Genomic DNA, 72,089 nt, shown 5'->3' on the forward strand with positions numbered 1-72,089 from the left:
CATTCAAGGAGTGTAAAAGACAATTGGTAGACAGCACCGTGTTAGTTCACTTTAACGTATCTAAGGAGATCAAGCTAGCATGTGACGCTTCTCCATATGGAGTTGAGGCAGTGACCTCTGATGTACTACATCATGGTTCAAGCTACGGTGTCCCTGGAGATGGAGCACGCATTGTCTGCCGGTACGCTCACGGTCTTCCATGAGAGATAGGGACCGGAGGCAACAAAATTTTAAACTGATTTGTTTAACGGCCAAAGTTTCATTTGTTTATTTGTCGGTTCTAGTGCCCCCTTTTAAGGGGGACGGTCACATGATTTATGGTTTCACTTAAAATAGTTATACGACATAGTGTGGAGGAGGGACCAATTGCTTTTGCTTCATGCATTCTCAGTGCCAGTGACCGTAATTATGCGCAAATCGAAAGGGAAGGTTTGGCATTACTTTTTGGGGTCAAGAAGTTCCACAAATACTTGTACGGTTGTAAGTTTACCATCGTTACAGACCATATGTCTCTGACAGCAATCCTCTATCCAAAGTCCCCAGTTCCAACATTAGCTCCAGCCCAAATGCTGAGTTGGGTTTTGATTTTGTCCACATATACATATGATATTGAATACAGATGATCAGCTGATCACAGTAATCTTGATGCTATATCTAGATTGCCTTCCCCATCACAAGTTACGCCCGATAGGGACAAATCATTCGATTTTTCAGACAACTATTTTAGTTGAAGACAATAATCAAGTGCCCCCTGATTAAAGCGGGGGGCATACTCCAAAATGTCCCCCCCCCCCCGCCCCAAGGGCACCAAAACACAAATAATTGCCCCCTGGCGAAAAGGGTGGCGGGGGCACTAAAACTGAGAAACATAGACAAATTTAACTTTAAGCAATAATATTCAAATTAAAATTTGGTTGCCAGGGTGATGATGCACTCGAGTCCCTCTGGCGCCCACCTCTCATGGAAGGCCGCGAGCGTACCGATGGACATTGCATGCTCCATCTCCAGGGACACCCTGGCTTGGATGTAACCGCAGAAGAGGCAGGCAGTCTGGCTGAACGATCCCCTGACTGGACCAGCTGATGGTCTCCTTGGCCATTCCCAGGAGCAGTCCGACGAGGAGGCCTTCCGACCTGCCCACTTCCCTCCGCACAGGGTGTCCAAAGTTCAGGAGTGTGGGACTGAAGTGCAACCAGAATTTGAGGAGCAGCCCTTTCAAATAATGGAACTCGATTTTTCAAACATTGATGAATGCCAGTCACAGTTGGAGAGATTGTTAGAGCAACCAAACATGACCCAGTTATGTCAAAGATGTATGATTACATCGCAAATGGCTGGCCAAACCAGGTAACTGACAATGTTATTCATCTATTCTTCATAGGAATGAATTATCAGTCAATAAAGATTGTTTCGATAAAGATTAACTAAATTCAGGTCCAAATTATTAGATCTTCATGACCAGCACGTGGTAATGCGCTTGACAATGTTTTGCACGTAGTTACTTATGGTGGTCAGCTCTAGATAAAGATATTGAGTGCATCGTCAATCAGTGTACAACTTGTCAATCAACAAGCAAGAAACCACCATCAGTACCATTATAGCCATGGCAATGACCTGCCAGGGTATGGCAAAGGTTTCATATCAAAGTTGCTGAGCTAGAAAGATACCAATCGTGCATTGCGATTGTTAGCCATTCAAAGTGGGTCAAGGTGTTGCCAATGCAGAAAATAGACATTTTGCAAAGATTATTTTCTTCATTTGGCCTCCCAGAAGAAATTGTGTCTGCTAAGAATTTGCACAATTCACAAGCAAAAATGGTGAGAACCATATTAAAGTTGCACCATACCACACTGCATCAAATGGTACAGCAGAGCGCAGTGCAAATTGCAAAATATGCCCTCATCAAACCAATGTCGGGTCCAAATCCAAAGAAATTACAGTTGTCATTGGACCACAAATTCATTAATTTTCTAATTACATAAAATACTCCTCATACAACACTAGCAGAGTTGTTTCTCAAACGACAGCCACAAACCAGATTCACATTGTTCAAACAAAACTTCACACAACTCTGATTTACTGAGAAATGGTCCGAGTATAAACATGTTACAGCAACTGGGATTTTGCTGTATTGAGTAGTCATTTATGTAAGGGCAGAGCGAATGCACTAGTGGGAACAGGTTTTTTTTTTTTTTAATTCCACTGTCTAGGTCCCAAGCTCTACTGTTCCCTCTCTAAATCCTATCTGACCATGCTTTGTCCCTCAGTCAATATCTTATGTGGCTGTTCATACCATTAACATTTTAGACCTTGCAACAGATGTCTAAATATGCGACTTACATGACCTTTACACCAGATGAAAAACAAATTGCATGGGGTTGAATCCCATCACACTATTGCACAACTCAAGTGTAATTCTTGTCTGATGCAAAACAAGTTAATTGCTCATTTTTCATCCACTCAAAAACATACAAGGAGACAAAACCCAGTCCAATGTTGAACAGTTTATTTACATTTCACATCAAGCACCCAGGTCTCACAGCTCTTTGTACAAAGTCAGAAGCTATCATTCCCTAAATGATATTTTTAATTATACAAATACTGTACACAATTGCTTGATCTCAGGTCAATTCAGTCACTCTCCCCCAGGGTGTGCTTGTCAAACAGGTACTCTCCCAGGCCATTCTCAGGGGCTCCCAGTCTCTTCAGGTTGGTGATGTGATCTCCGAGCTTCTTGATCATCTTCACTTGTTCATCCAAGTAGTGGGTCTCCAGGAAGTCACACAACTGAAAGAGGGAAACTAGTTATGTCCAGCAGCAGATATCAAGGAATGTCAGCTTCCCCTTCAGGAGCTTGGATTTTAATCCTCTTGAACTGGAGGATAGTCAAGTGGTGCAATTGAGATTGATGGAATTACTGCATCATTAGGTTAAACTTATTGCACAATGTGCTCAGATCCTGGGACACATTTAACAGTCAGCCAACTTCCTCATCCATTCCCACACAAAAGCCAATGAGACACTTGCACAAAGCTATTGGGCATGGAGATGTTTTAAGTAGGCCCAAGCAGAGCTAGGTTCCGCAACCTCCAACTTACCCAAAAGACAACATTAAATCATTAAGAACTCACATGAGGATCTGTCCTCCCAGTGGAGAGTGTGTGCAGATCCAGCAGACTCTGGTTCACATTCTTCTCCATCTGCAGAGCTCTCTGCATCATCTCCAGACCATTGCTCCACTCAGCCTGCTCTGGTTTCTGGAAAGAAAGAAAATTCTACATTGAACATAGAATGGATTAAACAAACATTGTAATGTATTGAAGGAAATTCAGAGTGCAATCAAAAGTCTACTTTATCATGAACCTGTATGTTATCAAATTGCCATTAAGTTTTGCTATCACAAACACTGCAGTTATATTGATGAGGCAAATAGCTCAGATATATTGAAGGGGAAGCAAGGCAAGTGCATGGGGAGAAAGGAATCAAATGATATGCTGATAAAGCAAGGTGGGAGGAGGTTTGTTGGAATATAATCACTACAAAGACCAGTTTGGCCCGTGATGTAAATTGGAACCAATTGCTTTAGCATGTATTGGGAACAATCAGTCTAAGGGGAGCCAGAGACAAGGCCACTCCATTATCAAATCCAACCTTGATGTCCGCCAAGATGATCCGTCCTCCACGGCGATTCTGGAATTTCATCAGTTTCTCAGCATGCTCACATTCCTCATGTGACTGCCTCTTGAAGAACTCGGCAAAGTGATCCAGGGCAACAACATCCCAGTCAAAGTAGAAGGACTGCAGAGGCATCAGAAGAGTATTTGGGTGTCGTGTACAGTACATAACTTCAACCTCAATGTTTTGCTTTATATTTCAAGGGTCCAAAATCTCAAGGAACTGGTATATACTGTCATGGAAACAATCTTTTCATACCCATACCCAACAAAAACTACAGCCTAGCATCAAAGTCTTCTTTAAAATTTGAGGGAGATGGGAAAGAAAGTGTTCCAGATTTCCACCACACTTGCAGGAAATACTAATTTGATTTCCACCTAAACGGGCTAGCTCTAATTTTATGATTACATCCCCCATTGAAAAGGCAAGGTACGGAAATTCAATGGAGTGATTTAGAATGAGGACACAAATTCTAAATTCCATGCATTGAGTGCAGAATGTATTCCAAATAAACTTCAACAACAAGTTCAAAAGCACCCAGGAAAGTGAGTCATTAAGAGTCAAGATACTCAGAGTAGGTGGGCTGGATACAACACAGAATTTAGTAAATTCACATTACATAGTCTCCATTGTGAAGTGGTCTAAAATGCAAAACTCACCATAGAGAGTTAAACATAGGAGGAATAGAGCTCCCTGTTGATCTGCTTGTTGACAGCATCTGCACAGTCTTGGTGGTAGTTCTACCACACTGGAGAAACCACCTTGATGAATTTTTTTAAAAAGAAATCGTAACTTTGATGAAACACAAAACTAAGCTTCAGCTAAACTCAAACTCCTGTATTTATACTGAAGGATAATCCAAGCAAGGCAGCCTCGATAATGAGTGACATTCCTCATTACCCAATCAGAAGTTGCAGCCTGTCAGAGAACCAATCAAATAAAGGGAGGAGGGGGATGGACTCCCAGAGCCAATCAAATCTTTGAAGAATGAGCATCATTGGCTGACAACTCAATGAGGATCCCAATTATGCTAACTTTACTCAAACACCAAATATCCAGAATCAAAGATTTAATTGAATCCTCTACTCTTTAGGCTAATCAATTCATAGAATCATAGAATGGTTACAGCAGAGAAGAGGCCCATGCCGACTCGCAGCTGGGCCTACTGCCCTAATTGGGATGATTAAATCAGCTATCGGAAACATTTAAACCATAAGTGCCCCCTTTATAAAGGGGGAATAAACAATAAGTTCCAAATTTATGACAAAACTAACATAAAAACCTTAAAAATTTTAATTTTGTTCCCTTTATCCACACTGCACTCCAGTCCCTCTGGTGACCACCGGTCACAGAAAGCCTCCAGCATACCAGTAGACACAGCATGCTCCCTCTCCAGGGACACCCGGGCACGGACATAGCCGCAGAAGAGAGGCAGGCAGACAGAGAAAACACCTCATCGACCGTGCTCTGCCTGGACCAGTTAATGGCCACCTTGACATCCTCTATTGTTTGCAAGTCAGCGTCTTTTCAATAATTCTGGATGGTTCTGAGCGTTGGTCATTTGCAGGTATCTGCGGGTTTGATGCAACATCCAAACAGATCAGTGAGTGTGCTAAGCAACCGACAGTGGGTCCTTTGAATGGAAAGTGCTTGTGATGAATGTGTCAAACACAAGTGCTCAGATACTCCATCACTTCCAAGTTTAGTGAGCACCTGTGCACACAGGAGCTCGAATGTGGAGGGGACCGTGGGATGTTCAGATCTTGTTTTGTTACCATGAAATTGCAGTAACAATGAGACAGACTGTAGTCCAAAAAGAAAGCCTTGCATTTATATAGCGCCATTCATGATCTCAGGATGTCCCAAAGTGCTTTGCAGCCAATGAAGTACTTTTTGAAGTACAGTCACTGTTGGAGGAAATGCAGAGCCAATTTGCACACAGCAAGGTCCCACAAATAGCAATGTGATCATGAACACATAATCTGTTTTCAGTGATGGTGTTTGAGGAATAAATATTGGGCAGAATAACTCCCCTGCTCTTCTTCGATATAGTGTCGTGAGACCATGGGATCTTTTCTGTCCACCTGAGAGGGCAGACGAAGCCTCGGTTCAACATTTCATCCAAAAGATGGCATCTCCATCGGTGCAACATGCCCTCATTTCTGCACTGTAGTATCAGCCGAGATTTTGTGCTCAATTCTCTGAAGTGGGGACTCAAACCCATAATTTTCTGTCTGTGAGATGAGAGTGCTACTCACTGAGTCCATCTGACTGATCCCTGATACTAAAAGTTCTCAGTCACCCAGACGCCGATATCTATCTCAATCATGTGTAAAATCTCCACGCTATCCGCTTCCGGGATCCCCAGACGCATCTACTGTGTTGCTGGCTTGTGGCCTAGAACTATTAAGTTTATATTCCCACTGTTGATTTCTCCACCCTAGTCTCATTCTCTTGTATTTCCCACATTAAATGCCATTTTCCACCAGCAGCACACCTATCCAGGTCCCTTTATATTAGGTTTGTCTCACCCCTATTATTAGATTCATGCAAACTTGAAATGATGGTTAACTGAGTGTGTTTTCGTTAATGTCTTAAATATCTGAGGAGGCACCTATTTGTACCAGTACATTCCATGTATTTTACATGTGCTGTGGTAATCTGGTCTATCCGCAGAGGGTAAAGGGCAGGACGTTTGTGTCAAGCTGAAGGGATTGGAAGGATTGCGCGAAGAGAGAGAGAAACAATGTGTGCAGTGTTGGTTGTCTAGACATTGTCCCACTGGTGTGAAGAGAATATCAGTTTTTTCCTGTGTTTGCGAATGATTAATCTCTCTTGATGTTTGACTGTCCACGGGAAAAGCACAAATGGAAAGAGGCAACGAGAGTGGTGAATGTTTTCTGTTAGAACACGATGTCCAGTAAATATTTCTGAGCTGAGAGTTACTAATGTTTCCACAAATCTGGTCAGGGAAGGATGGTGCTGGGGCTCCATGGATATCTTCCGTTCCTCATCGGATCAGAACACTGTGGGATCAACAGGAAACAACAGGCTCAGAAAGCACATCAAAGGTGGAACACTATTGAAGGAAGAAGTAAGGAAAAGATGGACTGACACGCCCGTGTTCATGTGTTGTAGGCAAGTTGAGAATAACCTCTGAATTTCAGTATGGACAAAACTCAGGTGAAGCTCAAAACACTGTGAGCAAGTCTCCAATTGTTTATCCGATAGATACTTGTCTCTATTATCCAACTCTTCATTAGACCAATAAGTGACAGCTTTGGAAGTTGAGATCTAGTGCAATATTGTTCTAGGCCAATGAAGAGAGTATTCAGGAGGTCATGGGGCTCAGAGCAACAACATTCTAGTGAGAGACGAGAAATCAGCAAGTGAGACCGATGGGATTTCCAAGATTGCAACTGAAATTGGAAGCATTTTGAAGCCTGAAGGCTGGAACACGTGTTAGAGCTGAGCGCAGAGAGAGGCTGGGAAATATAAAACAAGATTGATACAAACAGCAGCAACTTGGGCCAAGTGCTGCACAGCAAGGGGAAGACAGGCTGAAGAGATGGAGAAAGCAGCCAGGTAACGATAGGAGGAACTACTGCTGATCAAATCTCACCCTGACAATTTGGATTCAGTTTAAAATTTAAAACCAACTGATCAGCGAGGTCAATGCTTCGATGCAGGGGATGTTGGCCTGAGTGAGAACACTGACGTTGATGCGCCTATCCTGCCAATGGATTTGCAGGATCTTGTGGAGTCAATGTTGGTGGTACTTCTCCAGTGTTTTGAGGTGCCTGCTATACATAGTCCATGTCTCTGAGCCATATAGGAGCCGGGTATCACCACTGCTCTGTAGACCATGAGCTTGGTGTCAGGTTTGAGGTCCTGGTCTTCAAACACCCTCTTCCTCAGGTGACCGAAGGCTGCACTGAAGGCGGTTTTGGACCTTGTTGTCGATGTCTGCCCTTGTTGACAGTAGGCTCCCAATGTATGGAAAATGGTCCACATTGTCCAAGGCCTCGTCATGGATTTTAATAACCGGGGGGCAGTGCTGTGTGGCGGGGCCAGGTTGGTAGAGGACCTTTGTCTTACGGATGTTTAGTTTAAGGCCCATGCTCTCGTATGCCTCGATGAAGGTGTTGATGATGGCTTGGAGTTTAGCCTCCGAGTGTGCACAGATGTAAGCATCGTCTGTGTACTGTAATTCAGTGACGGAGGATGGGACGACCTTGGATCTGGTCTGGAGGCGGCGGAGGTTGAACAGATTCCTGTTTGTCCTGTAATGTAGCTCCACTCCAGCGGTTTGTGGCAGGGAAGTTTTTTTTTTAAGTGCCTGATTTGTGTTGGTAACACTTTAGTTAAGTCAATTGAACAACATTTTTAGGGCAGTTCTAATCCTGAGCTGACCGCACTCTAGAAATGTTACAGAATAGCGCAAGACATTTGTTATATATGTAAACTTGTATATACTCTGCACAGCCACCAGACAGCACATCCTCTGGAGTCCCAAGGGATCCCATAATCCCTTGGGTGCACAGGTTTTTAAGGAGGCCTCACAGATTGGAGAGGCACTCTGGAGACCTGCAATAAAAGACTCAGGTCACACTTTACTTTGAACTCACAGTGTTCAGTCTGATTCTTTCTCCATACAAAACAACTGGCGACAAGCTACAGATAGCAAATCCAAGGAGGCAGTGAACAGGGGACATCCTGGAGATATTTTCGGAGGGAGCTGATTGGGAAATCTTTGTGGAGTGACTCGACCAATACTTCGTAGCCAAAGAGCTGGATAGAGAAGAGAACGCTGCCAAACGAAAGCCGATTCTCCTCACCGTCTGTGGGGCACCAACGTATGGCCTTATGAAAAACCTGCTTACTCTAGCGAAACCCACGGAGAAATCATACGATGATTTGTGCACACTGGTCCGGGAGCATTTGGATCCAAAGGAAAGCGTTCTGATGGCGAGGTACCGGTTTGACACCTCCAAAAGATCTGAAGACCAGAAAGTGGCGTGTTATATCGCCGAGCTAAGACGCCTTGCACGACATTGTGAATTTGAAGGACATTTGGAGCACATGCTCAGAGACTTTGGCCACGAAACCATACTTCACAAACCTTTGACTATAGAGACCTCAACCTTGAGTAAGGCCAGAGCGATAGCCCAGGCGTTCATTGCCACCATTGACAATACTAATCAAATTTCTCAGCACACAAGTGCTGCTACAAGTACTGTGAACAAAGTGATGTTGTTTTCAAATCACAACGTACAGGGCAGATCACACATGCCTGCAGCTGCACGTCCGCAGATGTCTCAGAGTCCACCACCAAGGGTGATGAATGCAAGGCCATTGATAACTTAATGGCGTTGCGGGGGTGATCATCGTTTCCATTCATGCCGCTTCAAACGGTACGTTTGCAAGAGCAGTGTAACAATGGGACACCTCCAACATATGTGCAGGTGAGCTGCAAATCCTGTTAATCCTGCAAACCACCATGTTGCAGAGGAGGACAGATCCATGGCGGATCACGACGAACCAGAGCTTCAGACCGAGGAGGCAGAGGTACATGGGGTGCACACATTCACCACTACATGTCCCCTGATAATGCGGAATGTTGAACTAAATGGACTCCCGGTGTCAGTGGAGCTGGACACGGGCATGAGCCAGTCCATCATGGGCAAAAAGACTTTCAAAAAATTGTGGTGCAGCAAAGCCTCAAGGTCAGTCCTAAGTCCCATTCACACGAAACTAAAAGTTACAAAAAGGAACTGATTCCTGTAATTGGCAGTGCTGCCATAAAGGTCTCCTATGATGGAACGGTGCACAAGCTACCACTCTGAGTGGTACCAGGTGATGGTCACATGCTGCTCGGCAGGAGCTGGCTGGGAAAGATACGCTGGAACTGGGACGCCATCCGAGCGCTATCGTCCGCTGATGACACTTCGTGTGCTCAGGTCTTAAACACGTTCCCTTCGCTCTTCGAACCAGACATCGGCAAATTCCAAGAAGCAAAAGTGCAGATCCACCTAATTCCGGGGCACGACCCATCCATTACAAGGCGAGAGCAGTACCATATATGATGAGAGAAAGAGTAGAGATCGAGCTAGACCGGTTGCAAAGAGAGGGCATCATTTCACCGATCGACTTCAACGAGTGGGCCGGTCCTATTGTCCCAGTTATCAAGGGAGACAGCTCCGTTAGAATCTGTGGCAATTACAAAGCAACTATCAATCGTGTATCCCTGCAGGACCGATAACCACTACCAAAGGTCAATGACCTCTTTGCAACGCTGGCGGGAGGAAAGACGTTCACGAAGCTGGATTTGAGTTCCGCCTACATAACGCAGGAACTGGAGGAATCATCGAAGGGCCTCACCTGCATCAACACGCACAAAGGTCTTTTCATGTATAACAGATGCCCGTGTGGAATTCAATGAGCGGCGGCGATATTCCAGAGAAACATGGAAAGCTTACGCAAGTCGGACCCACGCACTGTGGTCTTCCAGGACAATATTTTGGTTACAGGTCGGGACACAGGCGAGCATCTGCAGAACCTGGAGGAGGTTCTTAGTCGACTCAACAGCGTGGGACTCAGGTTAAAATGCTCGAAGTGCGCTTTCCTGGCCCCTGAAGTGGAGTTCCTGGGGAGGAGGATCACGGTAGGCATCAGGCCCACCGATTCGAAGATGGAGGCAATCGAGAATGCACCGTGGCCACGGAACGTGATAGAGCTGCGGTCGTTTCTAGGACTCCTGAACTATTTTGGTAACTTCTTACCAGGTCTCAGCACACTGTTAGAACCACTGCATGTCTTACTGCATAAAGGGGACGAATGGGCATGGGGCAAAAATCAAGAAAATTCCTTTGTAAAAGCGAGAAAATTGTTATGCTCAAACAAATTGCTTGTGTTGTATGATCCATGTAAGCATTTGGTACTAGCATGTGATACGTCGTCATATGGTGTTGGGTGTGTATTGCAACAAGCTAATGATTTTGGGAAATTGCAAACGGTTGCTTATGCATCTAGGAGTCTGTCTAAGGCTGAGAGAGCCTATAGCATGATGTTAGCGTGTGTCTATGGGTTAAAGAAATGCATCAATATCTGTTTGGGCTTAAACTCGAATTGGAAACTGACCATAAGCCACTTATATCCCTGTTTTCCGAGAGTAAGGGGATAAATACTAATGCATCGGCCCGCATCTAGGGGTGTTGGCGCTCACTTTATCCGCATACAATTTTGCCATCCACCACAGGCCAGACACAGAAAACTGCACTGATGCTCTCAGTAGGCTGCCATTGTCCACCATGGGGTGGAAATGGCGCAGCCTGCAGATTTAGTCATGGTTATGGAAGCATTTGAGAGTGAGCAATCATCCGCCACTGCCCGGCAGATCAAAACCTGGACGAGCCAGGACCACTTATTGGCCCCAAGTTTCCACACGCTACAAAACAGGCGCCCCTCCGAGCTGGGCGCCCGGTTTTTGCGCCGAAAATCGCGCCTGAAAAAAAACGCGCGAATCTGAAGCGCCCTGCAGCTCCATGGCAGCTTGGCACGGCGCCCAGGGGGCGGAGCCTACCTCTCGTGCCGATTTTTTAAGTGGGAGGGGGCGGGTACCATTTTAATTAGTTTTTTTCGTGACGGCAACGCTGCGCGTGCGCGTTGGAGCGTTCGTGCACGCACAGTGTGAAGGAAACATTGGCACTCGGCCATTTTTGTCGTTCTTTGTAGCTGTTTAATTTTTGAACATTTTTTAATAAAACCAATTGCCCTTCCACGATCAGCACTGAGGCTTCTTACAGCAGTGAGAAGGTGCAGGAAGCCTCAGAAGTTGAGGCAGCCATTTCCCGACGGCTTCCCCCCACTGCCGTCGGGAATGGCTGCCTCAACTTCTGAGGCTTCCTGCACCTTCTCACTGCCTCCTCCCCGCCCCCCCTGCCGTCGGGAACGGCTGCCTCCTCCTCCCTGCCTCCCCCCCCCCGCTGCCGTCGGTCGGTTGGTCGAGCCCTCCCTCCCTCCCGTTCGCGGGAACGACGCCACACCGCTGAGCTGACTTTAAGGCTTCCACCTCAAGTGGAAGGCTGCACAAATGCCTGCGTACTGCCTGCCTGCCCCTCCCTCCCTCCCGTTCGTGGGAACGACGCCACACCGCTGAGCTGACTGAACCTGCCTGAAGCACTTTCACACAGGAAGGAAGATGGTTTATTTAATCTTTTCTTTGCTGATAAATGTTTATTCAGGTTGGATTTATTTGTATAATATTTGTATAAGTATATATAAGGATTTATTGTAGAATTTAATGACTTCCCTTCCCCCCACTCCCAGCTCATTCCAGACGCCTAATTTGTAACCTGCGCCTGATTTTTTAATGTGTAGACAAGGTTTTTTCAGTTCTACAAAAATCTTCAATTGCTCCCTTCTAAGTTAGTTTGGAGTACGTTTTCACTGTGGAAACTTGGAAATCAGGAGTCAGTGGCCGGACATGCCCCCTTTTGAAGAAAAAATTCTGTTCCAAAGTGAAACTGTTCTAACTGACTAGAACTGCAGAAAACAAAATGTGGAGAATTGCAATTTCTAAGATAGTCCGTTCTCCACCAGTTGCTCCTAAAAATCAGGAGCAAATCATATGGAAACTTGGGGCCATTGTCCCTAGTCAAAAACTGTGTGCTTCATGGGAGCTGGTCCAGTGTCCAAGTGGAAATGCAGGAAGAGATAAAGCCGTTCCACCGGCGCAAAGATGAAATGTCTATACAGGCAGACTGCCATCTGTAGGGCAAGCGAGTAGTGTTTCCCGAGAAGGGCAGAGACACCTTCATCAGTGACCTCCACAGCACCCATCCAGGCATCGTAATGATGAAAGCGATAGCCAGATCCCACGTATCAATGCTGTCTTAGAGTCCTGCATGCACAGATGTAATACATGCTCGCAGTTAAGCAATGCGCCCAGGGAGGCGCCGCTAAGTTTATGGTCTTGGCCCTCCAGCCGTAGTCTAGTGTACATGTCGACTATGCGGGCCCCTTCTTGGGTAAAATGTTCCTTGTGGTTGTAGATGTGTACTCCAAATGAATTGAATGTGATAAAATGTCGGCTAGCATGCCCGCTGCCACTACTGAAAGCCTGCGGGCCATATTTGCCCCACACAGCCGACCCGATGTCCTGGTGAGCGACAATGGGCCATGTTTTGCCAGTGCTGAGTTCAAAGAATTCATGACCTGCAACGGGATCAAATATGTCACATCTGCCCCATTTAAACTAACGTCCAATGATCAGGCAGAGAGAGCAGTGCAAACCATTTAGCAGGGCTTGAAGAGGGTCACGGAAGACTCACTGCAAACTTGCCTATCCCGAGTCCTGCTTAGCTCCCGCACGAGACCCCATTCACTCACTGGGATCCCAACTGCTGAACTGCTCATGAAAAGAGCACTTAAGACAAGGCTCTCGTTAGTTCACCCTGATCTACATGAACAGGTAGAGAGCAGCCGGCTTCAATAAAGTACATACCATGATAGCGCAAATGTGTCACTTGAGATTAAAGGCAATGATCCTGTGTTTGTATTGAATTATGAACAAGGTCCCAAGTGGCGTCTCGGCACTGTTGTGGCCAAAGAGGGGAGCAGGGTGTTTCGGATCAAACTTTCAAATGGACTCATTCACCGGAAACATTTGGACCAAATCAAACTCAGATTCATGGGCTATCCTGAGCAACCCACTTTGTACCCCACCTTTTTTGACCCCCCAGCATACACACCAGTGGCAACCGACACCACGGTTGGCCACAAAGCAGAACCCATCATACACAGCAGCCCAGTAGGTCCCACCAGACCAGGAAGCCCAGCAAGGCCAGCTGCACAGCCGCCCAGCGAGGGCCCAACAGTTGATTCAACAATACCAGCTTTCACTCCGAGACGATTAATCATGGCAAGAAGGGCCCCAGATTGACTCATCTTGTAAATTGTTACACTGTTCACTTTGGGGGGGGAGTGTTGTTATATATGTAAACTTGTATATACACTGTACAGCCACCAGAGGGCTCATCCCCTGGAGTACCAGGGATCCCTTTATCCCTTGACAACACAGGTATTTAAGGAGGCCTCACAGGTTGGAGAGGCACTCTGGAGACCTGCAATGAAAGACCAAGGTCACACTTTACTTTGAGCTCACAGTATTCAGTCTGACTCTTTCTCCATACATAACAACAGTGACCTATTGTGACACCATATTCTAGAATGCTAACACTCATTGAACCATGGGACATTGGGAGGTTAGACATCCCGAGTGTAAGAGACATGAAGCGGACATACCTGACTTTTTTGGATCTTTTCTCTTTCCTTGTTTTGGCCTCATTGTCCTATGTGGAAGAATATGAGGCAGAAGCACCTGAGATGACTATGTAGGGGTTAAGATAGAAACATAGAAAATAGGTGCAGGAGTAGGCCATTCGGCCCGTCGAGCCTGCACCACCATTCAATAAAATCATGGCTGAACATTCACCTCAGTACCCCTTTCTTGCTTTCTCTCTATACACCCTTGATCCCTTTAGCCATAAGGACCATATCTCTTGAATATATCTAATGAACTGGCATCAACAACTCTCTGAGGTAGAAAATACCACAGATTCACAACTCTCTGAGTGAAGAAGTTTCTCCTCATCTTGGTCCTAAATGGCTAACCCCTTATCCTTAGACTGGACCCCTGGTTCTGGACTTCCCCTACGTTGGGAACATTCTTCCTACATCTAACCTGTCCAGTCCCGGCAGAATTATATATGTTTCTATGAGATCCCCTCTCATTCTTCTAAACTCCAGTGAATACAGGCCCAGTCGATCCAGTCTCTCCTCATATGTCAGTGCTGCCATCCCGGGAATCAGTCTGGTGAACCTTCGCTGCACTCCCTCAATAGCAAGGATGTCCTTACTCAGATTAGGAGAACAAAACTGAACATAATATTCCAGGTGAGGCTCACCAAGACCCTGTACAACTGCAGTAAGCCCTCCCTGCTCCAAAACTTAAATCCCCTAGCTATTAAGGCCAACGTGCCATTTGCTTTCTTCACCGCCTGCTGTACCTGCATACTCAAAGCAGTCTATGAGCTCACACTGAGTGTCAAGAGAAAATGGTGGGTGCAAGTGATGTCAGAGGAGGCGATAAAGACTGGAGAAAGATGGTTTGGATTTGTTCTGATCCATGATGAGCTTCAAATAATAATATTTGACCGTGGAGAGGGAGAGGTGGACCACCTTGAGGTGATTGTGCCAAATCTGGCCATGGACAGCAGGCTAAAATCCAGGCTGCATCTTTGAACAGGACATGAATAATTTTGATTTTTAGAAACTTTGAAAATCTACAAACCAGAACCACCTCAAATTTAGGTTTCACACTAATTTCCATGAGGTATATTTAAACTGGTGGTGATATCCACAACCTGACTCTCCACTGACTGACTGTGGGCACATTCCTCAGTTGCTGCGGCCCTTCATTGCTTGTCCCTCCCTGTATTGTGAATGAATACATTTGGAAAGGGAATCACAATCTGAGCCTCCATACATATATGACTTTGCATTTGTTGTGAGTGGTGCTGACTGTGTCTTTTAGTTGGAGCAGTGTTACAAATCCACCTGTGTACATTCATCCAGATCCAGACCTCCCCATTGTAAACAGACCGAATGGGGACCTTGCTGTGTATAAATTGGCTGCTACAAAACAGTGATTGAACTTCAAAAGAACTTCATCAGCTATGAAATGCTTTGGGCTGTCCTGAACAAAAGGCAACATATAAATGTAAGATTTGATCAACCTTGCCTCAGTTGCTAACACCCTTGTCCCTGAGTCAGTAGGTATCAGCACAGGGAATCAAAGGATATGGAGATAGGGCGGGAAAGTGCAGTTGACGATCAACCATGACATTATTGAATGTTGGAGCAGGCTCAAGGTGCCATTGGACATGCTCCTGCTCCTAATTATGTTCTTATGTTATTGCATGGAGTGGGGTGAACATTGACCTGATATATTTTGTGATGCGTACGTAAACAGTTAACCATTACCGCAGTTCTGAGCTCAGAGCGAGGAATGTCTGCAGCTGAACCACATCCGTGTGCAGCATGTTAAATTTGTACAGAACCTTGGCTAGACAACACTTGGAGTCCTGTGCACAGTGCTGGTCTTCAGAGAATCACAGAATAATAAAGCACAGAAGGAGGCCATTCGACCCATCGAGTCTGTGCCGGCTCGTTCAACGAGCAATCCAGTTAGTCCAGTTCTTTCCCCATAAACCCTGCAATTTTTTCTCCTTCATGTATTTATCTAGTTCCCTTTTGAAGGCTACTATTGAATCTGTTTCTACCACCCTATCAGGCAGTGATTCCAAATCCTAATCACTCGTTGAGTTAACAAGTTTTTCTTCATGTCGCCTCTGGTTCCTTTGCGAATCACATTAAATCTGTGCCCTCTGATTATTGACCCTTCAGCCAATGGAAACATTTTTGTTGATTGACAGAGTTAAGCGATCCCACAATCAATGGGTCAGATCAAAGCTCTGCAGTCCTGCCACATCCAGTCGTGAATTGTGGGAGATCATTAAAGCACTAATGGGAAGAGGAGGCTCCATGAATATCCCCGTCCTCAATGATGGCAGAACCCAGCATGCGAGTGCAAAAGACAAAGCTGAGGCATTTGCAACCATCTTCTGCGAGAAGTGCCTCATGTATGATCCATCTCAGCTTTCTCCTGAGGTCCCCACCATCACAGAAGCCAGTCTTCAGCCAATTCAATTCACTTGACATGATATCAAGCTGAGCACACTGGATACAGCAAAGTGTATGGACCCCAACAACATCCCGGCTGTCGTGCTGAAGACTTGTGCTCCAGAACTAACTGCACTTCTAGCCAAGCTGTTCCAGTACAGCTCCAATATTGGCAACTAACGACAACATGGAAAACTGCTCAGGTATGTCCTGTCCACAAAAAAAAGAGGACAAATCAAATCCAGCCAATTACTGCCCCATCATCTACTCACAAACATCAGCAAAGTGATGGAAGGTGTCGTCGACAGTGTTATCAAATGCCACTTACTCACCGATAATCTGTTCACAGATGTTCAGTTTGGGTTTGGCCAGGACCACTCGGCTACAGACCTCATTACAGCCTTGGTCCAAACATGGACAAAAGAGCTGAATTCCAGAGATGAGGTGAGAGTGACTACCTTTGACATCAAGGCAGCATTTGACCGAGTTTGCATCATGGAGCCCAGATAAAATTGACGTCAATGGGAATCAAGGAGGAACCTCTCCACGGCTGGAGTCATACCGAGCACAAAGGAAGATGGTTGTGGTTGTTGGAGGTCAATCATCTCAGCCACAGGACATCGTTGCAGGAGATCCTCAGAACAGTGTCCTCGGCCCAACCATCTTCAGCTGCTTCATTAATGAACTTCCCTCCATCATAAGGTCAGAAGTGGGAATGTTCACTGATGATTGCACAGTGTTCAGTTCCATTTGCACCTCCTCAGAATATGAAGTAGTCCATGCCCACATTCAGCAAGACCTGGACAACATTCAGGCTTGGGCTGATACGTGGCAAGTAACATTTGCACCACACAAGTGCCAGGCAATGACTATCTTCAACAAGCAAGAGTCTAAGCACCTGCCCTTGCTTTCAGCAGCATTACCATTGCCGAATCTCCTACTATTAATACCTGGGGGTCACCATTGAACAGAAACATAAATGGACCACTCTCATAAATACTGTGATAACAAGAGCGGGTCAGAGGCCAGGTATTCTGCAGCGAGTGTCACACCTCCTGACTCCCCAAAGCCTTTCCACCATCTACAAGGCACAAGTCAGGAGTGTGATGGAATAATCTGCACTTGCTTGGACGAGTGCAGCTCCAACAACCCTCGAGAAGCTCGACACATCCAGAACAAAGCAGCTCATTTGATTGGCATCCCACCCACCACCTTCAATATTCATTGCCTTCACCATGGCTGCAGTGTGTACCATCTGCAGGATTCCCCGCTGCAACTCAGCAAGGCTTCTTTGGCAGCATTTGCCAACCCGTGACCTCCACCAACTAGAAGGACAAGGGCAGCAGGCACATGGGAACACTATCACTTGCAATTTCCCCTCACTTGGAAATATATCGCTATTCCTTCATTGGCACTGGGTCAAAATCATTGATCTCCCTCTATAACGGCATAGTGGGAGTACCTTCATCACAAGCACTGCAGCAGCTCAAGAAGGCAGCTCACTATCATCTTGTCAAGTAAAATTAGGGATGGGCAATAAATGCCATCCTTGCCAGCGGCACCCACAGCCTGGAAAGAATTAAAAAGACATTAACATGGAAAGACTAAATGAGACAATTTAATTGCACCCAGTGCAGTTCTCAGCAAAGTTCTGAAATCAACTTGTAAACACTGGATTATTGGAGCTTCGGCATCAACAACATTTGAATCCATTCATGGACAAGAAGGGGACAAAGAGATATCCAGTAGGATTGGAAAGGATGATTGCTATTTGGTATGAAATGCACAATTGGACAAAATACAACTGGGTACATTTATGAAGGAGCTGCTGGTATTGGATTTATAAATTGATGGAACAGACATGGCGGGGCGGAGAATGAGGGGTGTGAAAGTTTCAGGAGAAGTATCTATTTGACTTGACAATTTAACTCATTTCGTGAATGATGCATTATTCACTCAATGCATAAATAACCTTTATGCATTTAGTGAAATACATTTCCTCATTTCAGGAGGATTATACTTTGTTGGAGTACAGTCCCACACGTATTCCTTGCCCAATTCCTTATTCATGTGGGAGCCGAGTCAGTGAGTGTTCACAGGTTAGTCAGCCATGACGTGGGGTAGGAGGGGTCCCAGAACCACGCCCAATCGTGTATCCTACGTGGGGTATGATAGAATAGTGGTTATGTTACTGGATAAGTAATGCAGAGGCCTGGACTACTGATACAGAGGCAAAATCCCACCACGGGTTCTGCAGAATTTAAATTCAGTTAATTAAAGAAATAAATCTGGAATAAAAAGCTACTACAGGTGATCATGGAACGAGAAGATTATCATAAAACCCCATGTGATTCTCTAATCTCCTTTAGGGAAAGAAACCTGCCGTCCTTACCCAGTCTGGCCTATATGTGACTCCAAGCCCACAGCAAAGTGGCTGACTATCAACTGCCCTCTGAAATGGCCCAGCAAGGCATTCAGGGCTACAAGGCGTTTCACCTTTAAGGGCAATTAGAGATGGGCAATAAATGAAGCCTTGAGCTCAGACATTACTGGTCTGTATGGCAGTTACTTGCTTCTTTGCCCACACAGCTCAACAGGAAGTCTATAGCAGCAGTGGTACATTTCGTTACTGAGCTACCCACAGTAATAACTCTGAATGCAAAGAGCACAGATGCATTTAAGGGGAGGCTAGATAAACACATGAGGGATAAAGGAATAGAAGGATATGCTGATAGGTCTAGATGAAGTGGGGAGTGAGGAGGCTCACATGGAGCATAAACCACAGCATGGCCCAGTTGGGCCTGAATGGTCTTTTTCTGTGCTGTGAATTCGATGTCATTCTTAAAACACGGGCACCTGTGAAGTTTTTCAAATCGAGTGAGCTTGAGACTTTGTCAGAAACAGAAAGTTGCCAAACCCATCAGCCGCAAACCCAGGCCGACTCGTGGAATTGTCGCTCATCAATATATGAAATATTGCAACATCGATACCCAAAAAGTGCCTTTGAGAGTTGCAAAGACATTAACGTGGAATGGCTGATGGCAGTTTAATTGCAACAAATACAGTTTTCAGCTAAATTCCTAAAACAAATTTGTAAACACTGGATTATTACAGCTGTAGCATTTACATTTGAATCCATTCATCGGGGTGAAGGAGAGAAATGGAGAGCCCTGTGGATTTGGACAGATTAATTGCTATTTGGTATGAAATGCACAATGAGTCTAAATACAAATGGATACATTGGGTTGATGAATTGAGGTATTAGGCATTGGAGCTGGGGGTGAGGTAAATGTTTATCCAGAGGTGTGTGTTTAACTGCTTGGGCCTTTTGCTTTGTGCCTTTAATGAAATAAATATACTCCTTTCAGAAGATATGTTGGAGTACAGTTGCACAGGTATTCATTCAATAACTTACCTAATTACTTATTCATGTGAGCCACAGTCATGTTGGCAAGTTATTCAGCCATGAGATTGAGCAGACGAAAATCTGTCCCAGAACCACCACACGCAGGTATCCACTGAAGCTGTGACAGCAAGCTGATGTCACCTGTTGCTTTCCCTCCTCACCCAATTGTAGTCCCTGGGGTTCAATGCACTCAGACATTGCTGGTCTGTACAGCAGTTGCAGCTCTGCCTACAAAGCTTAACAGAACGTCTACAGCACCAGTGGTGAGTTCAGTTACTGAACAACCTGCAATAATAACCAAACAGGATCTGCAGCAACTATTGAATACAACCTGCTAACTCCAGGGCCAGTGCAATTATTAAATAGGAAGTTAACCCAGGACTTTCTTCACTGTCTGAAGAGGTGAAACTCAACATACTGGGAAACACTCCTTGTGTAACACACATTACAGCAACTTGTATTTTGTTGTATGGAGTTGTCATTTATCAAAGGGCTGAGAGAATGTTCAAAAGTGGGAACAGGTATTTTTAATTCAGCTGTCTAGTTCACACATTCCCTTTCCTAAACCGATTTAAGAGTCTCCTTAAACTGTACCTCTGCCTATGCTTTGACCCTCAGTCAATAGCTCATGGGGCTGTTAATGGTCTAAATGTAAATTTTAAACCTTGCAACATGTGTCTTACCATTCAATTCAATACATTGACATTACACTAGAGGAAAAACAAATTTCATAGGATTAAATCCTATATTTGTTGCACAGCTCCAGCTAATTCTGGTGTGATGTAAACCACATTATTTTAACTGAATAATAAGCAACCACTCAAATATACAAGGAGATAAAACCCAGTCCAATATTGTACAGTTTATTTACAGTTATGTTACATTTCACAAGAGGAAATGTCTCAAATCTTTGTACAAAGTCAGAAGCCATCATTCCCTACAGGACAGGGGTACCCATTATATAAATACATGTACTAAACACAAAGTGCTTGATCCAGTCAGTTTAGTCACTCCCCCCCAGGGTGTGCTTGTCAAACAGGTACTCTCCCAGGCCATTGTCAGGGGCTCCCAGTCTCTTCAGGTTGGTGATGTGATCCCCAATCTTCTTGATCATCTTCACTTGTTCATCCAAGTAGTGGGTCTCCAGGAAGTCACACAACTGAAAGAGGGAAACTAGTTATGTCCAGCAGCAGATATCAAGGAATGTCAGCTTCCCTTCAGAATTTGGATTTTAATTTTCTTGAACTGGAGGATAGTCAAGTGATGCAGTAATTCCATCAATCTCAATTGCATCATTAGGTGCTCAGATCATGGGATCACAAGAACACTTTTACAAGTCACTGTCCAAAGTAGGCCAACTTTCCCCAGCCCTTCCCAAACAAAAAGTACATAGGGAGACACCAACTCAAATCTATTAGGCATGGAGATCTTTTAATTAGCCCCAACAACAGCAAAGTGCCACAGCCTCCAACTTACCCAAAAGCCCACATTAAATTATTAACAACCTACATGAGGATCTGTCCTCTCAGTGGAGAGTTTGTGCAGATCCAGCAGACTCTGGTTCACATTCTTCTCCATCTGCAGAGCTATCTGCATCGCATCCAGACCATTGCTCCACTCATCCTGCTCTGGTTTCTGGAAATAAAGAAAATTCCAACAGTGCACTTACAATGGATTAAACAAACATTAAAAAGTATTGATGGAAATTAGGGGTTCAATCAAAAGTCTACTTTACCATGAACCCATGTGTGAGAATATAAAATTGCCATTATGCTATCACAAACACTGGAGTCACATTGATGAGGCAAATAGCAGATGTATTTAAGGGTAAGCTAGGCAAGTGCATGGGGAGAAAGGAATAGAATGATATGCTGAGAGGGCAAGATGAAGCAAGGTGGGAGGAGGCTCGCTGGAGTATAAACACCGACAAAGACCAGTTTGGCCAAATGGCCTGTGTTGTAAATTGGAACCAATTGCTTCAGAATGTACTGGGAACAATCAGTCAAAGGGGAGCTAGACAGAAGGCCACTCCTTTATTGAATCCAACCTTGATATCCGTCAAGATGATCCGTCCTCCACGACAATTCTGGAATTTCATCAGTTTCTCAGCATGCTCACGTTCCTCATGTGACTGCTCCTTGAAGAACTCCGCAAAGTGACGCAGGGCAACATCATCCCGGTCAAAGTAGAAGGACTATGAAGACATTTTAAAAAAGGTAGTTTGGTATTGCATAGCAGACCCATAACTATGTGTACATTACATAAATTCAAATTTGACTTTCTTTCAAGGGTTCAAAGTCTCACTGAACTTGTATGTGCAAGGAAAGAATGTTTTGATATCCTTACCCAATGAAAAACCAGAGCCCAACATCAAAGACTTGATTTTTCAGTGGTGGGAGCAGGGGAAAAAAGTGTTCCAGATTGGCACCACCCTTGCAGGAAAGAATACTTCCTTACATCCTTCTTAAAGGGTCTAGCTTAAATATTATAGACCCTCAAAGTCAAAGGAGTGCATTAGAAAGAGGATACAAATTATGAGTTCCATGTATTGAGCACAGAATGTATTCCAAATAAACTTCAACAAAAACTCAAAGGAGCACAAGAAAGTGAATTAAGATTCAAGATACTCCAAATAGGTGGGCTGGATATAACAGAATTTAATAAATTCACATTACATCATCTCCATTGTGAAGTGGTCTAAAATGCAAAACTCACCATGGAGAGATAAACATAGGAGGAATAGAGCTCCATGTTGATCTGCTTGTTGACAGCATCCTCACAGTCCTGGTGGTAGTTCTGATGCACTTGAGAAGCCATCTTGATTCTTTTTCACAAATCTAACCTTTGTTGTAGCAACAAACTGAGATTTAACCAACCTCAAACTCCTGTATTTATACTGAGGGATAATCCAGGGTGTGGCAGCCTCGATAATGAGTGACGGTCCTCAATACCCAATCAGAAGTTACAGCCTCTCAGAGCACCAATCAACTTAAGGGAGGAGGGGGATGTACTCCCAGAGCCAGTCAGATTTTTGAAGAATGAGCATCATTGGCTGACAACTCAATGAGAATCCCAATTGTCCTAACTTTCCTCAAACTCAGTTCAAATATCCATAATACAGGTTTAAATGAATCCTCTACTCTTCAGGCTAATCAATTGGGAAAAACATAAACCATAAATGCCCGCTTTATAAGGGGGAATAAACAAAAGTTCCAAGGGCCCAAGATTCCACATTGCCTTTTTTTGGCGCTATTTAAGATTAACGACCAATTTTTTAAGCCAAAGTAGCTCCAAAAAAAATCCGAAGTGTCGCCATTTTATGTTTGAATTTGGCGCCGCGCAGAAAGGCCTTAGCTTCTGTGGGTGGAGCTTATTGATAGCGCCTCAAAACTGAGGCCCCGTTCTGCGCATGCCCGAGCATTTGGGTTTCCAGGGTAACGTGTTGTTCTACAGTTTACTCTGCAGCTAACCCGTGCTGGTTTTTCCCGTGCCGACCCGCTGAGATTTCCAGCATTTACCGCTTTTGTTCCAGCATCCAGTATTTTGCTTTTGTATCCATGCTGTACCTGGCCTGGTAGTGTTTTCATGCTGAATCTCCCCATCCCAGTCAACGGCTCGCAAATGGCCCCCCGCTGCTGCCTCATCCCTGACCAAATGGCCCCCCGCTGCCGCCCCTATCCCCGGCTTGGCTTCCACCTTGCCCCCGGATTTCTTCGGAAGCTAAGTACGGTAACATAGTGGTTATGTTACTGGACGGGCCATCCAGAGGCCTGGACTGATGATCAAGAGACATGAGTAAAAGTCCCACCATGGCAGCTGCGGAATGTAAATTTCGTTAATCAAATAAAAATCTGGAATAAAAAGCTAGTATCAGTAATGTTGCCCAGGGAGCTATCAGATTGTTGTAAAAACCCATCTGTTCACTAATGTCCTTAGGGAAGGAAATCTGCCGTCCTCCCCGGTCTGGCCTATATGTGTCTCCAAATCCACAGCAATTGACACTTAACTGCCTTCTGAAATGTTCTCGCAAGCCACTCAGTTGTAACAAACTGCTACAAGAAACATCAATAAGAGTAAAACAGGACGGACCACCCGGCATTGAACTCGGCACTAGCTTTGGACAAGACAATGGCATACCCAGCCCAGTTGACCCTTCAAAGTCCATCTCACTAACATCTGGGACTTGTGTCAAAATGGGGAGACCTGTCCTACAGGCTGGTCAAGCAACAGCCCGACATTGTCATACTCACAGAATCATACCTTTCAGTCAATGTCCTAGACTCCTCCATCACCATCCCTGAGTATGTCCTGTCTCACCGGAAGGACAGACCCACCAGAGGTGGTGGCTCAGCAGAATACAAAAGGGATGAAGTGACCCTGGGATCCTGAATGTTGACGCCGGACCGCATGAAGTCTCATGAGTTCTGGTCAAAAATGGGCAAGGAAATCTCTTGCTGATTACCATCTACTGCCCTCCCTCAGCTGATCAATCAATACTCCTCCATGTTGAAAATCACTTGCAAGAAGCATTGATTGCAGCAATGGACTTCAAAGTCCATCAGCAGGAGTGGCTCGGTAGCACCACTACTGACCAAGCTGGCTGAGTCCTGAAGGCATAGCTGCCAGTTTGGGCCTGTGACAGGTGGTGAGAGAACCAACAGAAGGGAAAAACCTATTCGACCTTGTCCTCACCAATCTACATGCCTCAGACGTGTCATCGACAATGCTATCAAGTGCGACTTACTCGCCAGCCATGACATGGGGTGGGAGGGGTCCCAGAACCAAGCCCAATAGGGTATTCTGTGTGGGATACGGTAGAATAGTGGTTATGTTACTGGATAAGTAATCCAGAGGCTTGGACTAATGATCCAGAGAAAAAATACCACTACAGCAGCTGGGGAATTTAAATTCAGTTAATTAATTCAATAAATCTGGAATAAAAAGCTAGTATCAATGCTGGTGATCATGAAACTTGTCGGATTGTCATAAAAATCCAGCTGGTTCACGAATATGCTTCGGAAAAGAAATATGCCATTTGACCCGGTCTGGCCTATATATCACTCCAGGCCTACAGCCAGGTGGTTGACTCTTAAATGCCCTCTGAAATGGCCTAGCAAACCACTCAGTTGTACAAGGCGGCGCACCAGCACCTTCATGGGTAATTAGATATAGAAACATAGCAACATGGAAAATAGGTGCAGCAGCAGGCCATTCGGCCCTTCAAGTCTGCACCGCCATTCAATATGATCATTGCTGATCATGCAACTTCAACACCCCACTCCCGCCTTCTCTCCATACCCCCTGATCCCTTTAGCTGTAAGGGCCACATCTAACTCCCTCTTGAATATATCCAACGAACTGGATTCAACAACTTTCTGTGGTACAGAATTTCACAGGTTCACCACTCCCTGAGTGAAAAAGTTTCTCCACATTTCGGGCCTATATGGCTTACACCTTATCCTTAGACGGTGACCCCTGGTTCTGGACTGCCCCAACATCGGAAACATTCTTCCTGCATCTAACTTGTCCAGTCCCATCATAATTTTATATGTTTCTATGAGATCCCCTCTCATTCTTCTAAATTCCAGTGAGTATAAGCCTAGCCGATCCAATCTTTCTTCATATGTCAGTCCTGCCATCCCAGGAATTAGTCCGGTGAACCTTCGCTGCACTCCTTCAATAAGCAATAAATATGGGCAATAAATGCTAGCCTTGAGCTCAGATATTGCTGATCTGTATCGCAATTACTCACTTCTTTGCTCACACAGCTTAACAGAAAGTCTACAGCAGTCGTGGTACGTTTACTGAGCTACCCACAGTAATAACTCTGAATGCAAAGAGCATAAATGCATTTAAGGGGAAGCTAGATAAACACGAGGGAGAAAGAAGAGAGGGATATTCTAATAGGCCTAGATGAAGTGGGGTGGGAGGAGACTCACATGGAGCATAAACCATGGCATGGCCCAGTTGGGCCGAATGATCTTTTTCTGTGCTGTAAGTTCGATGTAATTCTTAAAACACGAGCACCTGTAAAGTCTTTCACCAAGTGAGCTGAAGACTTTGTCAGATACATGAAGCTGTCAATCCCATCAGCATGCAAACCCAAGCCGACTCACAAGAACAAAGGAAGACAAGAAATAGGAGCAGGAGTAGGCCATTTGACCCCTTGAGCCTGCTCCGCTATTTAATAAGATCATGGCTGATCTGATCATGGACTCAGTTCCACTTCACTGCCCGCTTCCCATAACCCTTTATTCCCTTATCATTCCAAAATCTGTCGATCTTCAGCCTCCACATCTCTCTGGGGTAGAGAATTCCATAGATTTACACTCCTCTAAGAGAAGAAAGTCCTCCTCATCTCAATTTTAAATGGGCAGCCCTCTATTTTTAGTTTCCACATGCCTGGAGATATATTGCCTGCTTCCATCTTGTCCAGCCCTCCCATTATCTTATATGTTTTGTAAAGATCACCGTTCATTTTTCTGACCTCCGATGAATATAGACCCAATTTACTCAACCTATCTTCATAAATCTACCCCCTCATCTCTGGAATCAACCTCATGAACCTTCTCTGAAGAGCCTCCAATGCAGTATATCCATTCTTAAATACGGAGACCAAAACTGTGCACAGTACTCGAGGTGTGGCCTTACCAATACCCTGAACATTTGTAGCAGGACTTCCCTTCTTTTATACTCTATCCCCCTTGTAATACAGGCCAACATTCCATGTGCCTTCCTGATTACTTGCTGTAACCTGCATACTAACTTTTTGTGTTTCATGCACAAGGGCCCCCAGGTCCCTCTGTTTGGAAAAACTTTGCAATTTTTCTCCATTTAAATTACAATCTGCTTTTCTATTTTTTCTGGCAAATTCGATAACCTCATATTTTCCTACATTATACTTCATCTGCCAAATTTTTGCCCACTCATTTAGCCTGTCTATATCCCTTTGCAGATTTTTTGTGTTCTCCTCACAATTTGTTTTCCCACCCATCTTTGTGTCATCACCAAACTTGGTTATATTACACTCGGTCCCTTTATCCAAGTCATTAATATAGATTATAAATAGTTGAGGCCCCAGCATTGATCCCTGTGGCACCCCACTAGTTGCTGATTGCCAACCGAAAAATTACCCATTTACCCCGACTGTCTGTTTTCTGTTAGTCAGCCAATCCTCAAACCATGCTAATATGACTTGAGCAATTGTGGCTTGTCAGTGTATGAAATTTTGTGTAATCAATACCCCAAAGGTGCCTTTGAGAGTTGCAAAGACATTAGGCTTAATTTTCTCCAGTTATCTGCGTCGGTTTTTTGGCGCACGCCGCTTTTTTTGCTGTAAATTAAAATATCTAAGTTTCCCCAAAGTTTCTGCGTTAACGTAACTCAGTTAGTTACGATTTTTTTAGGTTAGGATTTTTTTTGCATCATACAGGGTGGATCATGATATCTGCCCCAGTTTTTCACATTTAAGCAAGTTTGGCCAACTTACATTTTTTCTAGGACGGTGTATGTGACCACTCCCAAAACACCTTCTGGGCATTTAAGAAAAACCAGGACGCCACTGTTTTTATGCAAAGTTTTGGAGAAAGTCAAGAAGACAAAAAATTGCCTCATGAAGCTTCATTTTTTAAAACTCAAAATGGAGAAAATGGAAGTCTAATGCAATTCTTTAATTTTGGATTTTTTTCAAAGTGCCACACCACCACCGAACGTCTCCCCACCGGGCTTGAGGGTCGGAGCGTCAGCCAACGGAATCAATCCCTCGCCCGGACACAGGGGCTCGGGGCTCGGCTTCAAAAGGAGCCCGGGGAGGTGATGGAAACGGAACTGAAGGGATGAGAACCCTTGCACTATACAGCAGCATCAAAAGAAGCATGTGGTATGTTTGCTGAGCTCCTGTGTCCAGGCGAGGGAGTGATTCTGCGAACCGACCCACTAGGGCATCGACCATGGGGAGAGAGAGAAGAGAGCAGCTTTAACTCCTTGTCCTGCTACTTTGAGCTTGTTGCAAAGATACAATTTAATTATGGGGGAAATATTGACAATGCCATACCTCATGCAAGCCTCCTGGATGATGGTGCTGCGGAGGAGACGACTGATTCGACATCATCGCATGAGGGACTGCAGAGCACGTAGGATGATGGGCAGGATGCCTTCCCCATGTCAGGTATATCGACACAAGTGTTCATACCTGCACCTGAGTGATGCAGACTGTGTGAGAAGGCTGCATTTCCACAAAGAACTTTTAACCGAGATCTGAACATTAGTAAAACAGACTTGCAACCTCGAAGCATCAGGAGGACTGCTTTGTCACTTGAAGTGAAGGTTACAGCTGCACTTTTATTTTATGCATCTGGATCATTCCTGGCCACAACTGGGCATGTGTGCACCATTTCTCAACATGCAACATGTTATGCCTTGAATAAAGTGTCAGACTAGATGCTGCAAGCTCAAAGTAAGGTGTGACCGCAATACTTTATGACAGATCACTGAGTGCCATTCCAGCCTGTGAGGCATCCTTATATACAGGTGCTCCCAAGGCATTGTGGGCTCCCTTGGGACTCCAGGGGATAAGCCCTCTGGTGGTTAGACATGGTATTTAGAGGTTTACATACATAACAACATTACCCCCAAAGTCAAAAGTGTAACTATTTACAATGTGAATCGATCTGGGGCCTTCCTTTCCCTGGTTGATTGTCTCGGTGCAAATGCTGGTTTTGGTGAGTCGTTTGTTGGACCCTCACTGGGCTGCTGTGCAACTGGTCTTGCTGGGCTGCTCGGGGTGGTGAGTCCTGCTGGGCTGCTGTGGGTGATGGGTTCTGCTTCGTGGTCAACCGCTGGGTCGGTTGCCATTTGTGTGTGTGTTGGAGGGGGTCAAAAAAGGTCATCTATTGTGGGTTGTTCTGGATAGTCTATAAATCTGAGTTTGGTTTGGTCCAAGTGTATGCTGCAGGTGAGTCAATTTGACAGTTTGACCACAAACACCCTACTCCCCTTTTTGGCCAAAACAGTGCCAGGAAGCCAGTTGGGACCTTGTCTATAGTTCAGCTCAAATACAAGATCATTTATCTCAATTTCAAGTGACACATTTGTGTGATCATGATATGTATTCTGTTGAAGCCGCCTGCTCGCTTCCTGTTCATGTAGATCAGGATGGACTCGCAAGAGCATTATCTTAAGTGCCCTTTTCATGAGCAGCTCTGCGGGAAGGACCCCAGTGAGCGACTGGGGTCTTGTGCAGTAACTAAGCAGGACTCGGGACAAGCGAGTCTGCAGTGAATCTTCAGTTACCCTTTTCAAGCTCTGCTTGATTGTTTGAACTGCTCGTTCAGCCTGACCATTGGATGCTGGATTGAACGGGGCAGATGTGACATGTTTGATCCCATTGCGGATCATGAACTCCTTGAACTCGGCACTGGTAAAGCATGGCCCATTGTCACTTACAGGTACATCAAGCAGACCGTGCATGGCATACATGGCCCGCAGGCTTTCAATGGTGGCAGCGAACGTGCTTGCCAACATTATCACACATTCAATCCATTTGGAGTACGTATCTACAACCACTAAGAACATTTTTCCCAAGAATGGGCCTGCATAGTTGACATGGACCCTGGACCACGGTTTGGATGCCAGGACCATAAATTTAGTGGTGCTTAACTGTGAACATCTGTTACATTTGCGCACGCAAGACTCAATGTCTGCATCGATACCGGGCCATCAAACGTGGGATCTGGCTATCGCTTTCATCAGTACGATGCCTGGTTGGGTGATGTGGAGGTCATTGATGAAGGTGTGTCTGCCCTTCTCGGGAAACACTACTTGATTGCCCCACAGAAGGCAGTCTGCCTGTATAGACATTTCATCTCTGCGCTGCTGGTACGGCTTTATTTCTTCCTGCATCTCTAACGGGACACTAGACCAACTCCCGTGGAACACACAGTTTTTTACTAAGCTCAGCAAGGGGTTCTGGCTCGTCCAGGTTCTAATCTGGCAGGCTGTAACAGGTGATTGCTCACTCTCCAATGCTTCCATTACCATAACTAAATCTGCGGGTTGTGCCATTTCCACCCCTGTGGTGGGCAATGGCAGCCTACTGAGAGCATCTGTGTCTGGCCTGTGGCAGATGGCATAGTTGTACGTGGACAACGGAGCGCCCATCTCTGGAAGCGGCCCGATGCATTCGTATTTATCCCCTTGCTTTCAGAAAAGAAGGATATAAGCAGCTTATGGTCAGTTTCCGATTCAAATTTGAGCCCGAACAGATATTGATGCATTTTCTTTACCCCGTAAACACACACTAACACCTTTTTCAATCATGCTGTAAGCTCTCTCAGCCTTAGACAGGCTTCTGGATGCACAAGCAACCGGTTCCAATTTTGCAAATTCATTAGCTTGTTGCAATACACACCCGACCCCGTACGACGACGCAGCACATGCTAGTACCAAACACCTACATGGATCGTACAACACAAGCAATTTGTTTGAACATAACAACTTCCTTGCTTTCTCAAAGGCATTTTCTTGGCTTTTACCCATTCGCATACCCATTCATCTCCTTTACGCAGTAACGACTGCAGGGGTTCATCAATGTGCTATGACCCGGTAAGAAGTTATCAAAATAGTTCAGGAGTCCTAGAAATGACCGCAGCTCCATCACGTTCTGTGGTCTCGGTGCATTCTTGATTGCCGCCGTCTTCGAATCGGTGGGCCTGAATTCATCCTTCGCGATTCTTCTCTCCAGGAACTCCACTTCAGGCACCAGGAAAACGCACTTCAAGCATTTTAGCCTGAGCCCCATGTGATTAAGCCAACTAAAAACCTCCTCCAGGTTCTGCAGGTGCTCGACGGTGTTCCGACCTGCAAACAAGATGTTGTCCTGGAAGACCACGGTGCACGGGATCGACTTCAGCAAGCTTTCCATGTTCCTCTGGAATATCGCCGCGGCCGATCGAATCCCAAACGGGCATCTGTTGTAAATGAAGAGACCTTTGTGCGTGTTGATGCAGGTGCGGCCCTTCGATGCTTCCTCCAGCTCCTGCATCATGTAGGCCGAGGTCAAGTCCAGCTTCATGAATGTTTTCCCTCCCGCCAGCATCGCAAATAGGTCATCTACCTTTGGTAGCAGGTATTGATCCTGCAGGGAGAAACGATTGATAGTTACTATGTAATCGCTACAGATTCTGACGGTGCCATCTCCTTTGAGGACAGGAACAATTGGACTGGCCCACTCATTGAATTCGATCGGTGAAATGATGCCCTCTCTTTGCAGCCTGTCCAGCTCGATCTCCACCCTTTCATCATGTACGGTACTGCTCTCACCTTGTGATGGATGGGTCGCGCTCCCAGAATCAAATGGATCTGCACTTTTGCTCCTTGGAACTTCACGATGCCTGGTTCTAACAGTGAGGGGAATTTGTTTAGGACCAGGGCACATGAGGTGTCGTCGACGGACGAAAGCGCTGGGACGTCATCCCAGTTCCAGCGTATTTTTCCCAGCCAGCTCCTGCCGAACAGCGTGGGGCCATCGCCCGGTACCACCCAGAGTAGTAACACATGCACCGCTCCATCATAGGAGACCTTTACGGTAGCACTGCCGATTACAGGAATCAGTTCCTTTGTGTACGTTCTCAGTTTGGTACGAATGGAAGTCAGGACTGGCCTTGAGGCCTTGCTGCACCACAATTTATCGAAAATATTTTTGCTCATTATGGACTGGCTTGCGCCAGTGTCCAGCTCCATGGACACCGGGAGTCCATTTAATTCAACCTTCAGCATAATAGGGGGACACTTTGTGGTAAATGTGTCCTACGATATACCACTGCCCCTTAAGTCTGAGGCTCTGGTTCATCGTGATCCACCGTGGATCTGTCCTCCTCTGCAACATGGTGGTTTGCAGGATTAGCAGGGTTTGCAGCTCACCTGCACATGTGTTGGAGTTGTCCCATTGTTCCACAGCCCTTGCAAATGTATCCTTTGAAGCGGCATGAACGGAAATGATGATCACCCCCGCAGTGCCAACAAGGTATTAATGGCCTTGTATTCTCCACCCTTGATGGTGGGCTCTGAGTCATCTGCGGATGTGCAGCTGCAGGCGTGTAAGTCCTGCCCTGTACATTTCGATTTGAAAACAACATTACTTTGTTCACAGTACTTGTAGCAGCACTAGTGTGTTGAGAAAATTGTTTGGTATTGTCACTGATGGCGATAAACGCCCGCCTGGGCTATCGCTATGGCTTTACTCAAGGTTGGAGTCTCTACAGTCAAAAGTTTGTGAAGTATTACTTCATGGCCAATGCCAAGTACAAAGAAGTCCCAGAGCATGTGCTCCAAGTATCCTTCAAATTCGCAATGTCCTGCAAGGCGCCTTAGCGCGGCGATGTAGCGCGCCACTTCCTAGCCTTCAGACCTCATGTAGAACCGATATCTCGCCATCAGAATGCTTTCCTTCGGGTTTAGATGCTCCTGTGGGTTTCGCTGGAGCAAGCAGATTTTTCATGAGGCCATATGTTGGTGCCCCGCAAACGATGAGGAGCATCGCCCTTCGTTTGGCAGCGTTCGGTTCTCCTTCCAGCTCGTTGGCCACGAAATATTGGTCGAGTTGTTCCACGAAGGTTTCGCAATCATCTCCCTCTGAAAATGTATCCAGGATGCCCAAGGTACTCTGCATTGTTGCAGTGGGGTTCATCATTTGTATCTCGTCGTCAGTTGTTATGTCTTCAATAAAGAGTCAGACTAGATGCTGCAAGCTCAAAATAAGGTTTGACCGTAGTCCTTTATTACAGATCTCAGAGTGCCTCTCCAGTCTGTGAGGCCTCCTCATTTACAGGTGCTCGCAAGGGATTGTGCGCTTCCTTGAGACTCCAGGGGATAAGTCCTCTGGTGGTTAGACATGGTATTTACAGGTTTACATACATAACACAACACCTATGTGCACCCAGCAGGTGACTGCTGCACTATATGCCCAGAGGAATGACGACATAAAGCCCCATGATCACTCAGGTAATGCGTGATGGGGCTGTGGGCTTCTCCAGAATTGCTGGCTTCCCAAAGGTACAGAGCTGCATTGATTGTACCCACATCGCCTTGCAAGCACCTTTGAAGGATTCTGAAAAGAACAGGAACAGAAAAGGCTTCCATTCCGTGAATGTGCCTCGTGTGTGACGACATGCATCGCATCATTGCAGTTGATGCGAGATAACCTGGGAGCACCTACAATGTATTCATCCTACGCGAGAGTGCTATATCTGCCATGTTTCAACAGCAGCCAAAAGGGCAGATCTGACTGCTGGGAGTTAAAGCGTAAGGCCTCGCCACCTGGCTCATGACGCCCCTACGTGTAATACGGACGGAACCTGATGGGTAATACAACATGTAGGACATTGCCACACACAGCATAATAGAGAGGGCCATTGGCATATTGAAGCAGTGTTTCCGATGCATGGACCATCCCGGAGGCTACTTGCTATACTCCCCTGAGATTGTCAGTCAGTTCACTGTTGTGTGCTGCATGCTGTATAACTTAGCCATCATGAGGCAGCAGCAGCTGGTAGTAGAAGACCCACCTGAGGTGAGAGTGGCTGATGATGAGGAAGAAGATGCAGATGATGAGGAGGAGGAGGAGGACGAGGATGAGGAAGCCATGCAACTACTTGAAACTGGAGCATGATGACGGAGGTAGGCGGGCCATTGTACCACTTTAATGATTGCTCGAGCCTTGTACCAGCAGCTCGTCTGTGAACACTTTCCTGCCTCAAGGCTCAGTGGCAACGATTCCACATGGACCATGTTTAGTGTTTGGATCTGTTCCGTAATGTTGTGTTGTGTTCATTGAAAAATAATGCAAATGATTCTTCTTTATTTCAAAAAGTTGTGTTTGTAATGGAACAAATAATGGAAATGATTCTTCTATACTTCAAAAAGTTGTGTTAATAATGGAAATGATTCAGTTATAATTTAAAAATATATATTGTTCAAAAGTTTTGTGGAAAGTATTTTTATCTAAGCTGATACCATACGGTATTTGTGTGCCTTTTGATTAAAATGGAGTCCTGGCCCTTCCAGAACTTTCTGCATTTTAGCAGTCAGCTTGCATAAACAGCTAGGAGACAAGTCATGCTGAGACAAGTAACCCCCCATGGTGCTCTCCTATTGTCTACACTACAGGAGTTCCATGTCACCCCACCCTTATCTTCTAGCCATTATCTCTTTCCGAGACCTCATCCATTTGATGCAAACAGATAAACTGACCAGGAAATTGGAACAATCCTGACACAATACAAGACAGGTGATAGCCCATTACCTATGACTCATGGAGTAATGGCCGTTTAGCTTTCTGATAACCCTGACAAAAGGAAATATCTGGATACCATGTCAGGACCAGGATACAGTAATTAACTCTTTATCTGTATTCACTGACTGTGAGACAGAGCAATACACAGGGAGAGGCCAGAACTTTGGTTTTACTGTATAAATATCTTGTTAAACTGAACCATTTCGGAGGTGTTCACTTAGCCCTTGACTGAGTGTGACCTACCCCTTGCGAGCAATTAAATTAAAAAGGAAACTTCTACCGGAGCTGTAAGTGTCGGAGTCATTCTTTTCAGAGGTCGAGATTTCGACAGTTTCACACTTGTTTCTACTTAACTTTAATAAAAATATTCTTGTATCAAACTTTAAAGTTTTCAGTTAAGATCACTTACAAACTTTTAAACATGTAAATTTACATAACTTACAAAAAACGTTTAATTTGAGAACAGTTACAAAAGTAACAACAATAATAACAATAACAACAGCAGCAAAGAAAGGCTGCACCTCGCCTCCACCTTATGCTAAGACCACCCGCTGTGCTTCGTCTTGGTGACTCCACCCCTGCCCACAGGTGGTGGTGCAGCATTTCTCGGGTTGGTATCAAGCTTATTTTTTTCGAGCATCTCAGGTAATGTGCACTTCTTGATGGGGGGCGTGGGCAGGCAATAATGTGGAAGGCCCGGCTTGGGCCTCTTCAGAGCCTGGTCTGGGGATTGGAGTGAGAGTGCAGTGGTTAATGGCTGTGGGGTCTGGTCGTGTTCCGTTATTGCAGCAGCCAACTCCGTCATTCTCGCTCTTATGTGCCCTGATAGTGTCTCAACTATTTGCGACATTCCCTCCCTCATGTGCCGAATAGTGTTCCCATTTCTCGTGAGAGTATTGTTACTTCTCCCGACAGTCCCGATACCTCTTCACCCACCCCACTGACGGTGTCCAGGAGTGATCGCGTAAGGTCAATGCTCTCCGCACTCATTGCCATCATCTGAACCACATCTGTTAGATCCTGCACCTCAGGAGAGAGCTGTCGAGCTCTCCTTCCCCTCCTCACCCTGGGTGTGGCTCGCTGCACCCCACTGGATCCTGCAGCTTTGGACACTGGGGCCCTGGGTGTGCCTTGTTGCACACCACTGGAATCCCCAGCTTCGGACTGTGAGAAACCATGGAATGTTCCAACACTCGTACCACTCAGGAAAGGGCCTGGCACCACAATCGGCAGCACCTGCACCTCCGCCAGAGTGAGTACAAGAGCGGGGGCTTCATCCATCCCCTTCCCCTACCCCCTTCCCTTCCCCCTCACACCCATGCTCTTGGTCTGGAAGGTGGCACTGGAAGATGTTCTCCTCTTCAGGCTCGTCCGTGTCTGAATCTTCTTCTGCATCGGCTTCAGCCTCATCAGGGTTGGCCACAAGTTCTACAAAATATAACAGAATAGACAAATGATTAGCAGCAGAGGAAGGGGCAGGGTGACATGAGTAGGCTCACACAGTGCAGGCAGCAGGCTCATTTGAAGGACCACGATGAATGATAGCACATTGCATCAACCGAAGCCTGACTGACGGAGATATCCCCATGAATCGAAGCATGGCTAGCCCGCACAGCACTTAACATTTAGCAAAGCCAGACTGTGGAATTTGCAGGGATTACCCTCTCCATCAAGTGTGGGCCCAGCTTGTGCAGTGGTGGTTGCTTTTCTCCAGGCAGGACCCATCAAAGTAACGACCCTGTCTTCCAAGGATGTCAGTGGGTGCAGATTTGCCGGGTCTCCTCCTGTTCGAGTTCTTTCCCTTTTGTTGTGAGCCACCTTCCTCTGCAGTGATGAAAATATAACTTTTTAGAGAGGGAATCTTTCTGCTGGGTGGGACATATACTGATGCTCACATTTACAATTGCAATTCCAGTGAATAAATGAAAATATTACTTACACTAACTACTTGACCAAGGTCCTGCTACTTCTTATTGCACTGGCCTCCAGAACTCGGGGTGGTCACCATTGCACAGTAATCTTCTGCAAGTTGGTTCCAGTGTTTCTTCATTTCTTTTGGTGAAACTTTTATGTGACCTCTACTGGCGTCCAGCTCTTGCCATCTGGCCTCAATTACAGTAACTGGTGCCTCCACTTCATCCTGTGAGAAATTCTTGGTCTTTGAGCTGCCTTGCATATTCTATTGCAGAATTCTTTCCACTAAGAATTAAAGTTCTCACACACAACTGGCTCTTTAAAAATGGCTGAATGCAGACGGTGAGCTGCACTGGGCATACGCGTCTATAGCAGTCACGTAAAAAACATCATTTTTTCCCCGTGCATGCGCAGGGGGGAGCATCATTTCTTTTCGGTGCAGACATTAAGCTCCACCCCCCTAAAGCTAAAGGACAGGCTGCGTGGCGCCAATTTCAAGAAATAGAACAGGGAAATTTGTAAGTTATTTTTTTTGTCTATTCAGGGCCAAAAACAACTGGCGTAACTCTTGCAATACGCCAAAAAAACGGCATTGGGGAAAATTGAGCCCAATAACATGGAATGGCTGAAGTTGGCAATTTAATTGCACCCAATACAGTTCTCAGCTAAATTCCAGAAACTAACTTGTAAACACTGGATTTTTACAGCTGCAGCATTAACATTTGAATCCATTCTCTGGGTGAAGGAGAGAAATAGAGATCTAGTCGGATTTGGACAGGATGATTGTTATTTTATATCAAATACAAATTGCTACATATTTTTCTGCTAGAACTACGTCGATTTTGCGACCGGGTTTTTGTTGCTATTTCACCCATTTTGAAAAAACCCGCTCGCCGGGAAATTCGGTGACATTTTGCGGCGGCGCTTTCCACGTACCGCTGGGCAGAGGAGCGCCGCTGTGCCAGACCCGATATCGCATTTTCACCAAAAATTTGACTCCCTGTACCCGTATTCTGTGCTCAAAATACCGACAGGGAAAAACCTATCATAGCAACCCTGCCAGCATCGGTAAGTATGAAGACCTGCAAAAAGGCAAGTTAAAGTTTTTATTTTTTAATTCTTTTTCAGTGATTTGATAGATAAGTGTATTGTAAATGTTGAGTTTTTATTTCCAAATTTATTTTTGTCATTTTCCACCGTCCCAAGGCCTCTCTTGCAGGGGTATTGGCCTCTGACTAAAGTTGGCGAGGATTGCAGTTTGCGCCCCGAATCCTGGGGTAACGCCAATTTTAACCGGTGTGCAAATTAAATTTCTGGCCTGATAGCGATGTGAAAACAGTCATTTTGCCAAAAAAATTTTTTTTTTGCTAAACTTGAATTTTTAGCCCATTTGTTTATGAATTGAGGGTCTAGGGCAAATGATTTCAGAGAAATGTTTAATTTCTTCAGCTTTGTGACACATACACACACCTAATGGGAACAGTTTTTTTTTTAATTCAGTTATCCAGACCCTAACCTCCAAGTTATCACTCTAAATCTCACTACCACCACTAGGACACCCCTTAACCCCAACCCTTGACCATGCTTTGTCCCTCAGTCAATTGTCTGAGCACCCCCACCCCCCTTGAATGTTTCAGGTCTTACAAACATGTCTGAATATCCCAATCAATATATCACCATTACAATAAAGGAAAAACAAATTCCAAAGGACTGAATCCCATAACACTGCTGCATAGCTCAGTGTAATTCTTGTTTTATACAAGTGCAGAGTCAAATTATTTTAATTGTTGAAAAATAATCAAGGACTCAAAGATACAAGGAGACAAATCCCAGTAAATAACAGTTATGATACACTTGGGATCTTGATGTGAAATGTAACAGCTTCTTGTAAAGTCACAAATCATCACTCCCTATTGGATGGGGGTGCCAATTATATAAATACAAGCACTAAACAATAAACTTTATCCCATCAGTCAGTCTAGTCACTCCCCCCCAGGGTGTGCTTGTCAAACAGGTACTCTCCCAGGCCATTCTCAGGGGCTCCCAGTCTCTTCAGGTTGGTGATGTGATCTCCAAGCTTCTTGATCATCTTCACTTGTTCATCCAAGTAGTGGGTCTCCAGGAAGTCACACAACTGAAAGAGGGAAACTAGTTATGTCCAGCAGCAGATATCAAGGAATGTCAGCTTCCCCTCCAGGAGCTTGGATTTTAATCCTGTTGAACTGGAGGATAGTCAAGTGGTGCAATTGAGTGATGGAATTATGGCATCATTAGATTAAAGTTACTGCACAATTGGTGCTCAGATCCTGGGATCACAAGGACACTTACTAATCACTGTCCACAGTAGGCCAACTTTTTCCATCCCTTCCCAAATAAAAAATACATAGGGAGACACCAACTCAAAGCTACTGGGTATGGAGATCTTTTAATTAGCCCCAACAACAGCAAGGTTCCACAACCTCCAACTTACCCAAAAGCCCACATTAAATTAACAACTTACATGAGGGTCAGTGCTCCCAGTGGAGAGTTTGTGCAGATCCAGCAGACTCTGGTTCACATTCTTCTCCATCTGCAGAGCTCTCTGCATCGCCTCCAACCCATTGTTCCACTCATCCTGCTCTGGTTTCTGGAAATAAAGAAAATTCCAATAGTTTACTTACAATGGATTAAACAAACATTAAAAATTATTGAAGGAAATGAGGGGTTCAATCAAAAGTCTACTTCACCATGAACCCGTGTGTGAGAATATAAAATTGCCATTATGCGATCACAACCATGAGTCACATTGATGAGGCAAATAGCATAGCTGTGTTTAAGGGGAAGCTAGGCAATTGCATGGGGAGAAAGGAATAGAATATGCTGAGAGGGCGAGATGAAGCAAGGTGGGAGGAGGCTTGCTGGAGTATAAACACCAGTTTGGCCAAATGGCCTGTGTTGTAAATTGGAACCAATTGTTTTAGAATGTATTGGGAACATTCAGTGTAAGGAAAGCCAGACAGAAGGCTACTCCTTTATCAAATCCAACCTTGATGTCCGTCAAGATGATCCGTCCTCCACGGCGATTCTGGAATTCCATCAGTTTCTCAGCATGCTCACGTTCCTCATGTGACTGCTCCTTGAAGAACTCAGCAAAGTGATGCAGGGCAACATCATCCCGATCAAAGTAGAAGGACTGTGGAGAGATCAAAAGAGTAGTTGGGTATTGCATAGCAGACCCATTACCATGTGTACATTACATAAATTCATCAAAATGTTCCTTTCTTTTCAAGGGTTCAAAGTCTCACTGAACTTGTATGTACATGGGCAAGGAAACAATCTTGATATCCTTACCCAATGAAAAACTACAGCCTAGCATCAAAGCCTTGATTTCTCAGTGGTGGGAGCAGGGAAGAGAGTGTTGCAGATTGGCACCACCCTTGCAGGACAGAATACTTCCCAACATCCCTCTTAAATGGTCTAGCTCTAAATATATTATAGTCCCTCAGAGAAAGTTCATGGAGTGCATTAGAATGAGGATACAAATTCTGAGTCTCATGCATCGAGCACAGAATGTATTCCAAACAAACAACAACAACAACAACAACAAGCTCCAAGGAGGGAAAGTGAATTGTTAAGATGCAAGATATTCCAAATAGTTGGGCTGGATACAACACAATTTAGTAAATTCACATTACATAGTCTCCATTGTGAAAAGGTCTAAAATGCAAAACTCACCATAGAGAGATAAACATAGGAGGAATAGAGCTCCATGTTGATCTGTTTGTTGACAGCATCCTCACAGTCCTGGTGGTAGTTCTGACACACTTGAGAAGCCATCTTGATTCTTTTTCATAAATCTAAACTTTGTTGTAGCAAAAAACTAAGATTTATCTAACCTGAAACTCCTGTATTTATACTGAGGGTTAATCCAGGGTGTGGCAGTCTTGATGATGAGTGACAGTTCTCAATACCCAATCAGAAGTTGCAGCCTCTCAGAGCACCAATCTAGTAAAGGGAGGAGGGAGATGGACTCCCAGAGCCAGTCAGATTTTTGAAGAATGAGCATCATTGGCTGACAACTCAATGAGGATCTCACTTGTCTGAACTTTCCTCAAACTCAGTTCAAATATCAATAATACAGGTTTAAATGAATCCTCTACTCTTTAGGCTAGGAAAAACGTAAACCATAAAATAAGGGGGAATAAACAAAAGTTCCAAGGGCCCAAGATTCCACATTGCCTTTTTTTGGCAGTATTTAAGATTAACGACCAAGTTTTTAAGCCGACGTAGCGGCAACAAAAAAATCCGAAGTGTCGCCATTTTTCTGTTTGAATTTAGCGCCGCGCAGAAAGGCCTTAGCTTCTGTGGGTGGAGCTTATTGATAGCGCCTCAAAACTGAGGTCCTGTTCTGTGCATGCACAAGTATTTGGGTTTCCAGGGTAACATGTTATTCTACAGTTTACTGTGTAGCTAACCCATGCTGATTTTTCCCGTGCAGACCCGCTGAGATTTCCAGCGTTTTCGGTTTTTGTTCCAGCATCCAGTATTTTACTTTTGTATCCATGCTGTACCTGCCCTGGGAGTGTTTTGATGCTGAAACTCCCTGTCCCAGCCAACGGCTCGCAAATGGCCCCCCGCTGCTGCCTCATCCCTGGCCGAATGGCCCCCCGCTGACGCCTCTATCCCCGGTTTGGCTTCCACCTCGCCCCCGGGCTTCTTGGCAAGCTGAGTAGGGTAACATAGTGGTTATGTTACTGGACGGGTAATCCAGAGGCCTCCACTAATGATCCAGAGAAGTGAGTAAAAATCCCACCATGGCAGCTGGGGAATGTAAATTTAGTTAAGTAAACAAAAATCGGGAATAAAAAGCTAGTATCAGTAATGTTGCCCAGTGAGTTATCAGATTGTTGTAAAAATCCATCTGCTTCTCTAATGTCCTTAGGGAGGGAAATCTGCCGTCCTTATCCGGTCTGGCCTATATGTGTCTCCAAACCCACAACAATTGACACTTAACTGCCCTCTGAAATGGCCTCGCAAGCCACTCAGTTGTAACAAACTGCTACAAGAAACATTAATAAGAGTAAAACAGGACAGACCACCCGGCATCGAACTCGGCACCAGCTTTGGACAAGACAATGGCATACCCAGCCCAGTCGACCCTTCAAAGTCCACCTCAGTAACATCCGGGACTTGTGTCAAAATGGGGAGAGCTGTCCCACAGGCTGGTCAAGCAACAGCCCGACATTGTCATACTCACAAAATCAGACCTTTCAGTCAATGTCCTAGACTCCTCCATTACCATCCCTGAGTATGTCCTGTCCCACCGGCAAGACAGACCCACCAGAGGTGGTGGCTCAGCAGAATACAACAGGGATGAAGTGACCCTGGGATCCTGAACGTTGACCCCGGACCGCATGAAGTCTCATGGTTTCAGGTCAAACATGGGCAAGGAAATCTCCTGCTGATTACCATCTAGTGCCCTCCCTCAGCTGATGAATCAATACTCCTCCATGTTGAAAATCACTTGCAAGAAGCACTGATTGCAGCAATGGACTTCAATGTCCATCAGCAGGTGGCTCGGTAGCACCACTACTGACCGAGCTGGCTGAGTCCTGAAGGTCATAGCTGCCAGTTTGGGCCTGTGACAGGTGGTGAGAGAACCAACAGAAGAGAAAAACTTATTTGACCTTGTCCTCACCAATCTACCTGCCTCAGACGTGTCATCGACAATGCTATCAAGTGCGACTTACTCGCCAACCATGAGGTGGGGTGGGTGGGGTCCCAGAACCAAGCCCAATAGGGTATTCTGTGTGGGATACGGTAGAATAGTGGTTATGTTACTGGATGGTCTTGTATTCACTGGAGTTCAGAAGAATGAGAGGGGACCTCATAGAAACGTTTAAAATTCTGAAGGGTTTAGACAGGTTAGATGCAGGAAGAATGTTCCCAATGTTGGGAAAGTCCAGAACCAGGGGTCACAGTCTAAGGATAAGGGGTAAGCCATTTAGGACCGAGATGAGGAGAAACTTTTTCACCCAGAGAGTGGTGAACCTGTGGAATTCTCTACCACAGAAAGTAGTTGAGGCCAATTCACTAAATATATTCAAAAGGGAGTTAGATGAAGTCCTTACTACTCGGGGGACCAAGGGGTATGGCGAGAAAGCAGGAAGGGGGTACTGAAGTTGCATTTCAGCCGTGAACTCATTGAATGGCGGTGCAGGCTAGAAGGGCTGAATGGCCTACTCCTGCACCTATTTTCTATGTTTCTATGTTTCTATAAGTAATCCAGAGACTGGGACTAATGATCCAGAGAAAAAATACCACTACAGCAGCTGGGGAATTTAAATTCAGTAAATTAATTCAATAAATCTGGAACAAAAAGCTAGTATCAATGCTTGTGATCATGAAACTACCGGATTGTCATACAAATCCAGCTGGTTCACTAATGTGCTTTAGGAAAAGAAATATGCCATTTGACCCAGTCTGGCCTATACATCACTCCAGGCCTACAGCCAGGTTGTTGACTCTTAAATGCCCTCTGAAATGGCCTAGCAAGCCACTCAGTTGTACAAGGCGGCTCACCAGCACCTTCAAGGGTAATTAGATATAGAAACATAGCAACATGGAAAATAGGTGCAGCAGCAGGCCATTCGCCCCTTCATGTCTGCACCGCCATTCAATATGATCATTGCTGATCATGCAACTTCAAGACCCCACTCCCGTCTTCTCTCCATACCCCCTGATCCCCTTAGCCATAAGGGCCACATCTAACTCCCTCTTGAATATATCCAACGAACTGGACTCAACAACTTTCTGTGCTACAGAATTCCACAGCTTCACCACTCCCTGAGTGAAAAAGTTTCTCCTCATCTCGGCCCTATATGGCTTACACCTTATCCTTAGATGGTGACCCCTGGTTCTGGACTTCCCCAACATCGGAAACATTCTTTCTGCATCTAACCTGTCCAGTCCCATCATAATTTTATATGTTTCTATGAGATGCGCTCTCATTCTTCAAAATCCAGTGAGTATAAGCCTAGCCGATCCAGTCTTTCTTCATATGTCATTCCTGCCATGCCGGGAATTAGTCTGGTGAAACTTCGCTGCACTCCTTCAATAAGCAATAAATATGGGCAATAAATGCTGGCCTTGAGCTCAGATATTGCTGATCTGTATCACAGTTACTCGCTTCTTTGCTCACGCAGCTTAACAGAAATTCTACAGCAGTCGTGGTACGTTTACTGAGCTACCCAAAGTAATAACTCTGAATGCAAAGAGCATAAACGCATTTAAGGGGAAGCAAGATAAGCATGAAGGAGAAAGAAGAGAGGGATATTCTAATCGGCCTAGAGGAGACTCACATGGAGCATAAACCATGGCATGGCCCAGTTGGGCCGAATGGTCTTTTTCTGTGCTGTAAGTTCGATGTAATTCTTGAAACACGTGCACCTGTAAAGTTTTTCACCAATTGAGCTGAAGCCTTTGTCAGAAACATGAAGCCGTCATACCCATCAGCACGCAAACCCAGGCCGACTCACAAGAACAAAAGAACACAAGAAATAGGAGTAGGAGTAGTCCATTTTCCCCCTCGAGTCCGCTCCGCTATTTAATAAGATCATGGCTGATCTGATCATGCACTCAGTTCCACTTCACTGCCCGCTTCCCATAACCCTTTATTCCCTTATCATTCCAAAATCTGTCTATCTTCAGCCTCCACAGCTCTCTGGGGTAGAGAATTCCATAGATTTACACTCCTCTAAGAGAAGAAAGTCCTCCTCATCTCAATGTTAAATAGGCAGCCCCCTAGTTTTAGTTTCCCCCATGCCTGGAAATGTAATGCCTGCTTCCATCTTGTCCAGCCCTCCCATTATCGTATATGTTTTATAAAGATCACCGCTCATTTTTCTGAACTCCAATGAGTGTAGACCCAATTTACTCAACCTATCTTCATAAATCTACCCCCTCATCTCTGGAATCAACCTAGTGAACCTTCTCTGAAGAGCCTCCAATGCAAGTATATCCATTCTTAAATACGGAGACCAAAACTGTGCACAGTACTCGAGGTGTGGCCTTACCAATACCCTGTACAGATGTAGCAGAATTTCCCTTCTCTTTTACTCTATCCCCCTTGCAATAAAGGCCAACATTCCATGTGCCTTCCTGATTACTTGCTGTAACCTGCAGACTAACTTTTTGTGTTTCATGCACACGGACCCCCAGGTCCCTCTGTATTGATGCACTTTGCAATTTTTCTACATCTAAATTATAATCTGCTTTTCTATTTTTTCTGGCAAAGTCGATAACCTCATATTTTCCTACGTTATACTTCATCTGCCAAATTTTTGCCCACTCATTTAGCCTGTCTACATCCCTTTGTAGATTTTTTGTGTCCTCCTCACAATTTGCTTTCCCACCCATCTTTGTGTCATCACCGAACTTGGTTACATTACATTCGGTCCCTTCATCCAAGTCATTAATATAGATTTTAAATAGTTGAGGCCCCAGCATTGATCCTTGTGGCACCCCACTAGTTACTGTTTGCCAACTGAAAAATTACCCATTTATCCCGACTGTCTGTTTTCTGTTAGTCAGCCAATCCTCAAACCATGCTAATATGACTCAAGGGATTGTGACTCATCAGTGTATGAAATTTTGTGTAATCGATATCCTAAAGGTGCCTTTGAGAGTTGCAAAGATATTGGGCTCAATTTTCTCCATTTATCTGCGCTGTTTTTTAGTGTGCATCTCTTTTTTGGTGTAAATTAAAATATCTAAGTTTCCCCAAAGTTTCTGCGCGAGAGTAACTCAGTTAGTTACGATTTTTTTAGGTTAGGATTTTTTTTGCATCATAGGGGGCGTAACCTGATGTCTGCCCCAGTTTTTCACATTTAAGCAAGTTTGGCCAACTTACATTTTTTCCAGGACGGTGTATGTGACCACTCCCAAAAAACCTTCTGGGCATTTAAGAAAAACCAGCGCGCATTAAAAAATCGGTGCAAAAGGACGCCACTGTTTTTACGCAAAATTTTGGAGTCAAGAAGACAGATAATATGCGTCATGAAGCTTTCTTTTTTAAAGCTCAAAATGGAGAAAATGGAAGTCTAATGCAATTCTTTAATTTTGGATTTTTTTCAAAGTGCCACACCACCACCGAACATCTCCTCACCGGGCTCGAGGGTCGGAGCGTCAGCCAAAGGAATCAATCCCTCGCCCAGACACAGGGGCTCGGGGCTCGGCTTCAAAAGAAGCCCAGGGGCAGTCGGGAGCAGCGTCGGAGGTGCGTGGAGAGGCCTATAAAAGACACAGCAGGGAGTCCGGGGCCCAGCGTCGGCGGCAGTCGGGATCAGTGTCGGAGGTGCGTGGAGAGGCCTATAAAGGCCCAACTTGTGCAGCTCCAGGGAGAAAGCAAAAAAGAAGTAGAAAGAAATCAAAATGTGACGTCACAGCCAAGAGGGTAAGTGATTGGCTGGTGATTGGTGAGTAGTTTTTCTTTTTTCTCTTCTATATCAATGAGTAACTTTTAACATTGTTGTTGCCAATTTAAGTGTATCTAAGGGTTAAGTCATGGCAGGAGAGCTCGGTCGGGTGTTATGCTCCTCCTTTACCATGTGGGAACTCAGGGACGACACCAGTGTCCCTGACGACTATATCTGCAGGAAGTGTATCCACCTCAAGCTCCTGACGGTCCGCGTTGTGGAGTTGGAGCTGAGGGTGGATTCACTCTGGAGCATCCACGATGCTGAGAATGATGTGAGTATCACGTGTAGCGAGTTGGTCGTACCGCAGGAAAAGGGTCCACAGCCAGATAGGGAATGGAAGACCAACAGGAAGAGCAGTGCAAGGAAGGTAGTGCAGGAGTCCCATGTGGTCATCACCCTGCAAAACAGATACACTGCTTTGGGTACTGTTGAGGGGGATGACTCATCAGGGGAGGGCAGCAGCAGCCAAGTTCATGGCACCATGGCTGGCTCTGCTGCACAGGAGGGCAGGAAAAAGAGTGGGAGAGCAATAGTGATTGGGGATTCAATGGTGAGGGGAATAGATAGGCGTTTCTGCGGCCGCAACCGAGACTCCAGGATGGTATGTTGCCTCCCTGGTGCAAGGGTCAAGGATGTCTCGGAGCGGGTGCAGGACATTCTAAAAAGGGAGGGAGAACAGCCAGTTGTCGTGGTGCACATTGGTACCAACGACATAGGTAAAAAAAGGGATGAGGTCCTACGAAACGAATTTAAGGAGCTAGGAGCTAAATTAAAAAGTAGGACCTCAAAAGTAGTAATCTCGGGATTGCTACCAGTGCCACGTGATAGTCAGAGTAGGAATCGCAGCATAGCGCAGATGAATACGTGGCTTGAGCAGTGGTGCAGCAGGGAGGGATTCAAATTCCTGGGGCATTGGAACCGGTTCTGGGGGAGGTGGGACCAGTACAAACCGGACGGTCTGCACCTGGGCAGGACCGAACCAATGTCCTAGGGGGAGTGTTTGCTCGTGCTGTTGGGGAGGATTTAAACTAATATGGCAGGGGGATGGGAACCATTGCAGGGAGACAGAGGGAAACAAAAAGGAGGCAAAAGCAAAAGACAGAAAGGAGATGAGGAAAAGTGGAGGGCAGAGAAACCCAAGGCAAAGAACAAAAAGGGCCACTGTACAGCAAAGTTCTAAAAGGAAAAGGGTGTTAAAAAAACAAGCCTGAAGGCTTTGTGTCTTAATGCAAGGAGTATCCGCAATAAGGTAGATGAATTAACTGTGCAAATAGATGTTAACAAATATGATGTGATTGGGATTACGGAGACGTGGCTCCAGGATGATCAGGGCTGGGAACTCAATGTCCAGGGGTATTCAACATTCAGGAAAGATAGAATAAAAGGAAAAGGAGGTGGGGTAGCATTGCTGGTTAAGGAGCAAATTAAGGCAATAGTTCGGAAGGACATTAGCTTGGATGATGTGCAATCTATATGGGTAGACCTGCAGAATACCAAAGGGCAAAAAACGTTAGTGGGAGTTGTGTACAGACCTCCAAACAGTAGTAGTGATGTTGGGGAGGGCATCAAACATGAAATTAGGGGTGCGTGCAATAAAGGTGCAGCAGTTATAATGGGTGACTTTAATATGCACATAGATTGGGTTAACCAAACTGGAAGCAATACGGTGGAGGAGGATTTCCTGGAGTGCATAAGGGATGTTTTTTTAGACCAATATGTCGAGGAACCAACTAGGGGGGAGGCCATCTTAGACTGGGTGTTGTGTAATGAGAGAGGATTAATTAGCAATCTCATTGTGCGAGGCCCCTTGGGGAAGAGTGACCATAATATGGTGGAATTCTGCATTAGGATGGAGAATGAAACAGTTAATTCAGAGACCATGGTCCAGAACTTAAAGAAGGGTAACTTTGAAGGTATGAGGCGTGAATTGGCTAGGATAGATTGGCGAATGATACTGAAGGGGTTGACTGTGGATGGGCAATGGCAGACATTTAGAGACCGCATGGATGAACTACAACAATTGTACATTCCTGTCTGGCATAAAAATAAAAAAGGTAAGGTGGCTCAACCGTGGCTATCAAGGGAAATCAGGGATAGCATTAAAGCCAAGGAAGTGGCATACAAATTGGCCAGAAATAGCAGCGAACCCGGGGACTGTGAGAAATTTAGAACTCAGCAGAGGAGGACAAAGGGTTTGATTAGGGCAGGGAAAATGGAGTACGAGAAGAAGCTTGCAGGGAACATTAAGACGGATTGCAAAAGTTTCTATAGATATGTAAAGAGAAAAAGGTTAGTAAAGACAAACGTAGGTCCCCTGCAGTCAGAATCAGGGGAAGTCATAACGGGGAACAAAGAAATGGCGGACCAATTGAACAAGTACTTTGGTTCGGTATTCACTGAGGAGGACATAAACAACCTTCCGTATATAAAAGGGGTCGGAGGGTCTAGTAAGGAGGAGGAACTGAGGGAAATCTTTATTCGTCGGGAAATTGTGTTGGGGAAATTGATGGGATTGAAGGCCGATAAATCCCCAGGGCCTGATGGACTGCATCCCAGAGTACTTAAGGAGGTGGCCTTGGAAATAGTGGATGCATTGACAGTCATTTTCCAACATTCCATTGATTCTGGATCAGTTCCTATGGAGTGGAGGGTAGCCAATGTAACCCCACTTTTTTAAAAAGGAGGGAGAGAGAAAACAGGGAATTATAGACCGGTCAGCCTGACATCGGTAGTGGGTAAAATGATGGAATCAATTATTAAGGATGTCATAGCAGTGCATTTGGAAAGAGGTAATATGATAGGTCCAAGTCAGCATGGATTTGTGAAAGGGAAATCATGCTTGACAAATCTTCTGGAATTTTTTGAGGATGTTTCCAGTAGAGTGGACAAGGGAGAACCAGTTGATGTGGTATATTTGGACTTTCAGAAGGCTTTCGACAAGGTCCCACACAAGAGATTAATGTGCAAAGTTAAAGCACATGGGATTGGGGGTAGTGTGCTGACATGGATTGAGAACTGGTTGTCAGACAGGAAGCAAAGAGTAGGAGTAAATGGGGACTTTTCAGAATGGCAGGCAGTGACTAGTGGGGTGCCGCAAGGTTCTGTGCTGGGGCCCCAGCTGTTTACACTGTACATTAATGATTTAGACGAGGGGATTAAATGTAGTATCTCCAAATTTGCGGATGACACTAAGTTGGGTGGCAGTGTGAGCTGCGAGGAGGATGCTATGAGGCTGCAGAGTGACTTGGATAGGTTAGGTGAGTGGGCAAATGCATGGCAGATGAAGTATAATGTGGATAAATGTGAGGTTATCCACTTTGGTGGTAAAAACAGAGAGACAGACTATTATCTGAATGGTGACAGATTAGGAAAAGGGGAGGTGCAAAGAGACCTGGGTGTCATGGTACATCAGTCATTGAAGGTTGGCATGCAGGTACAGCAGGCGGTTAAGAAAGCAAATGGCATGTTGGCCTTCATAGCAAGGGGATTTGAGTACAGGGGCAGGGAGGTGTTGCTACAATTGTACAGGGCCTTGGTGAGGCCACACCTGGCGTATTGTGTACAGTTTTGGTCTTCTAACCTGAGGAAGGACATTCTTGCTATTGAGGGAGTGCAGCGAAGGTTCACCAGACTGATTCCCGGGATGGCGGGACTGACCTATCAAGAAAGACTGGATCAACTGGGCTTGTATTCACTGGAGTTCAGAAGAATGAGAGGGGACCTCATAGAAACGTTTAAAATTATGACGGGGTTAGACAGGTTAGATGCAGGAAGAATGTTCCCAATGTTGGGGAAGTCCAGAACCAGGGGACACAGTCTATGGATAAGGGGGAAGCCATTTAGGACCGAGATGAGGAGGAATTTCTTCACCCAGAGAGTGGTGAACCTGTGGAATTCTCTACCACAGAAAGTTGTTGAGGCCAATTCACTAAATATATTCAAAAAGGAGTTAGATGAAGTCCTTACTACTAGGGGAATCAAGGGGTATGGTGAGAAAGCAGGAATGGGGTACTGAAGTTGCATGTTCAGCCATGAACTCATTGAATGGCGGTGCAGGCTAGAAGGGCCGAATGGCCTACTCCTGCACCTATTTTCTATGTTTCTATGTTTCTATGAAGCCGAACTGAAGGGATGAGAACCCTTGCACTATACAGCAGCATCAAAAGAAGCATGTGGTGTGTTTGCTGAGCCCCTGTGTCCAGGCGAGGGAATGATTCTGCGAACCGACCCACTCGGGTGTCGACCATGGGGAGAGAGAGAGAGAGAAGAGAGCAGCTTTAACTCCCTGTCCTGCTATTTTAAGCTTCTTGCAAAGATACAATTTAATTATGGGGGAAATATTGACAATGCCATACCTCGTGCAAACCTTCTGGATAATGGTGTTGCGGAGGAGACGATTGATTCGACATCATCGCATGAGGAACCTCAGAGCCCATAGGATGATGGGCAGGTCTATCGACACAGGTGTTCATACCTGCACCTGAGTGATGCAGACTGTGTGAGAAGGCTGCATTTCCACAAAGAAATTTTAACGGAGATCTGAGCATTAGTAAAAGCAGACTTGCAACCTAGAAGCATCAGGAGGACTGTTTTGTCACTTGAAGTGAAGGTTACAGCTGCACTTTCATTCTATGCATCTGGATCATTCCAGGCCACAACTGGGGATGTGTGCATAATTTCTCAACATGCAACATGTTATGCCTTGAATTAAGAGTCAGACTAGATGCTGCAAACTCAAAGTAAGGTCTGACCGTAATCCTTTATTGCAGATCTCAGAGTGCCTCTCCAGCCTGTGAGGCCTCCTTATATACAGGTGCTCCCAAGGGATTCTGGGCTCCCTTGGGACTCCAGGGGATAAGCCCTCTGGTGGTTAGACATGGTATTTACAGGGTTACATACATAACAATATTCGCCCACAAAGTCAATAGTGTAACTATTCACAATGTGATTCGATCTGGGGCTTTCCTTTCCCTGGCTGATCGTCTCGGTGCAAATGCTGGTTTTGGTGAGTCGTTTGTTGGGCCCTCACTGGGCTGCTGCGCAGCTGGCCTTGCTGGGCTGCTGGGGGTAGTGAGTCCTGCTGGGCTGCTGCGGGTGATGGGTTCTGCTTCGTGGTCAACTGCTGGGTCTGTTGCCACTTGTGTGTGTGATTTGGAGGGTTGAAAAAGGTAGAATCTGTTGTGGGTTGTTCTGCATAGTCCGTAAATCTGAGTTCGGTTTGGTCCAAGTGTTTCCTGCAGGTGAGTCCATTTGAGAGTTTGACCACAAACACCCTACTCCCCTCTTTGGCCAAAACAGTGCCAGGAACCCACTTGGGATCTTGTCCATAGTTCAGCACAAATACAAGATCATTTATCTCAATTTCACGTGACCTGTTCGTGTAGATCAGGATGGATTAGCGAGAGCCTTGTCTTAAGCGCCCTTTTCATGAGCAGTTCAGCGGGAGGGACCCCAGTGAGCGAGTGGGGTCTTGTGCGGTAACTAGCAGGACTTGGGATAAGCGAGTCTGCAGTGAGCCTTCAGTTACCCTTTTCAAGCTCTGCTTGATTGTTTCAACTGCTCATTCTGCCTGACCATTGGACGATGGTTTGAACGGGGCAGATGTGACATGTTGATCCCATTGCGGGTCATGAACTCCTTGAACTTGGCACAAGTAAAGCACGGCCCATTGTCACTTACAAGGACATCAGGCAGGCCGTGTGTGGCAAACGTGGCCTATAGGCTTTCAATGGTGGCAGCAGACATTCTTGCCGACATTATCACACATTCAATCTATTTGGAGTACGCATCTACAACCACTAAGAACATTTTTCCCTAGAATGGGCCTGCATAGTCGACATGGACCCTGGACCACGGTTTGGAGGGCCAGGACCATAACTTAGTGGTGCCGCCCTGGGTGCATTGCTTAACTGTGAACATGTATTACATTTGTGCACGCAGGATTCTAAGTGTGCATCGATACCGGGCCACCACACGTGGGATCTGGCTATCGCTTTCGTCATTATGATGCCTGGGTGGGTGCTGTGAAGATCACTAATGAAAATGTCCCTGCCCTTTTTTGGCACCACGACCCGATTTCCCCATAGGAGGCAGTCTGCCTGTCTGGACATTTCACCCCTGCGCTGCTGGTACGGCTTTATTTCTTCCTGCATCTCTAACGGCACACTGGACCAACTCCCGTGGAACACACAGTTTTTTACTAAGGGCAGTAAGGGGTCCTGGCTCATCCAGGTTCTAATCTGTCAGGCACTAACAGGTGATTGTTCACTCTCGAATGCTTCCATTACCATAACTAAATCTGCTGGCTGTGCCATCTCCACCCCTGTGGTGTGCAATGGCAGCCTACTGAGAACACTTGTGCCTGGCCTGTGGCAGATGGCGTAGTTGTATGTGGACAATGGAGCGCCCATCTCTGGATGCGGGCCGATGTGTTCTTATGTATCCCCTTGCTTTCGGAAAAGGAGGATCTAAGCAGCTTTTGGTCAGTTTCCGATTCAAATTTGAGCCCGAACAGCTATTGATGCATTTTTTTCACCCAATAAACACACGCTAACGCTTCTTTTTCAATCATGCTGTTGGCTCTCTCAGCCTTGGACAGACTTCTGGATGCATAAGCAACCGGTTCCAATTTCCCAAATTCATTAGCTTGTTGCAATAAACACCCGACTCCGTACGACGACGCATCACATGCTAGTACCAAACGCTTACATGGATCGTACAACACAAGCAATTTGTTTGAACATAACAGTTTCCTCGGTTTCTCAAAGGCATTTTGTTGGCTTTCACCCCATACCCATTCATCTCCTTTATGCACTAAAGAGTGCAGGGGTTCTAAAGATGTGCTAAGACCCGGTAAAAAGTTACCAAAATAGTTTAGGAGTCCTAGAAATGACCGCAGCTCCATCACGCTCTGTGGTCTCGGTGCATTCTTGATTGCCTCCGTCTTCGAATCAGTGGTCCTGTGAATAGAGAATTCAAACAGGCTGCATACGGACAGGCTGTGAGAATACACATACCCGCCAGTTACAGCTTCTACGTGCAACTCAGCACATTGCATTAAGTCATCAATCAACTTGACATCTCAGGACCTTTGGCAGCGAGCCAATTAAAGGTTAACAGTATATTAATTGAGCCATTAAGGTCAAAGAAGGCATGTTCTTTTCTGTAAATTGAGTCAGGTATAAGAACAGTCATGTTTTGCCATGTGTCTCAGAAGGACAAAGGCCTGGCTTAAAGCCAAGAGCTTGTTGCATCTGCCAGAATAAAAGTTATGTTAAAACTACAACCGGAGGTCGCATTTCATTAAGAAATTAAGAGATCTAACAATTTTGGCGTCGCGAACAGGATCGCTGAGGGAAGAAACTGAATTTTGAACATCGGACCGACATACTGAGGTAAGGACTCCTCGTTATAAAAGTCCTCGGTCAAAAGTCTAAATTCGCCTCTCCTTCTACGCGATTCCGAAAGCCTCCGGTTTGCGAACCCTCCGGTTGGTAGTCGGCTCGAGGTCCCATAGACATCTAACTTCGGCGGTGTGTTAGTTAATTAATCACCGACCCACTGATCGGCTAGAAAGCCTACGACTCGAGACCCGAGTAAAGAAATCAGTATTATGGCAGCAGGAGATAAGAGCAAAGAATTGCCTACAACTGTTAAAGGTGGGCAGGCAACACCTGAGGTTTTGATAGATGAAATCCTCCAAGAGTTGAAAAAATACATAGAGCAACAATTCAACTTATCTAAAACCTGTATCAAGATCGAACAAAAGTACGGAACCTCCAAAGGACAATGATCCATGGACGAGATTAAAAGGGTCTGGGGAAAAACGATCCGTAAGAAAAATAAAGAACGAACCCGATGGTCCCTAACCGTTATGGGACAAATCCGACAGCGGAATGAAATTATAACACGTTCCCAACATGATAGGGACCTGACCAGTACAAAGGACCAATTGCAAGCTGTTTGTACACAGCTGCAAAAGAAAAAACTTGAACTTGAAAATCGGAAGCGGAAGTTAAAGATCTTAAAGGTGAAATTAAAGAATGGAAAAAATCATCAGGTCAAGAGACAGTAATAGGAAAAGGAAAATGTATCGGTCAATTCCCAGGGTACCCATGTTTGGATAAATTAAAAGCGCAAACCCGAAGACACGACCAAGGAATAGATACGGATTCTGAAACCTCCGACAATACAGGGTCGGAGGATGAAGAATTAGGGGTGCGCTTTGCCCCATTTAAAAAAAGACGAGTTGTAGTCAAATCAGAAGAGACTGCGGATGAGGGCGGAACCAAAAAAAATGAGGAAAAGGGTGTATGCAAAATATTTAGTTCATGATCCGGCAGACCCAGAAAAAATTGATAAATGGTCCAAGAAGTTGCCCAATCCAAAGAAAGGGGGAGTGAAAATGTGGGACCAATTGGACCGCTTAAGAAATATATATTAACTTCATCCCTGGGACGGAGTGCAAAATTTTGACTATAATGGTGCCAAAAACACAGGGAAGAAAATTGCACAACAAGGTAGAAGAAGCTTTGGGGCAGGATGAGCAAGAATTAAACGCAGGGTGGGAGACGATTAAACACTGGCTGCAAGCCTTCAGTCCAGCCAAGACAGACTGGGGAAAAATTGCAGCCTGCCAACAGAAAGGAACAGAGGAGGTCCTGGAGTATGACGAGCGGTTTAGATGCACGTGGCTAGAACATTCGGGTATGAATAATACAGATGAGGAAATGGATGAACAAGTGTTTGGACCCCTGAAAGCAGCTTTCATGGCAGGTCTAAAGCCAGAACTGTCCAAAATGCTTAAGGTAGTGTTACTGGACTGGGAAGGTAGAGGAACTACCTTTGCAGCATTGGTGGATCAATGTAATCAATTAGATCGGGATATGGGAGCTAAAGTCCGAACCTTGCAGGCTATGGGATGGAAATCCCAGGATTCCGATAAACAGTTATTTGGAAAATTACCAGGAAAATGTCATTATTGTGGGAAAGAAGGTCACTGGGCCAAGACGTGCAGGGCAAAACAGCAAGGTCGAGGCCGGGGAAAAGGACGCAGCCAGGGATACAATTCAGCCAACAAACCAGGCTTGTCACAAGATAACGACCTCATAGAAGCATTTAAGCAACTGACAATACAACTACAGAAGAAGTTACTCGGGATAGCAAAAAACGATTAGAGCCCGCCCTGGCCCCACTCCTCGCACTGATACAACAAAGGGGAGATGGGCTATATATAACTGTGAGGGTGGGCGATAAGGATGTGGACTGTCTTTTAGACACAGGGGTGGAATTAACATGCTTACCCCTACAATATGGAAACTTTTTGCCGTTGGATGGTAGGGCACGTACAGCCTATGGAGTTGGGGGCCATAAAATGGAAATTAAAAGGACAACACCGGTACTTATAGGGCTGGGTCAACATGAACTAACCATGCCAGTCTGGATAGGCCCAGTAGATCAACCCCTTTTGGGAATGGACGTTCTATCCAAGTAGATTCATCATTGCATTTTGAGGATGGTCGGGTGACATGGTCAATTAGAACTTTGAAAAAGAAGAATTGAAGGAACACCCAATATGGGCTAAAGATAAGAACGATTGTGGCCTACTCCAGATGGAGCCTGCGTCATTTACCGGGACCAAGCCTCCATGAACTAAACAGCATCCCATCAGTCCAACTGCCATCGCGGAAATCTTACCAGTTATTCAGCAATTGGAGAAACAAGGGGTGCTTATTAAAACGCATAGCTCCTCCAATAGCCCCGTGTGGCCGGTACAGAAATCTAATGAGACTTGGCGTTTGACTGTCGATTATAGGAAAGCTAACCAGTGTATTGATCAAAAAGCTCCTTTGGTCGCAGATCCCTCCACCATTTTTAATGCCCTCAAACCGGAACATAAATATTTCTCGGTTATAGATATGGCCAACGGATTTTGGTCGGTGCCTCTGGCACCGGAGGTTCGACAGTGGTTTGCTTTCACTGTCCAAGGACAACAGTATACTTGGACCTGGTTACCGCAGGGTTTCCACAACAGCCCTACGGTATTCCACATGGCTTTACAAAGCCATTTGCGAGAATTACCTCCCCTGTCATCCACTATGTAGACGATATCCTGCTAGCTTCAAACATGGAAGAACAGCATGAACAAGATTTATGAGCTTTGCTGGACCACCTTTGGCTGAAAGAACATAAAGCCAGCATCAACAAAGCACAAATATCCTAAGAAGAGGTTGTATACCTGGGACAAAAGATTTTACAAGGAAAGAGAGAACTTACCCAGGATAGAACTGCAGCCATTCGGGTTGCTAAAAAAACTACCACTATTCAGGAACTAAGGTCTTTTTTGGGATTGTGTAACTTTAACAGAAATTGGATTGACTCCATCACACAACTTGCTCAGCCATTGAATGATATCTTAAAGGGGAAACGTGCTTCTAAAGAATCCATCACCCTCACTAAGGAACAGCAAGAGGCCTTCCTGAGTTTGAAAAAGGCTTTGTGATCGGCACCGGCTCTGGGAATCCCCGACAGTGGTAAGCCATTTACCCTGTTTGTCCATGAGAAAGAAGGATACATGACAGTTATACTGACACAAAAACATGGGGATCGGCAAAGACCTATTGGCTATTATTCGGCAAAACTGGATGCAGTAGCCCTCGGATGGGGAAGTTGCCTAAGGGCTATGGAAGCTACATGTCGAGCGGTAATGATCACTGCGGGTCTAGTCCTCGACCAAAAGCTGATTGTCAAGTGTCCCCACACCGTACATGCTTTGCTGTCTATGAATAGAATGTCTCAGGTGACGGCAGCTAGATGGACCCGCTGGACAGCAGTTTCTAATCTCCATATCATCCGGGCCAGCCCGGTTAATCCCGTAACTATGCTCCCGATGTCAGAAACGAGGGAGCAAGAGGGGGGAGAATGTGAAGAGCATGACTGCGTGGAGATTTTAAAAGAAACAGAAGAAGCAGTCTTAGCAGCAGAGGAGCCTCTACACAACCCAGACCTCATCCTGTTTACAAATGGTTCCTCCTTTGTTGACAATGGTACCAGAAAAGCAGGATGGGCAGTTACAACCTGATATGAGGTAGTGGCAAAAGGATGTTTACCCTCAGGAACGTCAGCACAACAGGCCGAGTTACGGGCCCTGTCAGAAGCATGTCGAATAGCAGAAGGACAGACAGTAAATGTCCACACAGATTCGCGTTATGCTTTTGGAGTCGCTCACGACTTTGCTCTGTTATGGCGGAAAAGAGGATTCCTCACTGCTGCTGGTACACCTATCTGAAATGGAAAAGAAGTCCGAGACTTACTCCAGGCCATACAATTACCTCAGGATGTGTCTATCCTGAAGTGTAAGGCCCATACCAAGGAAAATACCATGGAAGCACAGAGAAATGCCCTAGCCGACCAGGCAGCTAAAGATGCCGCCTCACAGGGCGCTCCCCCAGAAGACCCAACACAGATGTGCAGATTGACACGAGACCTTCAAACAATGCAAGGCGAGTGCTCCCGAGAGGAAAAATGGACATGGATTGAGGCAGGAATTAAGCTATGCGAAGATGGTGTCTGGAGACAAAGAGTTACCGACAAGCCAGTCGCGCCACAAGCGCTTATGCCTTTTTTAGCCCAACAGATCCACTCGTGGGGACACTTGGCCTCACAACAGATGACGGCATGGTTCCAGAAAAGCTGGTAGGGTCAGGGATTTAAAAAACATGCCCAGCTGGTAGCAGACTGTTGTGTGGTCTGCCAGAAAAATAATTCTGGACCCATCACGGTAATGCCCCAAATGAGGCCCCCTGTCCCTGTCGGATCATAGAAACATAGAAACATAGAAAATAGGTGCAGGAGTAGGCCATTCGGCCCTTCTAGCCTGCACCGCCATTCAATGAGTTCATGGCTGAACATTCAACTTCAGTACCCCATTCCTGCTTTCTCGCCATACCCCTTGATCCCCCTAGCAGTAAGGACCTCATCTAACTCCTTTTTGAATATATTTAGTGAATTGGCCTCAACAACTTTCTGTGGTAGAGAATTCCACAGGTTCACCACTCTCTGGGTGAAGAAGTTCCTCCGCATCTCGGTCCTAAATGGCTTACCCCTTATCCTTAGACTGTGACCCCTGGTTCTGGACTTCCCCAACATTGGGAACATTCTTCCTGCATCTAACCTGTCTAACCCCGTCAGAATTTTATATGTTTCTATGAGGTCCCCTCTCATTCTTCTGAACTCCAGTGAATACAAGCCCAGTTGATCCAGCCTTTCTTGATAGGTCAGTCCCGCCATCCGGGAATCAGTCTGGTGAACCTTCGCTGCACTCCCTCAATAGCAAGAATGTCCTTCCTCAGGTTAGGAGACCAAAACTGTACACAATACTCCAGGTGTGGCCTCACCAATGCCCTGTACAACTGTAGCAACACCTCCCTGCCCCTGTACTCAAATCCCCTTGCTATGAAGGCCAACATGCCATTTGCTTTCTTAACCGCCTGCTGCACCTGCATGCCAACCTTCAATGACTGATGTACCATGACACCCAGGTCTCTTTGCACCTCCCCTTTTCCTAATCTGTCACCATTCAGATAATAGTCTGTCTCTCTGTTTTTACCACCAAAGTGGATAACCTCACATTTATCCACATTATACTTCATCTGCCATGCATTTGCCCACTCACCTAACCTATCCAAGTCGCCCTGCAGCCTCACAGCATCCTCCTCGCAGCTCACACTGCCACCCAACTTAGTGTCATCCGCAAATTTGGAGATACTACATTTAATCCCCTCATCTAAATCATTAATGTACAGTGTAAACAGCTGGGGCCCCAGCACAGAACCTTGCGGTACCCCACTAGTCACTGCCTGCCATTCTGAAAAGTACCCATTTACTCCTACTCTTTGCTTCCTGTCTGACAACCAGTTCTCAATCCATGTCAGTACACTATCCCCAATCCCATGTGCTCTAACTTTGCACATCAATCTCTTGTGTGGGACCTTGTCGAACGCCTTCTGAAAGTCCAAATATACCACATCAACTGGTTCTCCCTTATCCACTCTACTGGAAACATCCTCAAAAAATTCCAGAAGATTTGTCAAGCATGATTTCCCTTTCACAAATCCATGCTGACTTGGACCTATCATGTCACCTCTTTCCAAATGCACTGCTATGACATCCTTAATAATTGATTCCATCATTTTACCCACTACCGATGTCAGGCTGACCGGTCTATAATTCCCTGTTTTCTCTCTCCCTCCTTTTTTAAAAAGTGGGGTTACATTGGCTACCCTCCACTCCATAGGAACTGATCCAGAGTCAATGGAATGTTGGAAAATGACTGTCAACGCATCCACTATTTCCAAGGCCACCTCCTTAAGTACTCTGGGATGCAGTCCATCAGGCCCTGGGGATTTATCGGCCTTCAATCCCATCAATTTCCCCAACACAATTTCCCGGCTAATAAGGATTTCCCTCAGTTCCTCCTCCTTACTAGACCCCCCGACCCCTTTTATAACCGGAAGGTTGTTCGTGTCCTCCTTCGTGAATACCGAACCAAAGTACTTGTTCAATTGGTCCGCCATTTCTTTGTTCCCCGTTATGACTTCCCCTGATTCTGACTGCAGGGGACCTACATTTGTCTTTACTAACCTTTTTCTCTTTACATATCTATAGAAACTTTTGCAATCCGTCTTAATGTTCCCTGCAAGCTTCTTCTCATACTCCATTTTCCCTGCCCTAATCAAACCCTTTGTCCTCCTCTGCTGAGTTCTAAATTTCTCCCAGTCCCCAGGTTCGCTGCTATTTCTGGCCAATTTGTATGCCACTTCCTTGGCTTTAATACTATCCCTGATTTCCCTTGATAGCCACGGTTGAGCCACCTTCCCTTTTTTATTTCTATGCCAGACAGGAATGTACAATTGTTGTAGTTCATCCATGCGGTCTCTAAATGTCTGCCATTGCCCATCCACAGTCAACCCCTTAAGTATCATTCGCCAATCCATCTCAGCCAATTCACGCCTCATACCTTCAAAGTTAGCCTTCTTTAAGTTCTGGACCATGGTCTCTGAATTAACTGTTTCATTCTCCATCCTAATGCAGAATTCCACCATATTATGGTCACTCTTCCCCAAGGGGCCTCGCACAACGAGATTGCTAATTAATCCTTTCTCATTACATAACACCCAGTCTAAGATGGCCTCCCCCCTAGTTGGTTCCTCGACATATTGGTCTAAAAAACCATCCCTTATGCACTCCAGAAAATCCTCCTCCACCGTATTGCTTCCAGTTTGGTTAGCCCAATCTATGTGCATATTAAAGTCACCCATTATAACTGCTGCACCTTTATTGCACGCACCCCTAATTTCCTGTTTGATGCCCTCCCCAACATCACTACTACTGTTTGGAGGTCTGTACACAACTCCCACTAACGTTTTTTGCCCTTTGGTGTTCTGCAGCTCTACCCATATAGATTCCACATCATCCAAGCTAATGTCCTTCCTAACTATTGCCTTAATCTCCTCCTTAACCAGCAATGCTACCCCACCTCCTTTTCCTTTTATTCTATCCTTCCTGAATGTTGAATACCCCTGGATGTTGAGTTCCCAGCCCTGCTCATCCTGGAGCCACGTCTCCGTAATCCCAATCACATCATATTTGTTAACATCTATTTGCACAGTTAATTCATCCACCTTATTGCGGATACTCCTTGCATTAAGACACAAAGCCTTTAGGCTTGTTTTTTTAACACCCTCTGTCCTTTTAGAATTTTGCTGTACAATGGCCCTTTTTGTTCTTTGCCTTGGGTTTCTCTGCCCTCCACTTTTCCTCATCTCCTTTCTGTCTTTTGTTTTTGCCTCCTTTTTGTTTCCCTCTATCTCCCTGCATTGGTTCCCATCCCCCTGCCATATTAGTTTAACTCCTCCCCAACAGCACTAGCAAACACTCCCCCGAGGACATTGGTTCCGATTCTGCCCAGGTGCAGACCGTCCGGATTGTACTGGTCCCACCTCCCCCAGAACCGGTTCCAATGCCCCAGGAATTTGAATCCCTCCCTGCTGCACCATTGCTCAAGCCACGTATTCATCTGAGCTATCCTGCGATTCCTACTCTGACTAGCACGTGGCACTGGTAGCAATCCCGAGATTACTACTTTTGAGGTCCTACTTTTTAATTTAGCTCCTAGCTCCTTAAATTCATTTCGTAGGAACTCATCCCTTTTTTTACCTATGTCATTGGTACCAACGTGCACCACGACAACTGGCTGTTCTCCCTCCCTTTTTAGAATGTCCTCCACCCGCTCCGAGACATCCTTGACCCTTGCACCAGGGAGGCAACATACCATCCTGGAGTCTCGGTTGCGGCCGCAGAAACGCCTATCTATTCCCCTTACAATTGAATCCCCTATCACTATCGCTCTTCCACTCTTTTTCCTGCCCTCCTGTGCAACAGAGCCAGCCACGGTGCCATGAACTTGGCTGCTGCTGCCCTCCCCTGATGAGTCATCCCCCTCAACAGTACTCAAAGCGGTGTATCTGTTTTGCAGGGGGATGACCACAGGGGACCCCTGCACTACCTTCCTTGCACTACTCTTCCTGCTGGTCTTCCATTCCCTCGCTGGCTGTGGACCCTTCTCCTGCAGTAAGACCAACTCGCTACACGTGATACTCACGTCATTCTCAGCATCGTGGATGCTCCAGAGTGAATCCACCTTCAGCTCCAACTCCGCAACGCGGACCGTCAGTAGCCGGAGGTGGACACACTTCCCGCACATGTAGTCGTCAGGGACACTGGTGTTGTCCCCGTGTTCCCACATGGTACAGGAGGAGCATATCACGTGACCGAGCTGTCCTGCCATGACTTAACCCTTAGATACACTTAAATTGCCGACAACACTGTTAAAAGTTACTGACTAATAAAGAAAAAGAAAAACTACTCACCAATCAGCAGCCAATCACTTACCACATTGGCTGTGACATCACCTTTTGATTTCTTTCTACTTCTTTTTTGCCTTTTTTCCTTCTCTCCCAGCTGGAGCTGCACCGGTACGCCTCTCTCGACGCTCCCCGGACTGCTGAGCCTTTTATAGGCCGCTGCCTCTCTCGACTCCCGCCTCTCTCGACGCTCCCCGGACTGCTGAGCCTTTTATAGGCCGCTGCCTCTCTCGACTCCCGCCTCTCTCGACGCTCCCCGGACTGCTGAGCCTTTTATAGGCCGCTGCCTCTCTCGACTCTCGCCTCTCTCGACGCTCCCCGGACTGCTGAGCCTTTTATAGGCCGCTGCCTCTCTCGACTCCCGCCTCTCTCGACGCTCCCCGGACTGCTGAGCCTTTTATAGGCCGCTGCCTCTCTCGACTCCCGCCTCTCTCGACGCTCCCCGGACTGCTGAGCCTTTTATAGGCCGCTGCCTCTCTCGACTCCCGCCTCTCTCGACGCTCCCCGGACTGCTGAGCCTTTTATAGGCCGCTGCCTCTCTCGACTCCCGCCTCATTCCAGCATCTGCAGGTTGATTATATATCTCTTTCTTCATGCCAAGGATACACTAACATTCTTGTCATGGTCAACAGATTCTCTCGATGGGTAGAAGCTGTCCCAACTAAAAGAGCCACAGCCAATCACACTGCAAAGATCTTGTGTAAAGATTACATTCCCCGATGGGGAGTCCCGAGTAGCATTGACTCAGATCAGGGAACACACTTCACAGGTGCTGTCTGCCAAGAAGTCTGTAGGTTACTGAACATTACGTGGGATTTACACTGTCCTTATCACCCACAATCATTAGGACAAGTAGAGCGAATGAATCGAACTCTGAAACAACGACTTGCCAAATATCACCAAGAAGGAACACCATGGCCCCAGGCACTACCAATAGTGCTATGTAGCATTAGGGCAACCCCGAACAGAACTACAGGTCTAAGCCCATTTGAAATTATAACAGGAAGACTCATGTCGCTGCCAGGAACTATTGATTTACGGAAAGCTGATGTTCACTGAATGAGTGACACTTTGTTATCATACTGTCAGAACCTAACCAATGCTATTAGTTCTGTTTCCTGACAAGTATCGGCAGCTTGGAGTAATCCACCCGAAGGAGGACACGACATCATCCCGGGAGTCTGGGTGTATGTGAAAAAGTTGCATAAAGAACCTTTGGGTGCCAAGTGGGAGGGACCTTATCAAGTGTTATTGACCACCCAGGCAGCTGTTAAAGTCCAAGGAAAGAAAGCCTGGATTCACGCCTCACACGTTAAACGAGCACCTGTAACTGAAGATGAAATCTAATAAGGACAATTACTTTTTGCCAAAATGTATAAATTTACTGTATTACTGATTGTAGGTATTCTAGGCATTTGCCTCCTTCTTACTCGCCAACCCTCTGCACCAAAGGGAAATAGTAATTACATGTAAATACCTTTTTATATATGTCATACATTTATGCCAAACAAGGTAACATTTCTAATTGTTGGGTATCTGCGCATATTCCTATTCACTCAAAGGGAGGGATTCCCTTGAGGCCAGTTCCCTTGATAATCTCGGAAATTGCTGAGTGGATAATTAATCAAAACAAAACAGGCAATGCGTTTCAGGATACGGAAAATTGGGCACGTAAATGAAAGTCAGCAGGTTACAATCTGACTACCTTTGAAGGTGGATATCAACCGTGGTACAATAATTCCAAACGGCCCCCATTTGTTGTTATCACTAATACAACGGGAATAGGAAGACTGGGGGAATCGGTCTGTCTAATTAGAAACATCAAAGGAGGCCAAAATATCGGGTATATTAACTGCTCCCGGAATTATAATATAATCAAGCCACGGAACCGTCCAAACTGGGCCGATGTGGGAATTCTTAACGTAACAGGGATTCTGAATAAAACAGATGGAAAAGCCTGGACAGGCCCAGGAGTGTTGCTGACAAAGAAACAGCTAACATTCATTGCCTATAATGGCACCTATTGGGTGTGTGGCCACAAGACCTACCCTTGGTTGCCCCAGAATTGGACGGGATCCTGCTATTTAGCCTACATTGTGCCATATATTTATCATGTAAAGTCACTGTCGGAATATTTACACCGTCCTAAGAGAGCTATCACAGAAACAGAGAGGTTCTTTGCCATTCTGATCCCCAGGTATGGGACCGCCAGACTGGCAAGGGAATCCATTAACATGGCATCCGTTGTGGAACGGGTAGCCAATGATACCTCAGAGGCCCTAGTTAAAATCAATGCAGGAATGGTAGCAATCCGCACAGTAGCCCTGCAGAATAGACTGGCCCTTGATTACATCCTGGCTGAAAAGGGAGGTACTTGCACCCTACTCGGAACTGAGTGTTGCACGTATATCCCAGATAGCTCCGAAAAAATTACCCACTTAGCGGAGCATATCCAAAAGGAGGTAGAAAAACTTAAGCAACCCCCATCATTCACTTTGTGGAGCGGAGCCACTGAATAGCTAGGTTCAATAGGAACTTCATTGGTGGAAGGTTTAATTCTATTCATTGTAATTATTTTACTTTTATATTGTTTGTTTATGTTGATTAATTGTTGTTGCGACCAGGCGGCTGTAGCTGCTGTCCCGCAGGTGAGACGCCTAGCAGGACCCAGCAGACTGTCTGTACGTGGCACACGGGTATGTTATGCTTAAGGGAAGGTTGAATTAAGATTTGATTTGGATTAAATTGGAATAAGGTTAATTAACCTACTAAAACCAGACTTCCAGTGTGGCCACGATGGAATTCGGGTTGATGTAAATTTGTGTGGAAGCTACTAGTTCGGACATGTGGCGAAACACACCAACACATTTTAGAAGGAAACTCTATTAACATGTATGAAATTATTTTGTAGAATGTTTAACCAGTGATACCTGATGTTTTATGATTCAGTTTGTGAAAGAAGCAAAGGGGGGATTGATCGAGAATTCAAACAGGCTGCATACAGACAGGCTGTGAGAATACACAGACCCCCCAGTTAGAGCTTCGACATGCAACTCAGCACATTGCATTAAGTCATCAATCAACTTGACATATCAGAACCTTTGGCAGCGAGTCAATTAAAGGTTAACAGTGTAGTAATTGAGCCAATAAGGTCAAAGAAGGCGCTTTCTTTTCTGTAAATTGAGTCAGGTAGAAGAACAGCCATGTTTTGCCATGTGTCTCAGAAGGACAAAGGCCTGGCTTAAAGCCAAGAGCTTGTTGCAGCTGCCAGAATAAAAGTTATGTTAAAACTACAACCGGAGTTCACATTTCATTGGAAATTAAGAGATCTAACATCCTGCTTCCATCCGCTGCGATTCTTCTCCCCAGGAATTCCACTTCAGGCACCAGGAAAATGAACTTTGAGTATTTTAGCCTGAGCCCCACAAGATTAAGCCGACTAAGAACCTCCTCCAGGTTCTGCAGGTGCTCGATGGTGACCTGACATTTTCCCTCCCGCCAGCGTCGCAAATAGGTTGTCTGCCTTTGGTAGCGGGTATTAATCCTGCAGGGAGAAATGATTGATAATTACTTTGTAATCACCACAGATTCTGACGGTGCCGTCTCCCTTGAGGACTGGAACAATCGGGCTGGCCCACTCATTGAATTCGATCGGCGAAATGATGCCCTCTCATTGCAGCCTGTCCAGCTCGATCTCCACCCTCTCTTTCATCATGTATGTTTTCGCTCTCGCCTTGTGATGGATGGGTCGTGCCCCCGGAATCAAATGGATCTACACGTTTGCTCCTTGGAACTTCCTGATGCCTGGTTCGAACAGTGAGGGGAAATTGATTAGGACCTGGGCACATGAGGTGTCGTCGACGGACGAAAGCACTTGACGTCGTCCCAGTTCCAGCGTATCTTTCCCAGCCAGCTCCTGCCGAACAGCATGGGGCCATCGCCCGGTACCACCCAGAGTGGTAACTCATGCACCACTCCATCGTAGGAGAACTTTATGGTAGCACTGCCAATTACAGGAATCAGTTCCTTTGGGTACGTTCTCAGTTTAGCACAAATGGGAGTCAGGACTGGCCTTGAGGCCTTGCTGCACCACAATTTATCAAAAGTCTTTTTGATCATTATGGACTGGCTTGCGCCCGTGTCCAGCTCCATGGACACCGGGAGTCCATTTAATTCAACTTTCAGCATTATAGGGGGACACTTTGTGGTAAATGTGTGCACCCCATATACCTCTGCCTCCTCGGTCTGAGGCTCTGGTTTGTCGTGATCCACAGTGGATCTGTCCTCCTCTGCAACATGATGGTTTGCAGGATTAGCAGGGTTTGCAGCTTGCCTGCACACGCGTTGGAGGTGTCCCATTGTTCTCAGCCCTTGCAAACGCATCCTTTGAAGTGGCATGAATGGAAATGATGATCACCCCCGCAGCACCAACAAGGTGTTAATGGCCTTGTATTCACCACCCTTTATGGTGGACTCTGAGTTATCGGCGGACGTGCAGCTGCAGGCTTGTAAATTCTGCCCTGTACATTTCGATTAGAAAACAACGTCACTTTGTTCACAGTACTTGCAGCAGCACTAGTGTGCTGAGAAATTTGTTTGGTATTGTCACTGGTGGCAATAAACGCCAGGGCTATCGCTATGGCTTTACTCAAGCTTGGGGTCTCTGCACTCAAAAGTTTGCGAATTATTATTTCATGGCCAATGCCTGGTACAAAAAAGTCCTGAGCGTGTGCTCCAAGTGTCCTTCAAATTCGCAATGTCCTACAAGGTGCCTTAGCTTGGCGACGTAGCTTGCCACTTCCTGGCCTTCAGACCTCTTGTACATGTAAAACTGGTACCTCATCATCAGAAGGCTTTCCTTCGGGTTTAGTTGCTCCTGGACCAGTGTGCACAACTCATCGTATGACTTGTCTGTGCGTTTCGCTGGAGCAAGCAGATTTTTCATGAGGCCATACGTTGGTGCTCCGCAAACAGTGAAGAGGATCGCCCTTCGTTTGGCAGTGTTCGGTTCTCCTTCCAGCTCGTTGGCTACGAAGTATTGCTCGGGTTGCTTCACGAAGGTTTCCCAATCATCTCCCTCCGAAAATTTCTCCAGGATGTCCACGGTTCTCTGCATTGTTGCAGTGGGTTTCGTCATTTGTACATCGTCGCCAGGTTATGTCTTGAATAAAGATTCAGACTAGATGCTGCAAGCTCAAAGTAAGGTGTGACCATAGTCCTTTATTAGAGATCTCAGATGCCTCTCCAGTCTGTGAGGCCTCCTTATGTACAGGTGCTCCCAAGAGATTGTGGTCTCCCTTGAGACTCCAGGGGATAAGCCTTCTGGTGGTTAGACATTAATAGGTTTACATACATAACATAACACATATGTGCATTCAGCAGGTGACTGCTACATTATATGCCTGGAGGAATGACGACATAAAGTTCCCCATGATCGCTCAGGCAATGCGTAACAGGGCTGTGGGCTTCTCCAGAATTGCTGGCTTCCCAGCAATTGAGCTGCATTGATTGTACCCACATCACCTTGCAAGCACCTTTGAAGGATTCTGAGATGGACAGGAGCAGAAAAGGCTTCCATTCCGTGAATGTGCTGCTCGTGTGTGACGATATGCATCGCATCATGGCAGTTGATGCGAGATACCCGGGAGCACCCACAATGTGTTCATCCTACGTGAGAGCGCTATATGTGCCATGTTTCAGCAGCAGCCAGAAGGGCAGATCTGGTTGTTGGGAGACAAAGGGTAAGGCCTCGCCCCTGGCTCATGACGCCCCTACGTGTAATCCGGACGGAACCTGACCGGGAATACAACATGTCGCACCTTGTCACGCGCAGCGAAATAGAGAGAATCATTGGCAGCTTGAAGCAGTGTTTCCGATGCATGGACCATTCCGGAGGCTACTTGCTAGACTCCCCTGAGATTGTCAATCAGTTCATTGCTGTGTGCTGCATGCTGCATAACTTAGCCATCATGAGGCAGCAGCAGCTGGTAGTAGAAGACCCACCTGAGGTGAGAGTGGCTGATGATGAGGAGAAAGTTGCAGAAAGAGGAGGAGGAGGAGGACGAGGAGGACGAGGAAGCCATGCAACTACTTGAAACTGGAGCATGACGGTGGAGGAGGGCAGGCTGTGGTACCATTTTAACAATTGCTCGAGCCTTGCAACAGCAGCTCATCCGTGAACGCTTTACTGCCTGAAGGCTCAGCGGCAGCTATTCCACATGGACCATGTTTACTGTTTGGACCTGTTCCCTAATGTTGTGATGTGTTAATGGAAAAATAATGGAAATTATTTTTTTATACTTCAAAAAGTTGTGTTAAAAATGGAAATGATTCAGTTATAATTTAAAATATATATTATTCAAAAGTTTAACATTTGTTTGTACTTAACTTAACTTTAATAAAAATATTCTTGTATCAATTAAGATCACTTACAAACTTTATCACTTACAAACTTTTAAACTTGTAAATTTACATAACTTACAATAAACATTTAATTTGAGAACAGTTACAAAAGTAACAACAATAATACCAACAAGAGAAAGAAAGGCTGCATCTCGCCTCCACCTTATTCTAAGACCACCCGCTGTGCTTCGTCTTGGTGACTCCACCCCTGCCCGCAGGTGGTGGTGCAGCATTTCTCGGGTTGGTACCGAGCTTATTTTTTCGAGCATCTCGGGTAATGCACACTTCGTGATGGGGGGCGTGGGCAGGCAATAATGTGGAAGGCCCAGCTTGGGCCTCTTCAGAGTCTGGTCTGGGGATTGGAGTGGGAGTGGTAGTTGATTCTGTCAATGGCTGTGGGGTCTGGTCGTGTTCCGTTATTGCAGCAGCCAACTCCAACATTCTCTCCCTCATGTGCCTTGACAATGTCTCAACTACCTGCGACATTCCCTCCCTCATGTTCATCGACATTCCCTCCCTCATGTGACGGATAGTGTTCCCATTTCTCGTGAGAGTATTGTTACTTCTCCCGACAGTCCCAATACCTCTTCACCCACCCCACTGATAGTGTCCAGGAGTGATCGCGTAAGGTCAATGCTCTCCGCACTCATTGCCATCATCTGAACCACACCTGTTCGATCCTGCACCTCTGAGAGAGCTGTCGAGCTCTCCTTCCATTCCTCACCCTGGGTGTGGCTTGCTGCACCCCACTGGAATCCCAAGCCTCGGACTGTGAGAAACCATGGAATGTTCCAACACTCGTACCACTCAGGAAAGGGCCTGACACCACAATGGGCAGTACCTGCACCTCCGCCAGAGTGAGTACAAGAGCGGGGGCTTCATCCATCCCCTTCCCCTACCCCTCCCCCTCACACCCAGGCTCTTGGTCTGGAAGGTGGCACTGGAAGATGTTCTCCTCTTCAGGCTCGTCCGTGTCTGAATCTTCTTCTGCATCGGCTTCAGCCTCATCAGGGTTGGCCACAAGTTCTACAAAATATAACAGAACAGACAAATGATTAGCAGCAGAGGAAGGGGCAGGGTGACATGAGTAGGCTCACACAGTGCAGGCAGCAGGCTCATTTGAAGGACCACGATGAATGATAGCACATTGCATCAACCGAAGCCTGACTGACGGAGATATCCCCAGGAATCGAAGCATGGCTAGCCCGCACAGCACTTAACATTTAGCAAAGCCAGACTGTAGAATTTGCAGGAATTACCCTCTCCATCAAGTGTGGGCCCAGCTTGTGCAGTGGTGGGTGCTTTTCTCCAGGCAGGACCCATCAAAGTAGCGACCCTGTCTTCCAAGGATGTCAGTGGGTGCAGATTTGCCGGGTCTCCTCCTGTTCGAGTTCTTTCCCTTTTGTTGTGAGCCACCTTCCTCTGCACTGATGAAAATATAACTTTTTAGAGAGGGAATCTTTCTGCTGGGTGGGACATATACTGATGCTCACATTTACAATTGCAATTCCAGTGAATAAATGAAAATATTACTTACACTAACTACTTGACCAAGATCCTGCTACTTCTTATTGCACTGGCCTCCAGAACTCGGGGTGGTCACCATTGCACAGTAATCTTCTGCAAGTTGGTTCCAGTGTTTCTTCATTTCTTTTGGTGAAACTTTTATGTGACCTCTACTGGTGTCCAACTAGTGCCATCTGGCCTCAATTACAGTAACTGGTGTCTCCACTTCATCCTGTGAGAAATTCTTGGTCTTTGAGCCGCATTGCCTATTGTATTGCGGCTCCAATTTTTCCACTGAGAATTAAAGTTCTCACACACAACTGGCTCTTTAAAAATGGCTGAATGCAGACCGGGAGTTGCACTGGGCATACGCGACTATAGCAGTCACGCAAAAAACATCATGTTTTTCCGGCACATGCGCAGGGGGGGAAAGCATTGTTTTTTCGGTGCAGACATTAAGCTCCACCCCCCTAAAGCTAAAGGAGATGTTGCGGAGCGCCAATTTCAAAAAATAGAACGAGGAAACTTGCAAGTTATTTTTTTTTAGTATTCAGGGCCAAAAACAACGGGCGTAACTGTTGCAATACGCCAAAAAACGGCATTGGGAAAATTGAGCCCAATAACATGGAATGGCTGAAGATGGCAATTTAATTGCACCCAATACAGTTCTCAGCTAAATTCAAAAAACTAACTTGTAAACACTGGATTTTTACAGCTGCAGCATTAACATTTGAATCCATTCTTGGGGTGAAGGAGAGAAATAGAGATCTCGTCGGATTTGGACAGGATGATTGTTATTTTATATCAAATGCAAAGTGGGCCGAAATACAAATTGATACATAATTTTCTGATAGAAATACGTCGATTTTGCGACCGGGTTTTTGGTGCTATTTCACCCATTTTGAAAAAACCTGCTCGCCGGGAAATTCGGTGACATTTTGCGGCGGCGCTTTCCACGTACCGCTGGGCAGAGGAGCGCCGCTGTGCCAGACCCGATATCGCATTTTCACCAAAAATTTGATTCTCCGTACCCGTATTCTGCGCTCAAAATACCGACAGGGAAAAACCTATCATAGCAGCCCTGCCAGCATCGGTAAGTATGAAGACCTGCAAAAAGGCAAGTTAATTTTTTTATTTTTTTATTCCTTTTCAGTGATTTGATAGATAAGTGTCTTGTAAATGTTTTGTGAACTTTTTTTCCCCCAATTTATTTTTTGGTCGTTTTCCACCCTCCCAAGGCCTCTCTCGCAGGGGTATCCGGCCTCGGTCTAAAGTTGGCAGGGATCGCAGTTTGCGCCGCAAATCCTCGTGCAACGCCAATTTTAACCAATGTGCAAATTAAATTTCCGGCCTGATTGCGATGCAAAAAAGCACATTTTGCCAAAAAGAGTTTTTGCTGAAACCCGAATTTCTAGCTCATTTGTTTATGAATTGAGGGATTAGGCCTTAGGGCCCAGGATGCGGTGGGTGTGAGGCAAATGATTTTCCAGAGAAACGTGTTTCATTTCTTGGGCCTTTTGCTTTGTGCATTTCATGAACTACATTTACTGCTTCCCGAAACGTTATATTTTGTTGGAGTAGGACACATATATTCCTTCTATACCTTTCGCACATGAGCCTAGGTCGTTCTATTTGATCACGATGGGAGCAGGCAGAAGAGAAGCTGTCTAGACCCATGGGCACGAGAGAATCCACACTAATCAATGAAGCGGGGTCAGCAAGCTGCTGTCACTAACGTTTTCCCTCCTCACCCAACTGTAGTCCCCAGGGTTCAATGTACTCAGATTGCTGGTCTGTACAGCACTTTCTGCTCTGCCTACAAAGCTTAACAGAAAGTCTGCAGCAGCAATGGTGAGTTCCATCACTGGATTACCTGCAGGAATAACTGAACAGGATTTGTAGCAACAACTTAATACAAACAGCTCTTCCCAGGGCAGATACACTTAATAGAATGCTAGTCCAAAAGCTAGAAAGTCGGATTAGACTGGAGAGCTCATGGTGGGCTGTCAGACACAATGGGCAAAATTAGCTTCCTTCCATACTAAATTTCTATAATTCTATAATCCAGGACTTCACTAGACTAAAATGGCATAATTGAGTGCCCAGAAGACATTCCCTGTGTTTAACATAACTCAATACAACAAACTACACATTGCTGTAATCATTTATATAAGGGCAGAGAGAGAATGTTCACTAGTGGGAACAAACATTTTTTTTTTAAATTCAGCTGTCTGGACCCGAACCTCCAAGTTATCGCTCTAAACCTCACTACTGCCGCTAGAACATTCCTTAACCCTAACCTCCGACAATGTTTTGTCATTCAGTCAATTGTCTGAACGGCCCCCTTGAATGTTTCAGATCTTACAAACAAGTCTGAATATCCCAGTCATTACAACAGAGGAATAACAAATTTCATAGGAGTGAAACTCTTTTGGAGTAAACAAAAACATTAAACCGTGGCCCCCCGATCTGGGGGACGCACCAAACATTTACAACGCCCATTTTTATTTTTTTTTTGTGGGCACTAAAATAATATTATTTTCCTAAGTGCCCCCTATAAAAGGGGAGGGGGACACTAAAAAACACCGGCAATTAAAACAAATTAAACTTTAAAACATAAAATCAAATTAAAATTTGGTTGCCGGGCGTGACGATGCACGCCAGTCCCTCCGGCGCCCAACTCTCGCGGAAGGCCGCGAGCGTACCGGTGGACACCGCGTGCTCCATCTCCAAGGACACCCTGGCGCGGATGTACGCGCGGAAGAGAGGCA

General features: G+C 45.7%; 2 protein-coding genes and 1 pseudogene across 2 annotated transcripts; all 3 read right to left on the bottom strand.

Annotated features, from left to right (window-relative positions):
• Window positions 1-2,631: 2,631 nt before the first annotated feature.
• On the bottom strand, window positions 2,632-6,049 carry LOC139262676 (ferritin heavy chain-like; annotated as a pseudogene).
• Window positions 6,050-20,828: 14,779 nt separating this feature from the next.
• Window positions 20,829-22,642, bottom strand: LOC139262677 (ferritin heavy chain, oocyte isoform-like). Its single transcript, XM_070877827.1, has 4 exons — window positions 22,541-22,642; window positions 21,873-22,019; window positions 21,335-21,460; window positions 20,829-20,984 (listed from the first exon to the last, which is right to left on the bottom strand). The coding sequence occupies exons 1-4, from the start codon at window positions 22,640-22,642 to the stop codon at window positions 20,829-20,831; spliced, it is 531 nt and encodes a 176-aa protein (XP_070733928.1).
• A 15,365-nt stretch (window positions 22,643-38,007) lies between these two features.
• Window positions 38,008-39,845, bottom strand: LOC139262678 (ferritin, higher subunit-like). Its single transcript, XM_070877829.1, has 4 exons — window positions 39,744-39,845; window positions 39,055-39,201; window positions 38,530-38,655; window positions 38,008-38,163 (listed from the first exon to the last, which is right to left on the bottom strand). The coding sequence occupies exons 1-4, from the start codon at window positions 39,843-39,845 to the stop codon at window positions 38,008-38,010; spliced, it is 531 nt and encodes a 176-aa protein (XP_070733930.1).
• Window positions 39,846-72,089: the final 32,244 nt, after the last annotated feature.

Source organism: Pristiophorus japonicus, chromosome 4, assembly GCF_044704955.1.
Source record: "Pristiophorus japonicus isolate sPriJap1 chromosome 4, sPriJap1.hap1, whole genome shotgun sequence".
NCBI lineage: Eukaryota > Metazoa > Chordata > Chondrichthyes > Pristiophoridae > Pristiophorus > Pristiophorus japonicus.

Bases quoted from the DNA above. Each gene is read 5' to 3' on its own strand.
- LOC139262677 (XM_070877827.1), bottom strand. From the start codon at position 22,642: ATGGCTTCTCAAGTGCATCAGAACTACCACCAGGACTGTGAGGATGCT. The intron at 22,020-22,540 runs GTGAGTTTTGCA...ATGTCTTCATAG, and splicing joins CCTATGTTTATCTCTCCATG to TCCTTCTACTTTGACCGGGA. The intron at 21,461-21,872 runs GTTGGATTCAAT...CTTTATTTCCAG, and splicing joins TCATCTTGACGGATATCAAG to AAACCAGAGCAGGATGAGTG.
- LOC139262678 (XM_070877829.1), bottom strand. From the start codon at position 39,845: ATGGCTTCTCAAGTGTGTCAGAACTACCACCAGGACTGTGAGGATGCT. The intron at 39,202-39,743 runs GTGAGTTTTGCA...ATCTCTCCACAG, and splicing joins CCTATGTTTATCTCTCTATG to TCCTTCTACTTTGATCGGGA. The intron at 38,164-38,529 runs GTAAGTTGTTAA...TCCCTCTTTCAG, and splicing joins CTGGGAGCACTGACCCTCAT to TTGTGTGACTTCCTGGAGAC.